This window comes from Eretmochelys imbricata, chromosome 1 (assembly GCF_965152235.1).
Source record: "Eretmochelys imbricata isolate rEreImb1 chromosome 1, rEreImb1.hap1, whole genome shotgun sequence".
In the NCBI taxonomy this organism is placed as follows: domain Eukaryota; kingdom Metazoa; phylum Chordata; order Testudines; family Cheloniidae; genus Eretmochelys; species Eretmochelys imbricata.
In genome coordinates, this window is record NC_135572.1 from 222,159,628 (window position 1) to 222,231,183 (window position 71,556).

The 71,556-nt window shown below is 49.7% G+C and overlaps 1 protein-coding gene across 1 annotated transcript; it reads left to right on the top strand.

The window, feature by feature from the left end:
* Window positions 1–17,363: 17,363 nt before the first annotated feature.
* On the top strand, window positions 17,364–56,179 carry LOC144268839 (antigen WC1.1-like). The gene is made up of 15 exons (XM_077824109.1): window positions 17,364–17,427; window positions 23,920–24,234; window positions 36,677–36,991; window positions 37,236–37,550; window positions 41,595–41,912; window positions 41,992–42,306; window positions 46,549–46,863; window positions 47,437–47,499; window positions 47,575–47,893; window positions 48,289–48,482; window positions 50,757–50,852; window positions 52,318–52,401; window positions 53,526–53,615; window positions 54,474–54,617; window positions 55,842–56,179. Exons 1-15 carry the CDS (start codon window positions 17,364–17,366, stop codon window positions 55,988–55,990), a joined length of 3,096 nt encoding a protein of 1,031 aa, XP_077680235.1. The 3' UTR covers window positions 55,991–56,179.
* The last annotated feature ends 15,377 nt before the right edge of the window (window positions 56,180–71,556 follow it).

Sequence of the window (71,556 nt, forward strand, 5' to 3'; positions counted from 1 at the left end):
ACTTTAAAAATGAGGATGTGGAGTTATTTTACAGCTCATAACACCTTTTGCTACATTGACATGTTACCTGACTTTATAAAGAGTTACAACCAGAGCTTTGACAGAACTGTACGTACCAGACCCACTGATGTTAACCCTTCAAATTCTCTGAAGGTATGGAAAACGGTTTATGGAGACGGTTTTAAAATCAAACTGGTTGTTGCCCCTTTTAGAAAAGGTGAGCACATGAGACTGTCTAAAACCAATGGGGCTTTTGAAAAAGGTTATGAACAGATGTTTACTGATGAGATATTCATAGTGGATGAAGCCTTAACCAGGGGACAGAGACTTGTATACTGATTAAAAGATTACAAGGGTGAGACAGTTGCTGGATCTTTTACCCTGAAGAATTACAAAAAGTAAACCCCAAACGAGACAGGATTTACAGATTGAAAAGTTTCTTGCGGAGAAAGGAAAAGGGAGAAAAAAGCAGCTCCTGGTGAAATGGTTGGGATGGCCCGATAAGTTTAACAGCTGGGTGGAAGCTTCTCAACTCTGTGATGTTTAGACATGAACAAAAAAGATTCCTCCTGCAAAGACAGAGAGGGAGAGAAGTGAGTGATGGTGGGTTTTACATCACTTTGCCCAGCAATTCCATCTCTGCAACTTTTCCCCAAAACACCAGCTCAGACTTTACAATACAGCTAATTAAGCCCTTTGATCTCCCGGGTGCCTGGGAGGTGAGGTTAGTGGAAATACAATACCCGCACAGCTGGAACACGATCAGTGAAGACACCCCTTTCAAAAACACCTTTGGAGATATGACGTGGAGTTTCATCCTGTGACGAGGTTATTACTCATCCATACCCAAATTACTGGATCATGTGAACAGTACAGTGGCTTGTCAGCCAGGATCGCCTGAGGTGGTCATGAACTATGACCCTGTGGGTAGAAAAGTTAAACTTAAATCCATTGATTTTACTTATATGTTTTCTACCGGCGATAAACCTCATTATGTCCCTGTCAGTAAACACCACAATGACACCATCACCATTGAAATAAAGACAGATCAGGACAAACACATCTCATTTTCTTTGGCAAGGTGATCATCAAGCTGCACCTGCATCCCCGGAGATTTCTAAAAAGCAAAACACTATTATGGCAATCCTAAAAATTATGGCGACCCCACCAACTACACAAACTATTCCAGAGCTCAGGCTGGATACACCCTACCTGGATATCATGGGGCCCCCGTGATGTACAGGGCTGGCATGGGCAGAATATTCCATAACCACTTTCGAAAAGCCTTACCGCTTTTGAGGAGGGGGCTAGAGATTATTAAACCCTATGTAAAAACCGCCACTCAAAACATAGCTAGAGATGTGGTTGGCCATGTCTCCCGCGCTGTTCTGGAGAAGGTGGGGAATCCAGCTTCACAGGAGGGATTGGGGCTGATGTACATTAAAAGGGGGAAGAGAAAGAGAAATGTGTCATACCCACGATGCATAGGTCCCCCAAAACCTTTTAAAAGAAGGGCTTCGATGCACAGGGACAGCCATAAGCGAAAGTCCAAGAGGAAGCCTGGTAAAGAGGAGATACTCTCCACCTGGTAAAAGAGAGGTATTTTAATCAACATGGCTTTTGTTCATTGCACGTCTGAAGAGTGCACCAAATCTGAACTAGACTTGTTTCAAATAGCCCCTATGCAGACCAGTATTGAGAAAAGCATCTACATCGAGATGCCACCTCTATCGGCCGTTATGGACAGTGGCGTAGCAAGGGGGCAGCAGCCGCTCCCCCGCTGAGCACAAGTGGCGCCTTGTGAATGTCTTGGCGCCTTTTCAATTTTCCCCTGTTGAGGGAACAGGGGGAGCGATCCATCTTACCCACCAGTCGGCGCTCTGGGTCTTCAGCGGCACCTCAGTGCCGCCGAAGACACCTGGAGCGAGTGAGGGCCTGCCTCCAGAGCGCAGATGGGTGAGTAAAAGCGCTGCAGCGGGTGGCCCGTTTTTTTTGGATCGCTCCCCCTGTTCCCTCCACCTGGCTACGCGGCTGGTTACAGAGTCTGCCCCCATTGACTTTTTATAGCAGGGAATGGCATCGATTTAAACAACATGCTGCTGTACCTGTGTTGCAAGATTGTAGAAGGAGACGGAACTGGACTTGCCAGGAATGCCGAGGTGGGGCCTGGTGAATTACTCAGTGGCCTCTATTTTTAGCCAGTTCTACGTTCCACTGGGAGACACCCTAGTAAGCCAAAGCAACAACTGTCACCCTGTAACGATGTGGCCTCTGGCAGGACGCAACTGAGAGTATCAATACAGGACAAATTGCTTAGAGCAGGGCAGTTACAGCCCAAGGCTGGGTGTCCTTTATTATCAAGGCACACCAAACCAGCCAAACAGAGAGGACTTCGGTCTCACCCCATTGGCTAACTATAACTCATACAAACAATTCCCTTCGACACTCCAGTTTCCCAGTATCGCCACCAGTGCCACTCTTTATGGGGACAAATGGTTGTGAAAACCAATACCCCAGGAAAAGAAAAAAGGTTCTCCCAATCCCAAAGGACCAAGCCCCAGACCCAGGTCAATATACAAGTCGGATCTGACCCACAAATCATGCTGTTGCCAATCCTTTAGAATCTAAAATCTAAAGGTTTATTCATAAAAAGAAAGAAATATAGATGAGAGCTAAAACTGGTTAAAGGAATCAATTACATACAGTCATGGCAAAGTTCTTGGTTCAGGCTTGTAGCAGTGATGGAATTAACTGCAGGCTCAAATCAAGTCTCTGGAGAACATCCACAGCTTGGATGGGTCATTCAGTCCATTGTTCAGAGCTTCAGTGTAGCAAAGTTCCTCCAGAGATTGAAGACAAGATGGAGGGAATGCAGCAATCTTTTATAGTCTCTTGCCATTTGTTTTTGTTCCAAAAACAAGCTATCCAACACATGGCATGGAGAAACCTTAGAGTTCTGTCCATAGGCATGTCCCTGCATGCCTTGCTGAGTCACAAGGTGTATCTGCCTTCTCTCAGTGGGTCACTTGAATAGCTGATAGTCCTTAATGGGCCATCAAGCAGGCTAACCAGTGCTGACGCCAACTTGTCTGGGGTGTCACCCGGAAGAACAGCACAAGTTTGAAATACAGACAGTCTACAGCCAATACTTATAACTTTAAACACAAAAATGATACATGCATACAGATAGCATAATCATAACCAGGAAACCATAACCTTGTCTTAGACACCTCATCTGACCCCCTTTATACAAGATTTGGTGCCACTACAGGACCTTGATTGCAACAATGATCTATACGGTCCCAGTTTGTGTCAATAACGTCACCTACCCTTACAGGCCTTTATGGAATTGGTGCTCAATTACAGTTACGACTCCCTCGCCACGCAATTTTCTGCCTGCCTGTTTTACAAACACACTCCTGGACAAATGAAGAAAGGGAGTTGGATGGCGGGAATCTAGGATTTGTGAGGCGTGGAAAGCTGATGCCCAGAGCAGGATGGTAGAGCTATTGGGTCATTTACACAGAGACCTGTTTTTTCAAGAAAAACTTTTGTTGAACAGAGTGTATGTAAAAATTAAACTGACACGCAGCAAAGACGCCTTCTGTTTAATGGGTGATGTGGCCGAAGGCTTTAAACTGCCCATTTTATCAGCGTCCCTTTTTTATGTGAAGAAAGTATGGGTGGCCCCGGGCATCCGTCTGGGGCACATGGAGGCCCTGCTTACCACTAATGCTAAATACCCCTTGGACCATGTGGGAATTAAAGTGTTTAGCATCCCCGTGGGCAGCAGGGTCAGTAACCAGGAGAATCTGTTTTGGGACAGTTACCCAAAATGCTTGTTCTTGGGTTTGTGGATAATGATGCTTTTAGCGGAAGTTACACTAAAAACCCCTTTCATTTTAAACGTTACGATATTAATTTTGTGGCTTTATATGTGGATGGTGAACAGATACCAGCCAAGCCTCTGCAACCAGACTTCGAGGCCAGAGGCTGCTTGAGAGAATACATGAATCTGGTACAGATGGCTGGTAAACACATGAAAGATGGTTTTCTGTTAATCGACCGTGAGGAGTTTGCACAGGGTGCCACCTTGTTTGCCTTTGACAAGTCTCCCGACCAGTAATGCGCCTATCACTATTCCCTGATTAAAAGCGGGAACCTGAGAGCAGAAATTCGTTTTGGGATGGCGTTGACGGTCACCATCAAGATGATCGTGTATGGGGTTTTTGATAACGTCATAGAGATAAATCAGAGGAGAAACGTTCTGTTTCACTACAGGTGAATATGGACACCACGCAGCTCTCATGTGTCTTATCAATGGACCCTTACACAAAAAAGAATTTCTTCGATGTGTTCCCTTGTGATTGGCTCCCTTGTGGCAAACTGTCTCAGAGACCCCTAGGTTTGGTGGTCAACACGTATCTGCACAACCAACCAGCTAAACACTGGCTTACCTTGTATCTGGTGGAGTGCAACCATGGAGAGCTTTTGACTCATACAGGCATCCCCCAAACAGTGTGTTGTTTCCTAGAAGCAATATGAATTTTTTAAACAAAAATGCCACTGACATTGACCCCCACTCCGTCGCCTGTAGCTATAACTGGATATTTTTCTTTCATCATTGTAGCAAGCGTTTATCTTTTGACCAGATTTTAAAATTGTATTCTAATGACTTAGTGCAAAACAACCAGAGGGTGATGAATTTTGTAAAAAATATAAAATGTAAATTCTTGGGCATGCCTAACCTCACTCAAAACATGTTTCAGCAAACCCAGATATGTGTATCTTGCAATGATTTTCATAGCCATGTTACCCAATAAAACACCCCAGGTGAAGGGTTTAAAGACAAATGATGTTTGGTGGCTTTTTTTTTTTTTTTTTAAAGAATGACCAATTCAGAAAATTACAAGTAGATTTTAAAAAAAAAATAGTATAGAAATGTTTTATTTAAAGCAAAACATTACCAGTTTTAAATATATATTTTTTAGAACATGAAAAACATCACACATTGAACCATTTGGGTCTTTTCATCAATTTTTGTTTTTTAGATCGCAAAAAAGGGGTGATGGTTTCTCGATCCACCCCCGGTGTTGGCAATCAAGGCCTTTGAGGGTTCCAAAAGATTTCTGTTGGCCATGTTGCCCATGACGGAAGATGATACATTCAGTTCTGCCATGGCATTCATAAACACATCCCATCCTTTAGGTACAGGTCTGCTAGGAACAGAGTGCATCTGGGTAATGGCCCTGACTAAGTTGAGCATGTTAGAACCATTAACCACAGAGCCTTTGTACATGAAAGCCCCTTTATTATTCCACAAAGAGATATTTTTATCCTGGCCCAGTTTATTTAGCAATACTGATGCATTTTTTCTTATTCACATTATCCAGAACCTCCTGAGCAACAGAGTCTGAAGACGTTGGTGTTTCTGGCGGTTTGGCAGTCACACTCTGTTCCTGTTCTGGTAGAAACAGACTTATTTCCCTTTATCCACATCACTCTGCTTCACATACTTTAGGTACCTTTGAAGCACGGCACTATAAAGTTTAGCCTTTTTGTATTCGGCTAAGTCAGTTCTTTGAAGAACAGACTTCATTTCAGCATCCAGGAAGTGAGTTGAGGTCGTTCTGATATTTTCCTCCACAGGAAGGGGAGCCCTTAATTGTTCCAGCTGGTGGCTGGGCACCAGGTAATTTTTTTTTCCATACTCCATTATCAATGAGTCAAATGCCCCGTTATCAGAGAGGTAGCAAAACTTAACAGAGGTCCAATAAACCCCCCTCACTGCTTCACGAGATGCTTCTTTCTTTTAAGTGAAACCCTTTGATTACACAGAGTTTTTATAAGCACACTTGATCTTGTGTCAAAGGTACGTTTCCTTTTAAGGTACTGAGAGCTATTTCTGAGATGGCCGCCACTAAATCATCAGAGGCCGAACACAGTATAGCCCTCCTTTGCTGCGGGGACGATTTGCTAAGTAATTTTCAAAGGACCATGTTTCTCTTCACACAGCTAGACATGTTTTCAGTCAGCAACCCTGGCTGTTAAAAAGGGGCCTGCTTATAATTCATCTCTTTTTATACCTGGCTGTTGTTCTTTTCAATGTATAAACCGTCGGCCAGTCTGGAGGGAAAAGACCGGTTCTAAGTCTCTACGCTTCTGATGTGGAAGCGTTTAAATCCACCACCAGGTAGCCATAAGGTCTTTTGGTAGCATCCTCAAAATCTTACAGAAAGAATTGAGCTTTACTGGGGTACAATTGCCGACCTAGCATAGGAATTTGTAATTCATCCCTGGGGTTTTTGAACAGAACAATGGACTTTGTGTTTAGGTTAATCGTATGACTCTTTTTTCCCTGACAAAATACGTTCTGGACTATATACATAATGCTCAGGTTCCTGTGATGCATGTACTTGGAGAAGACTTTCTCGATTTCATTGCTTTCAAAAGCAGAGTTCAGCAGATCATCCATGACAATCATATTTACTTTATTGGTAGGAAACAAACGGTCATCCTCAAAAGCATCAGGTAGCCCCTCCACAAAGTTGATAAAGGGATATTTACAGAGCAGTTCTTCTTTATACAGAGGTTGCCAACAACTGTAACATCGCAAAATAGTCTGGAGGGAGAAGAGCTACCGTGTTATGCTTCAAAAACATAAACCTGTACATAGCCATGCAGACAGATGCCAGCATTATGTACCAGAAAGGATCTAGACACAGTTTTATCTTGGTGAATTTACCAGGGCCTCTCTCTACTATGTTTCCCATCTCCATCATTTTCATAATCTCTTTTCTGTATAAAATACAGGCCTGTCTCAAAATTTTGACCTCCTGCTGACAGGAATACATGGGCTCTTTCTGCAAGGCAAATGTCTCATATCTGTGGTCCAGATACCTGTCGAGAAACTCTGCTTTCTCCCTTGGCATTATGCTTTCTACACCATAGTGCTCAACACTGGGCATAGGCCCCATGTAATTTTCATTTTTTAAAGTGCTAAAAAAATGTGGAAAATACCCTTTGCACCCTTCAAAAGCCATTGCCTGCGGGAGCTTGCTAAGCTTTATGGGCAAGAAGTTTAAAGAGTCTATAAAACCAATGCCCAGGGCCTTAACTTCCACACACATTAGTTTACTACCCTGAGTGATGAGTTCTATGCACATCTTTTCCTTCAGTAACTGTCTAACGACAAAGTACTTATCGTAACCTTAGGAACCATGCGCTAGGAATGTGTAGTCCCGGAACTCTTTGCCAATAAAGGTCTTAACAAAGATAGAAAGACACTCACAGCCCTTAAATTCCCAGGATTTTTCTGGCTTTAGGGACATAGCAAAAATGTAATTGGGCACATGCAACCCCATCTCCTGCGTGCATTCAAAATCGTAAAAAATATACTTTTGGGCTTTCTAATGCGATCCATAAAACAGAGGTGGCTGTGTATATCACCTGCGATCGAACCCTGACACTGCTTACAGCACCTCCCTTTACACCTGTGACACTTGTCCATGTAAGACTGACACTTATCACACAAAGTTTTAGACAGGCATTCGACTGTTTTTTTCGATGCACAGTTGACCTGTCCGTCTAAACACTCCTTGGACGGACAATACAGTCGCCAGCTAGGACACCTCAGCGGCACGCCCACGCTGTCCGAGCATGTTACGCTCAAGCAGAGGCGGGAACGATACCTGCAAGAGTGGTCGTGACTGTACACAGTGTGGCAAAACTCACAATAATTATTTGCATCCAACAACTTTTTCACGTCCAGAACCCCATAGTAATGCTCATCGTAAAATAGGATCAAAAAAGTCTTGGGGTACACCGGGCCCCCCCGGTTTAAAAAAGCCCCATCCCCCTTTCGCCGCTTAAAGCACGACCTGTATGTTGACTCCTAAATGCTGTTCAAACCTTGCTTCGTCACTGAGCAGAACCTTTTTTTGATCTGACCACCCCATTTTCTCATGCAACTTTCTCGCCCCCGCTAACAATTCCGCATCCGTACGTTTATGGTCGGCCACGACGGCCAAGAGCCTGCCCGCAAAACACAGGTTGGTACTGGTGTAAGTCAGGTCTACTAAACATTGTCTCTTTTTATGGACGATTTGAGTCCTGAGGATAGAATTTAAAACTCTACGACTGCCCACAACCCTGTTTTTACAACTGTTACAATGAGACGCAACGTCCCATCGACATGCAACTCTCTATTGCTCTGTAGCAGCTTTGAGGTCTCTTTGAAGAAATCCTCAGCAGACAGCTCATCCCTAGTTCAGACCGAAAACAAAGGGTTCATTAAATTACGGCTCTAAACGTAACTGAACATAATCATCCGGGCCTACCCTACCATTAACATCATCGAGAACTAACTGTATCCACCTGTGTATGACTTCAACAACCTGCTGAGCTGAATGTATTCACTCAAGATTGACAGAACGAAATTCCTCAAAATACACTGACCCCCCAAATCTAGGTCATTCACATTGCCAGCTTCTCACCCTCTCCCTATATACCTCTGCATTTTCAGGGTTACTTGGGGGTTCCTCTATGGGACCGTCAGTGGCATCTTATACATCACATGCTATTGAGAGTCAGATACCCAGGGACCTCCATGAGGGTCATCAGGAGTAGACGGGGACCCATCTAGAGAGCCTTCTGGGGAATTTTCTAAATCAGACTCTGTGTGAGAGTCACCACCACCCCGCAGGTCAGATTCCATCTCCCCATTTTCAGACAAGCCAGCCTGAGAGTCTCCAGTAGGGGGCATCTCTTTGTTTTGTATTTTTCCTCATTACCTCTTTAGCCTTTTTTAAAATTTTTACAGTGACCCTGGCCTGGAACTTTTTGGCAGCTGTCTGTTTATCCCCCCAGCACTGTCCCCCCTTTTGTTTACACCTTAGCTGATGTGTACCCTTGAGGGTGCCCCTTTTACCCAAGCCCCTTTCCACAAATAGTCAGGGCTGCTCAGAGCCACCCTTTGGAAAAATTGAAGTATTTTTCAAAAAGTCACCCACAAGAGCTTTTGGATTTTTGATATAGTTTCCAGCCCTCCCTTCTTTTAGAACCCCTGAGGATACAGCGTCCACCAGTTTTCTGAATGAAGCATCAGACTTTTCCCAAATACTAGAAAATGGCGGAGCTGTGATGATCTTATGGTGTTGGGAGAATGGTTTGTCAGTCCTTGGTTTTTTATTCACTACCCCTAGAGCGCGTGCTGAAGGTTTGCGAATGTAGACGTTTTCGCTCACAGTTTTCTCAGGGCTTGATGTGGTCGTGGCCACTGAGGAATGGGAGTTGTGTTTGCGTGGTTGGTTTTTACTGAAGGCTTTCGTTTTGTCCTTGGGTTTGACGTATATGAGGTTTGGACTGCCCTGATGCTTCATCTGCACTCTTGTGCTGTTTTGTGTTGGCGTTGGTAAAGGTCTCAAAGCAGATTCCTGGTTCTTTGGCAGTTCTGCTGGAGGTGTCCCTCTAGCTCTGACTACAGCATTGTCAGGAGAGCTGCACATGCCTGATTAGGGGGAAAAAAACATTTTAAAACTTAACCGTACTATCTTTCTCACCCACCCCTATGTATTTACTTAAAATACACAACCTCATAAAACAACCAAACTGTCATAAATATAAAGGGAAGTGTAAAATTTAAAATCCCTCCTGGCCAGAGGAAAAATCCTCTCACCTCTAAAGGGTTAAGAAGCTAAAGGTAACCTCGCTGGCACCTGACCAAAATGACCAATGAGGAGACAAGAGACTTTCAAAAGCTGGGAAGAGGGAGAAAAACAAAGGGTCTGTGTCTGTCTGTGTGATGCTTTTGCCGGGGACAGAACAGGAATGGAGTCTTAGAACTTAGTAAGTAATCTAGCTAGGTATGTGTTAGATTATGATTTCTTAAAATGGCTGAGAAAATAGCTGTGCTGAATAGAATGACTATTCCTGTCTGTGTGTCGTTTTTGTAATTTAAGGTTTTGCCTAGAGGGATTCTCTATGTTTTGAATCTAATTACCCTGTAAGGTATTTACCACCCTGATTTTACAGAGATGATTCTTTTTTTTTTCTTCTATTAAAAGTCTTCTTGTAAGGAAACTGAATGCTTTTTCATTGTTCTAAGATCCAAGGGTTTGGGTCTGTAGTCACCTATGCAAATTGGTGAGGATTTTTACCAAACCTTCCCCAGGAAGTGGGGTGCAAGCGTTGGGAGGATTTTGGGGGGAAAGACATGTCCAAACTATGTTTTCTCAGAACCCAGATAAAGTTTGGTGGGGGCAGTGGAAGTCCAAGGGTAAAATAGTTTGTACCTTGGGGAAGTTTTAACCTAAGCTGGTAAAAGTAAGCTTAGGAGGTTTTCATGCAGGTCCCCACATCTGTACCCTAGAGTTCAGAGTGGGGAAGGAACCTTGACACAAACCAATAAGCAAACTATATTTACTGGGCTTCATCCATCCATCAGTCACTGATGCTGGTGAATTTTCCTTTTCAGCTGTCTCTTCCCTTTTTCTTTTGAGCTTGTTTACCCTTTGGTCTAAGGATCTCTCATGTTTTGACTGTACTGTGGAGCAGACAACATGATTATTATAAAACACAGGAAACTGTCTTGTAAACTTAAAAAATAAAATACTCATTAGGGTGTTTTTCTATTTAAAAAGTCATAGCTTTAAAACAAAATAATCCATTTCAGGCTGTACAACAAACACAGGTTTTGAGTTTATTTCTACCACTTTAAAATACATCTAATTTTGCAGAATAAAAACCAAACTGCCTTAAAAAACAATTTTTAAAATCCATTTTAAAACACATTTTGCAAAGAAACTCCTGTTAGTTTAAAACACACCAAACCAATACTTTGCAGCCATATACTTTTTTTAAAAAAAACATCTACATTTTGCACAAACTCAGACACAAACACACACACCCCAGCAGTTTAAAACATCAGACCAAATACCTTTTTAAACACCCACACTTATCTCTAGCTTAGGCCCCTGAATCACTAACAATTTAAATATTAATGCCAACTCTTTTAAGAAGACAAACAACCCCATTTTTAAAAAATCTCATTTTTTTTGCAGAATAAAAACCTAACTGCTTTTAAAAAACAACTTTTAAAAACCATTTTGCACAGAAAAACAGTTAGTTTGAAACACACCATTCCATCAGCTTGCAGCCATAAAACCCCAGCAGTTTAAAACCAACAGTTAGCAACAATATACTTTTCAATAAACCCACATGCATTTAAAAGCCAATTGCAGAAAATTACCTTCTACCACAGGATGAAGGGTTGCTAGCACATGGTTGTTCTGTTTTCTCCCATGTGTGTTTGGGCCTTTGGGTTAAAGAACAAGCAAACATTTTAGTTAACATTCTTCCTGAAATGCATCAAACCCACATACAGTCTGTGTAATACCTGAAGTTTTTTAATTTAACAGTATTAAGCACAACTTTTGTGAAAAATGGTTTTTGGCATTTACCACTTTGGCCTGGTGGTGAAATCAGCTTACAGTTACTAGTTCTATGCTAAACAGATCACACTGCAATTAAGATAGGTACCATTATTTAGTTAGGACAGCATGGCCAAAAAGTGTCATTATATATGTAACCGTTCTGCCCATCAGATTTGGCAGCAACAAGGGCCAGGTTCAGTATCTAGGGGTTCTGTTTCAATAACACGACGCAAAACCAGCTTGAGCCCCCCGCAGGGACCTGGGACAATTACATACCACCCACCCAGTACACCTCTCAGAGGCAATACTTCCCCTCTCACAAGCACAGAGTCTGAATGTAGCAAAAGCCTTTTAATAAAGGAGAGAAACAATGTGGCATTATGTTGGGGAAACACCACAAACAGGATTCATACCACTAACCATGAGCAAAAGACCCACCCCCAAGTACGTTTGGCAGTGTCCTTTTCCCCTTAGGGTCTGAAGTCCAGCAATCTAAAAGTTACCCCCCCCCACAGTTTCTGTCCTTGGTCAGTGCAGCCTCCAGAGTTCAGAAGTTCATCTGCAGAGTTTACCTCCCAGCCTGGGTGCAAGTGGATGGAGGTATGGGGGGCATCTTACGTGTTCCGCTGCTCGGGTCGATGGCCGAGTACCACGCCTCTCCATGGGGTCCTGTTGCAGTCTTCACCGCCAACTGCACTTCTCTGCTGCTATCCGCTCTGCACGCCTCTTTGCCAGCCAACCTGCTGTCCACTCCACTCTGCCAGCCACCCTGCTATCCGCTCCACAGACCTCTCTGCCAGCCATCCTGCTGTCCACGCCTCTTCACCAGCTGCCCTGCTATCAGCTAGCCATCCTGCTAGCCACTCTCCAACTTGTCTTCAGGCCCTGCCCTTAACACAGGTCTCAGCAAGTTTAGCTAGTAGTAGGAGAGCCTCAGTGCTGGTGCACCACTAACCCAAAGTAGGTCAAAAGCTTAGACCTAGATATCAGTGATTTCAGCTCTGCAACATGTAACAAGACTCCTAATGCAGTCAAAATTAGCTCTATTATTACACAGCGGAGGAGGAAGGGAAGGAGGTTACAGTAGTGTTTAGTGATTGCAAAAGGAGCCCACACCACCAATTACACCTACCTATCCCCAATCTCTCTCAAGTCATTGGGTTTTGGAACCAGGTCCCTTGCCTAGTGAGTACTACTTAGTTGAGGGCGACTCCCTCCATCATAAAATGCCAAGTACAGTTCTACTGTCCCTGATTCACATAACCAGGATAACAACCCTATATTACTCCTGCCCCAATAACAAAGAGACTGGGGATCCCACAGCAGCCATAGTGACCATTTGGGCAGGGAGTACATCGTGCTAGGCTGGGTGGGTGTGCCCGTGCAAACGAGATCAGCCCCTGAAGTCCTTTTCCACAGCTCACCACCAGATGTCAGGGTAGAGCTCATTCTGACTCTGCTTACTCTGCCTTAGGGCTTGACTCTGCTTACATATAATATAATACCTCCTCTTGCAGTCCAGCAGCAATTCAATTCAAGATAGTTTCTGTTGAAAGAGAACAGTCTTCAAAAAACTGAGGTTTTTATACCATCCTAACTCTTTGTTTCAAACAGACCTCAAAAGTCTGTAATTAGCAGGTTGATTTGATCACAACTCTGAATTAATAGATACTTAAGGACTTTAGGCCCCCTGCCCCTAAAATTCCCTTTTGTTATGTGGGGTGGGGGAATTAGGTTCACTGCACAACTGGGCTGCTTTTGGAGCTGTGGGAGGAAGTTGCGCTGTTGGAGAGGCTGAGTAGTACACACTATATCAGGCCCAAGGAAGGAGGCCCTGAGGTAGGGGTGAAGTGGAGCTTGAGGAACTGAGGGCTGCTGTGGGGGAAGTAGCCCAGATAATTGTACATGTAATGTTTCTAAAAGGTCAGCTACCATAGATGATACTATTAGGGTCCCTGGGCTGGAGCCTGGAGTAGAGTGTGGGCCCGGGCTCCCCCCGCCACACCTTTGTCCCCTGATTAATCACTGAGATTGGGAGGCAACAGAGACTGTGCAAGGAAGGATAACTTCTCCTCACCTCCCTCTCTGGCTTATGATGAGAATGGCTGAGTAGGCTGTAACTCTTGTCCCTAGAGAAAGAAGGGTTATGTGGAGGGTCACAGTGAGCCTCTGAGGCTAGTGAAATCCACCCACGGAGGCAAGGACATAGCTCTGTCACAGCATAAAGGTTATACATAGCATAGTCATACAGAGCATACAGATCACTGCCACTCCTACAACAGTAAACACATTTTTAGCATCCCCCTCCCACACACAAGATTCTACAACATACATTTCAGCTTTTTGCTGTAAATGGGTCTCTTTTACACAAAGACACAAGAGCTAGGTTCTCACAAACTATTTTTTTTTTATTTAAAAGACATACAGCTCCTTGAAAACAAACTAAGATCCTCCATTAAAACTATTAGCTCACTCAAGGGCTACAGAGACCTTCTAACAGAAACACAGATAGCCACAAAGCCCTTTTCAATAGATTTTTTTAAAAATTTACAGCTACCAAGTTTTATATTGCATGTTTGTCCTCTCACCATTCTCTAACTTAATCTTTTTAGATTTCTTTAGCAGGGTTCTGTAACTTTTTGTGCGGACCAGATGGTCAATATAATGCTATAAGCAGGCATCTTCCAGTTTGGTCATTTTCTTTAAACACTTCAGGGTCTCCACTGAATTACACAGCATTTATCAAGGTCACCCCTTGCACTAAATATTCTTGAGTTCAGCACAGACATTGCATAGCATCACCTATGGCAATAACAGTGTTTAAGAAGCTTTCCAAACACAGCTCAGCACACAAGCCCCGGAGCTTGCAGTTTATATCCATTGAAGTTCAGGCTACACAGTCATGGTGCTGCTGGCCTGGCACGTCTATGACACAGCTCTCACAATCTTCAAAAATCTTTCCCTAAGACAGTGATTAAGGACAGCATAAACTGCAATGCGTACAAGAAAAGTATGACTTTTTTACGCTCACGACATGGCACTGGCTCAGTTAGTTCCATGCCAAGCCTCCTCTTAAACTCCTCATAGCCGTCATCCTCGGAGTCTTCTTCAACAATTTGTACTGGTGTTGAGCAAAACCAAGGTGGGCCCGGTTCATCTTCATTGTTTGATACAATACTGTCCAGGGCCTCCAGGGCCTCTAGAAAGGCATTGCCGAGCTGTCGAGAGACTTTCAGAAAAGAAACAAATGTAAGTTCCCACTGCTTGTTTTTAGATTTAAGCAGCACCAGTTCCTAACCCCATTACACACATACACACACACAAATCCTCTAATGTTACTTCTAAATTGTTCATTTACCTGAGCAACATCTTTTCTGTTCACCTTGTCTGCCGGTGACTCCCCCGAGCTGCGTTCGCCTTCCTCCTCCAGGGGGGTGGACGAAGAGAGGCCAGCACACTTATTGGGGTGTCTCATGAGCAGCTGGGTTTTGGGGTCAGGTTCTGACCTATCCATCAATGGCTGGGCAAAAGGGCTCCCCTTGTCTTCTCCCTCCTCCTCCTCAGAACTCTCGCTGATGTAGCGCTTTCTCTGCGGATGCTCGAAGGCCCTCGGTGCTAAAACAAAGTCCAGAGTTTTCATGGGGGTGGTGAAGGAGACCATGTTTCCTCTCAGCATTTCCACGATTTCTACAACACACATTCTTAGTAAGAGATGGCCTCTTCTGCCCACTGCTGGGACTTATGGGGTGGTGGTGCTGCACTCTGATTGGTAGAGGGTGGTGGGGGGAGTTATTAGAGAGGTCAAATGACCCTCTGCTGAGCAGTTCATTCTGCCCCAGAACCTGCCCTATTTTGATCAAATCTGTTCTCAGGGCAGTCCTCTGTGGACAAAACCCATCTCAATTGGTAGAGGGTGGTGGGGGGAGTTCTTAGAGGGGTCACACAAACCACTTCAGGATGGGTCACCCTGCCCCAGAACTCCCCCGGTAGATCAAATATCCTCTCGGGGGTGGTCTCCAGCAGCTGAAACCCATCCTGATTGGTAGAGGGCGGTGGGAGGAGCTGTTAGAGGGGGTCACACGACCCACTTCTGGATGGGTCAACCCTCCCTGGTACTCCACCCAATTGGTCAAATCACCTCTTGGGACAGTCCTACCAGGGCAAAACCCATCCTGATTGGTAGAGGGCAGTGGGAGGAGTTCTTAGAGGGGTCACATGACAGTCCTGGCTTCTGATCATGTGTCCAGATTGACCCAGGAAGTAATACCCCATGGGTGGGACTCTTGGTGACAGGTGGGTGGGACTTAAGGGTAAAGGGGCGGGGTTAACGTTTGATTGACTGTAGGCCCCTTACACTACTTTGGTGCCACTTCCTTTTTGTCATTACTGTTTGTTTAAGTAGTGGGAGGGCAGAGTGAGGGAGAATGGCAGGACTGGGGCACAGAGTTTGTTAAAAATAAGGAGACAGAAGGAAGGGGAAGAGGCACATAAATACCTTCCCTGCCAAGCAAGTCACTCACTGTCAAGTGTTTTTCTGGAATCACAACAGAGCAGAGTCTCAAGGAGGGATTGAAAGGAGGATCAGGTGTTGGTTGCACAGATTTTCTGAGGGAGTCTTCTCCATACAGATAGGGCAGCATGGGAGAAAATGCAAAGGTAAAACGTTAAAGACGTTTCCCTTAATCCAAGTATTTGTAACAGTTCTCTTGAGGAAGAGCAGGAGGTAGGTGTGGTGCCAGCCAGTCATTATTCTGTGCTCTTCCCTTCCCTTGTGCCTGTTCCTTGAATTGTCTGTGTCCCATGAATCAAGTAAACTTGTTTCCAAGGAGCCCTCCTCCTGCTGCTGATAGCACTGATGGGCATGGTGTGTGCAGGACCTCCTGCTACTGCAAGAGAGGGTCATGGCCTACTCAGGAAGCCCTATGCTCTGCCTCTACCACTAAGAATCATGGTCTAGACAGGAAACCCCAAGGCCAGGGTGAAAGTAACATTAAGCACTTACTGGTACAGGGGCCTGACTCTGGGCCCTTGGAAAGGATGGGGCCTTGGGCTGAAGGGGCGGGGCTGTGGGTTCAGCCTCCCCCAGCCAGCCCATCCGCGCTCCCTGGTCTGTGCTGCCAGGGGCTCCAGCAGAGATTTAAATTTTAAATTGCTGGCCCCGGGGCAGCTGCCCCTTTTGTGGCCCCCATTGGCAGCCTGGGTGGGGGGGCAATGATGTTAAAGCGCTGCTTTAACGTCATCTGCGTACAGGCCAATACCAGCAGCCATTTTTTACTGGTATGTTGTACTGGCCCACTTTCACCCCTGCTCCAAGGCCTATTAGTGGAAGAACTGTCAATATTTCAGATGCTGCTGAGTAATTCTTCTCCTATAAAGCTGATCTGAGCGACACAACCTGGTTCTAGTGAGTTGTCCTTGAATGTAATTGGGCATGTCCTATACTGGGAATTGGTCTTGTAATGATCACCTTTGGCACAAGAGATTTCTTTCCTAGTTTATAAAATAGCCTGCCTCTAATGTCTCCCCCATCATGTTTAATATGATATAGAATCTATCAAGGCGAGAAACAGCACGGCTACAGTTTGTGCAGAACTTTTCCTTCTGGCTCCGGAGATTGGGGGTTACCCGATGATCTGAGGCTGTGGTAAACCTGACATCAGGAGGGGGCTCATCACTCATATATGGTGATGTTTGTTGCTTTCGAGTTTTATTGGATGTTTTAGCTGCATAAAGTCACAGATAAAACCACTGATAATAACTAAAAAGGCAGATGGTTTTGCTATTGGTTCCTTCCCGCAGCTGATGCCAGCCTCTGAATCTATATATTTCCCTTCCACTGCTTTGTTGTCACTTGTCAGACACAGAGGAGCCTTGGCAGGTGTTTAGAGGCAGCCAGTGCAGTGAGTAGGGGGACAGCAAGTCAGGCTGGCAATGAAGGGCCATCTCTCCACTCTGGTGCTGTGGCTTCTTCTCCTCACAATTCAGGACATTGCAGGTAAGTCTCCTCAGTGTTTCACCAGGGGAGCTGGGTTAAGTGGAACTAGGGTGGTAACTTTTAGAGTCAGCTTTTTACCATTGGTACCTGGCTTGGACGCTGTGACTTTTCCTTTCGGGATTAGACCTTGCCACTGTTATCAAGGTGTTTGTAACCTTGAGATTGGACTATTCAAATGACCCTAATGTGGGGCTGTACCTTAGAACCATTCAGAGAACGAAGCTGGTGCAAATGGCAGCGACTCACTGATCAGCACATCTCGCTGGGAGCATGTTACAGCCGTGCTGGAGGGTCTGCACTAGCTGCCCATCTCTGGGTGGAGGTTAAGGTGTTGGTGATGATTTATAAAGTCCTGAATGGTCTGGGATCAGCCTCCCTGAGAGATCCCCTCTCTCCCCGTGACGTACTGCCACAGCTCTGGTTAGCGGGGGCACCTGAGCTGGTTCCCCCTTTTTATAAAGGACAGGGGTGGCTGGCAGGGTGCTGTCTGTGAGGCCTCCAGGACTCTGAAACTTGTTGTCCCCTTTGGGCCAAAATAGCCCATATCTGGTGACCTTCTGGGCACACTGCAACAGACACTTGTTTGGGGGTGTGGGTGGTGTTAGAGGGTTTATTCCTTCACCCACTTACTTCCCTGGTCCTTCTCGCATGAACAGAGAGCAACAATACCCGAAGTCCAAAGGTGCAAACAATTCGATGTTTATTGGGGTGAACTTCCAGCAAGCATGATTCCAGTTTCCTTCCTTAGTATCCTCCTTCCCAGCTCTGACACCACAGAGCCTTACACCTGTGTCCCTGTTCCCATTCCTACCCTTAGCTAAACATGATTCCAACTTCCTTACTCCCATTCCCTGTTCCCATTTCCCCCTTTAGCAAAACATGATTCCAATTTTCTTACCCCCATTCCCTGTTCCCATCTCACACACCCACATGCCCACCCCCACCCACACCCACACCCAGTCACTTCCTCATTGACTACAGATTATATAGTAAAACTTGAGTTCTGCTTAGCTATACCTTAACCAATCATTTTCCTGAAATTTAACTAACCAATCCTAACATATTGTAACATGATTATGTAACCAATTATATCCCACCACCTCAATTAGTTTACACCCAGCAAAATTAATTATACAGCAGACAGGAACAATCACAGAACCAGACAGAGATTATACAGACAAACAACAGCAAAGTGGGAACTATAATGACAAAACAATAGAGAAGTGAGGATTTCACATCCCAGCTATTGATAAGTGAGTTCTTGCCAGACAGGATGCTATCAAACTAAGTTTCCTTTTACATTGTCTAGGCACTTCCCTTTCTCTGGAGGTGATAGGAACAATCCTGTCCTGATAGTGCCTAACAGCCCAATAGCACCTTATTTCAGTGTGACTAGTTTGGAATGTGAGGATGTGACCGTTCGCTTCCCAGCTTATGGCTGCCTCTGCTGCTTAGCCAAAGGCCTGAGCCTAAGCACAGGGCCACAAACTGTCACAGTAAGAGAAGGCCCTTACACTGGCAGACAGTGGTTTTGATTCTTTCTTTTATACCTCTATCACTAGCCAAGTGATAAGAATACACCTAAATTCTTAGAGTATAGGCCTTTACAGACAGGCCTGAATATCTATATCCTAACAGGTGGGAAGGACCCAGGCTGTGCGTCACATAATGAGAAAAGGGTGGGAAGGAGATTCTGTGGGTGTCTGTCTGGCAGAGTTCCTGTTGAAATGGTCACTTCATGCTGAAGGGATTTGAGTGTTATCCATGCCGTCTGCATGCCTAGAGCCTTGGCTGGGCATCGCTTTAGTAATTTCAATCCCAATAAACACATCAATAATTTGGGATCCAACAGAAATGTCTGTTTGGTCCAGAATCCAACAGCTCCAAGGGCCAAGTCCTGGCTCCTCACTGCCCCATTCACTCACTGAAGCCAGAAGAAGTTTTGCAATTTTGAAGTGAGCAGGATTTATCCAAATAAACCCAGAGCTGATTCCTCCCAGAGAAGGGGGTTGTGCATGTGTTGGGGTGCAGTGTGCAATGCCCTGTTCCCATGGGGGTATTGGAAGCTCTGCCAGCAGGAAGATTTATCCTGCAGGAGCCCTGCCTCACTCCCCCATGGTTTCTGCTGGAGCAGAGAAGCTTTGAATCCTAGCTGGACACTAGAGAAGCCCGACCAGCACAAGCTACATGGCAGAGGCGCTGCATCAGGGCCTCTCACGGCCACACTGGTTTCATTCTCTCAAGGCCACTCCTGCCCAGTTTCAGGGCTGCTCTCATTCCTCCAGCACAGAGGGGACTGCAGGCTCCTTGCCATCCCATGTCCCAGCTCCAGGAAGACTTAACAGCAATGCGGGTGGGGGTAGCAGATCATGAGGTACATCAGCATGTGCTGGTGCGTCTTAGGGAGTGAATCTGGCCCAAAGACTCCAAAACTGATCAGCAATAGGATTCAAATTGAAGGTGGGACCCAGATATGATTCAAATAATACAGTGATTGGAACCTGCTGGGCTGGTGTTAGCAGCACAAGAATGATCCATGTGTCTGGCAGGGCAGTGAACTGCTCAGCAGTAGCTGGTTCATGGGAACCCGATGTGCTGCTGTGCCAGCCTGAGAAACTGACTCTGACCTTGATAATCAGCAAGGTCAGTCTAAATTATTGTCTTTGAGAAAAACCTGCCCTGATGTATATTTCACAGACAGCTCAGTCACTGTGAAGTGAGTAGGGGGCTGGTACCCAGAAAATCCTGACAAAACCAACCATCTAGCAGGTGACTTGGACTTTATATTTCAGATTCCCAAGAAGTTCCTATATAATGTGCTGGGATTAGAGCCCATAACACAGCTGTACATGACCGGAAAGCATGGAATTCTGTGGTGACTTCTGCTGATCAGACTGACATTACAGGGGATGGACAATTATTACCACGTGAGGGATGAATTACTGCACAATTGTGGGATGGTGTCATATAGTGATGCCAAGCACATGTTCAGCTCAGTGTATTTTTGTTGGATTTATGAGCAAATGTGCATCATCCCCTGAATATTTTTTTATTTTCTATGGGAAATTTGACTGCTTCACATGATGCAGACACAGTGACATGGGGAGCATAAAATACTCTCCAGCTATTTGTGGGATAACATCATATAGTGATGCCACGCACATGCTCAGCTCAAAGTATTTTTGTTTGATTGCTGAGGAAATGTGCATCATCTCTTTCATATTTTTTTTATTTTCTATTGGAAATCTGAGTTTGCTTCACATGACACAGCCACAGTGATGTGGGTGAGTTTACAACATAGGGGATATCACCATGTAGCTACTCTTCCGTTTCCCTCAGTGCCACAATTCTCCTCCTTGAGCTCTAAGTAGAGGCCAGGTCAATCTTTGCCAGAAGATCATGTTTCACAATTATTGACCTCTTTACATTGTGCGGGAAAACTAATTTGTAAAATTCAGTGGGGTTCAGGCCAACAAATGAGAATATATCAGGGATGGGCCAAAGCTGCAGGTTTCACGCCAGACCCAGATCTGAACTTGCCCAACATTCAGAGTGCTGGGTGGGGTCATTATTCCAAGTTGGGTCACAGAAGTGGAGCCAGCTTATGAGAGGTGCAGTATGTAAATGTGATTGTTATCCTGAAAGGTGCTGATGGCTGCCATTGGGGAGTCTTCGATCCTAAGACAATCACAGACCTCATGAAAGCCAATGGCAGGGCGAGAACTCTCTTTTAGGCTCAACAGACAGAGCAATCAAGATGCTTTAGGTAGTAAAAACAGCTGCAGACAATGGGGGCTACTGCCAAAGGCACTGGGCACATGGTCAGAGCAGAGCTAAGCCAGGGGTTTCCATTGTTGCCAATGCAGGGGCTAGGATACTGGCGTCAGACTGTGTCTGTTGGGGGAGAAGCCAGTAGAAGGAGTTGTGACCGGGATCTTGGAAGCAGAAAAGAAACAAAGCCAGTTGGAGCTCACTGGAGGGGCAGGCTGGGGGATTTCTGAGCAAGGAAACTGCCGGCTGTTCTTAGTTTCTACTGGGTGCAGGGAAACAGAACTGTGTGTGCACTTAGCTAGAGCAGTGTTGCAGCCTTGGGTCCTGCCTCAAGTGAGTATCACGGAGTTAAATCCATTGAAAAAAAGCCCCTATTTTTCTTAGTGCAGACTAGGCCCCATGGGTTCCCTGTGGGAGTGCACTGAAGTGAGCTGTACCTGAATAAACGCCCCTGTGGATTGCAGCAAAGTGAGTGGTTTGTATTTCCTTGGCATTAAAGGAGCAGGATGGTCTGGCCACATGCTGGTGTGAACTGCACTGTTCTCTGAGCTCCACGGAGGCTCCATAAACACGGTGTCCCTGGCTCAGCCGTCCACCGTGGCAACCAGTCTGTTCCAGGGGTCACAGTGGAACTCTGCATGTAGCCGTAACTCCTGGGCATTGTAACGATACCTGTACTTGCTCCCAGTCTCAGGGACAGTCCTAGATCTTCACACCCTGTCCTGGGGGCCAGTTCTCCCAGCCAATATCCCATGATTGTGTTGCAGGCAGTGGCCCCTCCTCTCATTCCCTGTTAACTGCCTCGCTCACAGCAGCCAGCTTTGCCTCTCCACAACCCCCACAGATACAAACAACTCTAGAGACAACTGGGGGCAGGAGGAGGAGCTGAGAGCTACTGGGAGAAAAGCCAGTGTCTGGGAGTGGGGGCAGAGTCTGCTTCTCATGTGGGGAAGAAGCAGCCTGTACATGCAGGGCGGAGAGGCCAGGTAGAAAGGGGAGAAGAGAAGGGGGACGAGCCCAGGGGAGGCGGGTGGAAAGAGACCAGCGGAAGAGGGAAATGTGTGGGGAGGTGGGGAGAGGAAACTCCTGTGGGGAGCACAAGGCTGTAATGCCAAGCTCCACAGAACAAAAATTACGAGGTTATAAAAACCATCCAGTCATGTTACTCAGTCTGTCTCTGGACTGTAGAACCCCACTCTATTCCTCGGCTAGCGTGGGGGTGAGAACTGCAGACTGAAAAGTCACTGTTCAATGCACCCGAACTGCACGACTCCCCCCGGCTGCTCAGCTGGAGACTGCGCTTACCCTCCCCTCACCCCTGAGTCGGGGAACTGCTGTCCATTGCCCCGCACTGCCTTCGCTCTCCCCTCCTGGTTCAGTTCCTCTGACAGACGAAGGGCTGACTGGGAAATAGTTTGACAGCCACTGAGCTAATTCATGCAGCATGGTTCACACTCAGACAGAACTTCTGTTACTATTCAGGGGCGAGTTACAGATATTGGAGACCTTCACATTGACATCAACCATTCACATCCGCTATAATGTCACCGTAACAGGACAGAGTTGATTTAGCCATTTGCAAACAGCAACACTTCCCAGGCTTCCACCCCCGCTGCTCTGCAACTTCTGTGCCTGAGGTGGGAAAGCACTGCCCCCGTTCTAGAGCCCCCTCCCCTCTCCTCTCCTTCTCTCCTTTGCTCCTGCCCCTCCCACTCCGGACCCCATCCCCTGCCTACTCCAGACTCCATTCCCCGCCCCAATACTCCCTCCTGTCCCCCCGCTCCAGAACCCCTCCCCTACCTCCTGTCCACCCGCACCAGACTCCCCACTCCATCCCCACTCCTCCATCCTCCCCAATACTCCTGCATATACCCCTGCTCCAGTCTCTCTCCACTCACTCCCATCCTCTGCACCACACCCCTCCCCTCCTCACCCTCTTGCTGCCCTGCTTCAGGCCCCCTCACTCCTCCCCCTACACATGACCACCCTTCCCCACCCTACCTCCCCCTTCCCCACATTTGAGAGCCCCCTTTTCTCCCCATGCCTCCTTCTGCCTCCCTCTGCTCCCTCTCCCTTCCCCTCTCTTTCTCCTGCCCGATTCCTCACCCCTCCTCACTTCTCACTCCTGTCCCCCACTCCAGACCCCCTCCTCTCTCCACCTCTTCATGCAGATCCCCTTCTCTAAACCCCCTTCTCCACCCATCCCTCCTGCCCCCAGCTCAATAATCCCCTCTCTCCCTCCAGACCACCCTGTGCTCCATCTCCACTCCTCCCTCCTGCCCCAATTTCAGATCCCTGTCCTCTCCCCGCCCCTCCCCTTCACTCCCTTCTGACTTTCTCTCCTGCCTCTCTGTTACCCTACTGTGGACCTTCTCCCCACCATCTCGCTGGCTTCAGCCCCAGTGACAAGTGACAGGAGATGGCGCCATTTGGAATAAGAGAAACTCCATGAGTTGGCGCCTTCCATCGTGTTCTCACGAGACAGGTAAAAACTCCCCAAACCACCAGAGTGGGGATAAAATGGGGAGAGCTGCAGCACTGACAGCCCCAAGTGCGAGGCCCTGAGACGTGAGAAGGTGGCGCCATGAGGCAGCTCTGGGCAGGTCCCATTCTCCTGGTTGTGGGCGCGGATCCCCTGCTGTCGAGCGCGGACTCTGCTGTGATAATGCTGAGGAGGGGGCTCCCTGCTGCTCTGACCCTGCTCCGTGTCTGTCTTTGAAGGTGCTGAGGAGCTGAGACTGGTGGATGGAGGCAGCCCCTGTGCCGGGAGAGTGGAGGTTAAACACCAGGATCAGTGGGGGACGGTGTGTCATTTTCGCTGGGACATGGCAGATGCTGGGGTTGTCTGTAAGCAGTTGGAATGTGGAGCTGCTGTCAGTGCCCATGACCAGGCTCATTTTGGAGCAGGATCTGGACCAATTTGGCTTGATGACGTTGCCTGTGCTGGTACCGAGTCTACTCTCTGGCATTGCAGGAACAGAGGATGGGGAGTGCATTATTGTGATCACACAGAGGATGCTGGAGTGACCTGTTCAGGTAAGAATCAGCCAACTCTGTCCTGAAAGACAAATCCCCTGAGACAAAAGGGCTTGAACCCACAGTGTGTTGTGTGCCTGTGACCCTAATGAGAAATGAACCAAAAGCAGAGCAAGTCCTGTAATTATTGTTATTACTGAGCTGCTGTCATAAATATAAAGGGAAGGGTAAACCCCTTTAAAATCCCTCCTGGCCAGAGGAAAAATCCTCTCATCTGTAAAGGGTTAAGAAGCTAAAGGTAACCTCGCTGGCACCTGACCAAAATGACCAATGAGGAGACAAGAGACTTTCAAAAGCTGGGAGGAGGGAGAAAAAACAAAGGGTCTGTATCTGTCTGTATGCTGCTTTTGCCAGGCACAGAACAGGAATGGAGTCTTAGAACTTTTAGTAAGTAATCTAGCTAGATATGTGTTAGATTATGATTTCTTTAAATGGCTGAGAAAAGAACTGTGCTGAATAGAATGACTATCCCTGTCTGTGTGTCTTTTTTGTAACTTCAGGTTTTGCCTAGAGGGATTCTCTATGTTTTGAATTTAATTACCCTGTAAGGTATCTACCATCCTGATTTTACAGAGGTGATTTCTTTACTTCTATTAAAAATCTTTTTATAAGAAAACTGAATGCTTTTTCATTGTTCTAAGATCCAAGGGTTTGGGTCTGTGGTCACCTATCCAAATTGGTGAGGATTTTTACCAAACCTTCCCCAGGAAGTGGGGTGCAAGGTTTGGGAGGATTTTGGGGGGAAAGACGTGTCCAAACTACGTTTCCCAGTAAACCCAGTTAGAGTTTGGTGGTGGCAGTGGAAATTCCAAGGGCAAAGGGTAAAATTAATTTGTCCCTTTTGGAAGTTTTAACCTAAGCTGGTAAAAGTAAGCTTAGGAGGTGTTCATGCAGGTCCCCACATCTTTACCCTAGAGTTCAGAGTGGGGAAGGAACCTTGGAAGGCTACCTTAAGACTTTCCACACAGCTTTCCATTACTGTTCATGTCACTGGGCACTGAGGAGCCCCCTGTGTGACTGTGAAGCATTTTCATTATCTCATTTCCAGTTGCTTCAGTGCCACATTGTTCCTTTCCCTTTCCCTCTGAATGGGTCTAAAAATGCAGATAGGAGAGAAAATGGAAAAGGAAAATGTCACGTAGGCTCCTAAGTCACTGATGCACTTTTGAAAATGTTACACTCATGCTAAAATCCAGACCCAGACACCCAACCCCAGAGGTACAGAGGCTGGGGCATGTACGTAGCCCCTTTGCCACCCTCATAGGGTGACCAAGGAATGGGTAGATTCTCCCAGCTTGGCCAAAATTAGATTTCGCTGAAAGCACTCCCCCCTCTGCTCTGTTACTTCTCACATTTTGGACCAACCAGTAACAGAAAAATTCACAATCTCTGATACCCCGTAGATCTAGAGTAGAATAGAGAGCTCAGCCAAAAATATACCTCAACCCTACACAGCACAGGAATATCATATTATGGAGGCATTTGTTGTAAGTGAATAGTTAACATTACAGCTACAGACCCATTATAAGTTTTATTTTTAAGTTCTCTCTTCTTAACATTTAGTAGGAATAATATCTTCCCCTGAAAGAGCGCAAGGAAGGGTAGAATATTTTCCTATAGTTCCAAAAGTTTTAGCAGCTCCCCCTGGCAATGGGAGCTTAGGGCAGGGTTTAATCTCAACCCTTTCCCGGATTTTGAGTGTTTCAGTGACACACCTCAACATTCTCTTCACATGGTTAGCGGGGGATGTGTGTGTGTATGTGTAACCCTTCTGCCAGGTGGAGCCAGCAGCAACCAGGGCTTGGTTCAATACCTAGGGGTTCCTTTTCAACAATATGGCACAGAACTGGTTTGAGCCCCCACCCAGTAATCTGGAAAATTACACACCACCCCTGGGTGCCTTAGAGAAGCAATACTTCCCCACTCGCAAGCAGAGTCTGCATATAGAAAGGAAAATTTTAATGAAAGGAGGGAAATCAGCTGACATTCATTCAGGAAAATGCTGCAAGCAGGATTCATAAACATAAAACTGTGAGCAGGGCACCTACCCCAGCGTGCGTGGGGCAGCGCCTTCCACCTCGTGTTTTTGAGTTCTACTACCAAAAGTTCCTTTTCTGTGCCCCTCTCTGCTCCCTCATCACACCCCACTCACAGTGGTTGTCCTTGGTCAGCAAGAACCCAGAGTTCAGAGGTGCATCTGTGAAAGTTCACCTTCTACCCAGAGAAGAAGGCACCTTGCTTGCTCTACTATGTGAGCACTTGCTTTAGCTAGTTAGCTTACCAGCCACTGTTTTTCTCTGTCAGCCACCTGGCCTCCCTACTATACCTGTGCATATCACTCTCTTGAGAGTCCATGCAGCGCCTAGTGATTGTCAGCTCTCAATAAAGCAGGCTAGACAGAAATAATACTCCACCACAAGTGTTTTCAGCTCTAGTAAGTACTTAACATGGTTAAAGGACTCCTAATAAAACCTATTTAGCTTTATTTTTGAACAGTGGAGAGAAACAGGTTAAACCAGACCAGGAACCCTTAGGAAGAATCCACACCTTCTAGCTAACACACCCTTCTTAGATTTACAGTGGTCTAGCATTCAAGTCCCTGACTTAACAAGTTTCTTTCAGCTGAGGGTGACCCCCTCATTTGGGACAGGTTAAGCACAGTTCTGCTCCCCTTTACTCATACAGTAAAGAAAACAACACTGAGAACAACATTTCACTACCCCTGCATTCAGTACTAAGGTGCTTTGTAACCCAACATTAGCCAAGTTGATCACGTTGAGCAACATGGCTCTATCTGTTGATATCTAGGCAGAGTAGGTGTGTTCATGTAAATACAGTTTGCTCCCAAAGTCTCTCCTCATCCCCGCAGCTGTCAGGGGAGAACTCATTCAGACCCTGCTCACAGCTGCCATTTCCTAGTATTTTTAAGCAATAAAAAGAGGGGTTGGGCAGGAACTTTACAAAAATGAGCTTCACTGTCAGGACTTTGAAACTCTGCAGAAAACAGATCGACCTGCACCAATGTAAACACCCTAATCTGGAAATAACAACTGCACAATGCCTTGTGCTGCTCACTGAGCAAGTGCACAGTAGAGAATCCTTTTTTTCTGAATCTCACTAGGAGGGGAGAAGGTTTGACTGAGAAGACCATGACTACTTCCTGGTACCTGTCCCAGTTGGTAGGTTAGTGTTTTTTTTTTTCAGGGAGAGAGGTAGATAGTTCCTGCTTTTTTACCTATCAGCCCTTAACCCGGCCAGGTTCTCTCTTTTTCTGTTCTCTAGGCCTGGTATTAGCTGCAGGTATAGTATGGTGGGGCTAGCTGGGCTGGAAGGCTCCCTTTCATCCCTGCTATGCTGGTAAGGTAGTTCTACAGGGCCTTATATAGTCTTTCTTTTGTGGTTAGAAATCCCCTGCACAAGATGGAGTTTGTAGTCACCTGGGCAAGTCATGTCTATGAATGATTCAGCTTTTTGCAGGCTGATACTATTGTTTACATGTTAGTTTGAATGTTCCCAGGAAAGCTCAGATGTGGATTGGTGTCTCCCAAAGTCCATTGTCAGTTAAGTGTTTCTTGATTGGGCACTTACCGAGAATAGTCCTTTCTCTAGAAGCCGACTAAATGCTTCATTGAGGCTACTTAGAATCAAATAAGTATGTAACCCTTCTGCCTGTCAGAGTTGGTAGCAACAAGGGCTGGGTTCAGTATCTAGGGGTTCCATTCCAATAACACAATACAAAACCAGCTCGAGCCCCCACCCAGTGACCTGGGACAAATATATACCACCCCCGCTGGGCGCCTCCAAGAGGCAATACTTCCCCTCTCGCAAGCACATAGTCTGAGTGTAACAACAAGCCTTTTAATAACAGAGAGAAACAATGTGGCATTATGTTGGGGAAACACCACCAACAGGATTCATAACACAACCCATGAGCAAAACCCACCCCAAGCAAATTGGGGTATGTCCTTGCCCTTTGGTTCTTGAGTCCAGCAACCCCAAATCACCCAAAGTCCCAAAAGTCCAACGACCCTAAAAGTCTCTGTCCTGGGTCAGGGCAGCCCCAGAGTTCAAAAGTTTATCTGCAGAGTTTTACCTACCAACCTGGGTGGAGATGGGGGGGGGGTTTGTTAAGGGGCACCTTACATGGTCTAACGCTGATGGCCCCACCTCTCCATGGGGCTCTGCTCCGCCAGCCACTCCACTTTTCATCCCACAAACTGCTCTGCCATATAGCTTCAGGCTCCCCCACTACTTAATACAACACTCAGTGATTTCAGCTTGTAGTAGGGGAAACTCAGTGCTGAAGCACCATTAGCCCAAAGTGAATTCAGCTCAACAGCCTGTAACTAGACTCCAAATAGAATCAAAATTAGCTCTGATATTCCACAGTGGAGAGAAGAAGAAATGCAATTAGCATGTAAGGCCCTTACCAGAGACCCATACTACCACATATTAATACCTATTTCCAGCCTCTCTCAAGTCACAGAGTTTTGGAACCCATGTCCCTTGCCTAGCGAGTGCTCCTTAGTTGATGGCGAGTCCTTCCATCATAACAAAAGGTCAAGTACAGTTCCACTGTCCTTGATTCCCATAATCAGGGTAATAAAAATTTATTCTTCCTGCCCCAATAACAGAGACACTGGGGATCCCACAGCAGCCAAAGTGACCGTTTGGGCAGCTATGGCCTCATTCTAGGTGGGGTGGGTGTGCCTATACAAATGAGATCAGCCCCTGAAGTTCTTTTCCACAACTTGCCACACCTCACCACCAGATGTCAGGGTGGAGCTCATCCTGACTCTACTTACAAGTACATAGCCAATATTCATAACTTCGAAAACAAAAATGATACACACATACAGGCAGCATAATCATAACCAGCAAACTACAACCTTCCCCTAGACAATGATCTATTAGGTCACAGTTCATGTCAATAACGTCACAACTGTAATGTGAGTTTGCTTTGTACAGACTGAGTAGAAACAGAATAAAGGACTCAAGATTGGGTCTATTAAGAATTATTCCAGAAATAACCAGTCATCTGTCGACAAACTGCCCTGTGCAGTGGATATCACTGAGAACAAACACCTACGGGAGCTGTGATGGTTCTGCACCAAGCGATTTTTCAGAGATGCTGACCTGATAGAATACTAGAAAACTTTCCCAAAAGTGACAGTCGTCTCCTCATACACAGTGTTGCTGTAGCCATGTTAGTCCCAGGATATTAGAGAGACAAGGCGTGTGAGGCAATATCTTTTATTGGACCCATTTCTGTTGTAGAGAGACAAATGTTTGATCTGACAGAGAAGAGCTCAGAAGCTTGTCTCTTTCACCAACAAGAGTGGGTCCAATAAAAGATATTACCTCAGCCATTTTGTCTCTCTTAACTGAAACTGGATGAGAAGAGGTTTTCATTTCTGGTTGGATTAATACCAAACTTTGCCAAAACATTCTCCTCTGCCAAGGTCCTTGCCTCAGTCAGTGCACAGGCTGGATGGTGACAAGGGAATGAATCAGGGATGCACTGTGGCAGAGGCTGTTGTCTGTAGGCCCACAGCCTCATTGGTTGCAGCAGCATCATCGTCATCATTGACGATCCCTCCATTCCAGGATGATCTCCACCACAGATTTACATATTGGTCCTGAGACGACTAAGGAGTCCGATCCTGGAACCATAGATCTGCCTGCAGTAGGTACAGATGTTTCCTGACGGGTCAGCTGCCTGCTGGGAGAAAGTTCTTTTTCTTTCCCTCCCTCCCTCCCTCCCTCTTTTCAACTTCGAGGGCAAGGCACTTCTCCTCAAAGCGGGCCACTGCCTGTTGGAGGATGTGGCATCACTGAGATCAGTTGGTTGCTTGCTCCTCCCAGCTTGTGATGAGTTTTTTTGAGACATGCTTTCAGTGTGTCTTTGTAGGGTTTCCTCTGACTACCATGGGATCTCTGACCATGGGTGAGCTGAGAGTAGAGGGCTTGTTTTGGGAGGCGAGAGTCTGGCATCCGCACACAATGTCCAGCCCAGCGGAGCTGGTGAGTGAGGATCATTGCTTCAATGCTGGTGACATTAGCTTCAATGAGGATGCTGGTGTTAGTGCAGCGATCTTCCCACTTGATGCAAAGGATCTTCCAGAGGCATCGTGGGTGGTACCTCTCCAGACTCTTACAGTGCTGTCTATAGGTCACCCAGGTTTTGCGTCTATAAAGGAGTGTAGGAATAACAATTGTCTCATAGACCTGGATCTTGGTTTCCTCCCGTAGGTCACGGTCTGTGAAAATGCTCCAGATCAGTTTCCCAAAGGAAGCACTTGCGCAATGGATCCTGTGCTGGATCTCACTGTCCATTTTTGCATTTTGAGAAAGTTGGCTACCGAGGTAACAGAAGTCCTCAACTCTCTCCAAAGTCTGTCCCTTGATGGTGATTTGTGGTGGCTCATGTGCAAGGCCTTAAGCAGGCTGATGGAGCACTTTAGCTTTCTTGATATGGAGTGAGAGTCATAAGCTTCGGTAAGTGTGTGCAAAAAAATCCATTGTGGACTGAAGGTCATTCTCAGTGTGCGTGATGATGACACAGTCATCAGCGTTTTGAAGATCAGTCATGGACACCCTGAGGACTTTAGACTTTGAGCAGAAATGTCAAAGATTAATAAACAGCCCATCCATTCTATATTGAATGTCAACTCCAGTGGGGAGGTGGTCTTTATCAAGGACCAAAATGACTGCTAAATACCTGGAGAACAGGGTTGCAGCAATAACGGATCCTTGCTGAACCCCAGTTTTGACGATGAGAAGATCCATCTCTAGGCCATTACAGAGAATGGTCGCAGTCATCTTATCATGAAGAAGCCTTAGGCCCTTAATACATTTTGTAGAGCAGCCAAAACTGGCCAGCACCTTCCCACAGGGCTTCGCGATTGACAGAATCAAAGTCCTTTGTCAAATTGATGAGAGCCATGTACAGGTCCTGATTTTGCTCCCGAGACTTTTCCTGGATTTGGTGGGCAAGAAGATCATATTGGTTGGCCAGCAGGATGGTCTGAAACTGCACTGAGATTCCGGCAATATTTCCTCAGCAAGGGGAAGTAATCGGTTTAAGAGGATATGGGCAAGAATTTTCCCTGCTGCAGATTGCAAGTCAATGCCACGATAATTTGCACACTCCAATTTATCTCCTTTCTTACAGATTGTACCAATGTTAGCATTCCTCAAGTCTTCTGTAATCTTCTCATTACACCAAATTTGAAGAAAAATGAATCTCCCGACAACATAGCTCTGAGGATCATTGGAGCACACAAGCCCCTTCACCGTAAGAAGATGACGGTCTCCGAAGAGGGGCCGCAGCAGTGGCAAGATGTGTAACCAATAAAATTATGCTGAAAATTTATGCTCCTGGCTGCTGTGGGCCAGACTGGCACCAGGCACCAGAACGGAGATGAGGGAGACTGTATCCACCTATTGGGCCCAGGCAGTGTCGGGAGGAAGGTACCCGAATTGAATGCAGACCGGGGTGTCAGGGGAAAGTAGATGAGGATAAGGATGCAGGGGGAATATTCTGAGTCTGGAGGCTGGTGGATGGAGAGAAACTGGGACTGGGAGAGAAAGCGGGAGATGGGGACTGGCTGGGCAAGGAGCCTGGGACTGGGAGGAGGGGGAAAGAGACTAGGACTGGCTAGGCAGGGCGATTAGGACAGGGAGTGGGTGGGGAGAGACTGTGATGTGCTGAGCAAGGAGGTGGGGAGCTGGGGGAGACTGGGACTGACTGGGGGAGGAATCTGGGACTAAGAACCAGTGGGGAGGAACTGGAGGTGGGTGAGGAAACAGACCAGATGAGGAACCAGGGTTTCAGGGGAGTCTGAGACTAACTGGGTGACGAGACTGGAATAAGCAGCCAGAGTGGGCTATGGGAGACTGAGAGCAGACCTCCATGAACATTTAGTTCGTGGCAAGCTGGGGTGTAAATCTACCCTGCACTGTCCTGCCATGCACCGAGTGTCCATGGCCCCTGGGGGAGGTGTGGCTGAGCACTGCTTAAGTTGATGTAAGTTACATCGCTCAGGGGTGTGAAAACAAGCAGTGTCTGCATCGCACTATGTCAGCCGGAGACGCTCTCCCGCCAGCAGAGCTCTCAACGAGGTGGACTAATTATGTAGACAGAAGAGCGGTCGCCCATCGACGTAATGTGTCTTCACCAGACGTGTTAAATCGGCGCCGCTGCACGGATACAGTGGCACTGATTTAGCGTGGGAGCGAAGAGAAGTCCTAGCAGTTCCCTTGTGTGCTTTGATCTCTCCCGGCTCCAAGCACTGGGGAACGGTTAGTGCGCAGCAGCTGGTCCGCACGGACACTGAGTGTGCAGCAGGCTAGTGCGGGGTAAATTTATACCCCAGTTTGACACAAGCTAAGTGTGTGTAGAGAGAAACCCTGAGACAGGAAGAGGCATCCAGGGAGGGGAACTGGGGCTTGGGGCAGACAGGACAACCCAAGGCAGGGATAAGTGTGAGAAACAGATCAGCTGAGGACCCCAGAGGGACAGCACAGAGAACAGGGGGAAATTGGCAGAGGAAGCCAGAGGTGAAGTCTAGGACTGGCTTGTCCAGGAGACTGGGCCTGGGGATGAGAAGCTTGAGGAGTGGAGACTGGCACTGGGTAGACAAGAAGAATGAGACTGGGATACAGAGCAAGGGATGGAGAAGAGACAGGACTGATACAGGGACTGCTTGGAGGGGATGGGGCAGAAGGGGTTAGGCTTCAGGGGACAGGGGAAGACGGGTCTGTCACTACCAGAACACACACCTCTCCAGAGCCTGGAATGGAACCAGGATCCCTGAGTTTTGCCATTCCCCTGCTGTCAGCAAATATCTGTCAAACTCTGCAACAAAATTTTCTGATCCCGCTCTAGTGCTGGTCCACAAAGAGGATGACAACCTACTACTACTGTCAGTTACGCCGTTAGCTCAAGTGGCTTCTGTGGTGGATCAAGGCCCCACCCCTTCTCTGCCTCTTCCCCTCAAGGCTCTGCCCTCATCGCTCACTCCCCCTCTCCCCTCATCACTCGCTGGATCGTCTCAAGCAGCCGGCCTGCAGGTACGAAGCCGCCCTGGCTGAGCAGGGGCTGGCACAGATTAATGACCCGGTTCCCCACCCCCCCCATGGAAACCAGATTTTTGGTTCAGGTGTCATTTAGGTCCCTTTTCGACTGGATTTTCCAGTCGGAAACCAGGCACCTGGCAACCCTAAATGACATCTGGACACAGAAGCCAAAAACCGGACTGTCCGGGTAAAACTGAGATGGGTGGCATCCGGAGGGTGGCAACATGATTCTGAATCTTGGAACTTCTGTTTTTTCAGTTTGCTTTTTTAAAAACCACAGAAATTATGCACAAAAACATTACTTTTAAGGAATGTTAAGTTTGCAAAGTTGAGCTGTAAAAAATAACGAAATGGCAGAATTAAAGTTGTCTTTGTAACTTTATTTTGGCCCACTTGTACACCTGCGTTGAGATACCTTCTTTAATTACAGGATAACAAGCTATTTTCTCCATGAGACCCCTGCCTCATTCAGTGCACAGGACAGACAGCATGGGCATAGTTTGGGAGGGTGCAGGGGGGCATTGGCAGAGGAAAGGCATGGGGGGGACATGTGGGGTCGGTGCAGGGAACGGGGGTGGGGGGGGATGGAGCCACTTCTCCTGAGGCTGAGAGTAGCTGCTCCGGGTTGTCGCTCTGCAGCTGTGCACGGCTGCCTGGGTCCTAGTGCCTGCCCGTTTCCGGTAAAGCGGTGAGTGCCTGCAGGGGGCAGAGGACACTGGGAAAGGGGGAGGGGCACGGGGCAGCGGGCAGGTGAAGGGGGTGGGATGGGAAGAGAAGGAGAGAGAGGAATGGGAGCGGGGAGCGGGAGCCCAGCATGTGGCGTCCCCTCGGCAGCAGCAGCCCCAGCAGGGAGGCGGCTGCAACGGCCCTGGGAGGCCCCAGAGCAGCAACATCTCTGCAACAGCCGGTGCTGGAGTGGCCACAGCTCCCAAGCTCAGGTCGCTGCAGCAGACAGCAGCAGCTGGGGCTCACCCATTGAGCCATCCTGCCCCGCCCCCAGCCCTGGCAGCCCAGAGACCACTCCAGGCTGGGGTGGGGGGAGGGAGAGTCAGTGAGCCAAGATAACTGGCTTCAGCATGCGTGTGTGTGTGTGTGTGTGTGTGTGTGTGTGTGTGAGCGCTCTCTGTCCCCCCCAGATACAGCAGTCAAACTACGCCTGTGCTCGACAGGGCTCTGAATCAGGGTTGGTTGTGGCGTGAAGGAGGCTGGTCTGTGTAGGACCCTGCTTCATTGGTTGCAGAAACTGTGAAGTGTGCTGTGTGTGAGGCAGGGGATTGCAGAAAGAGAAAGGAGGGTCTCTTGTTAAGGCAGCTGAATCCTGCCCTGGGGAACTGGATTCTCTCCCTGCCTCTGCCACAGAGATCCTATGTGATGCTTGACAAGTCTCTGAAACCAAATATTTCACAGGTGGTCATTAATTGTGTGTTCCACATTTTATGGGTGGCCTCCTTGTAACCGTGGGGGTCTGGTCTGCTGAGCATATGCTGCTGTAAACTGAAGTCAGTAGGTCAGGGGTGCGCAAACTACGGCCCATGTTTATGAGTGTGAATATGATGTAACTGGAATATGCTTTTTGCAAAAGGTCTCATGTAAGGTATCAAAACAAAAGTTATAACCTACTGAATATATTCCTCCTATTTGTATGTATGTATCATTCTTGTATCTGAAGCTAGACATATGAAGTATGACTCTGAGGTCCGATTGTAATTATGCAAAGTGTGGGCCATTAATGGTGGTTTAGAATCTTGATGGCTCCCATTGACTACGACAATTGGTTGTAGATGGTTTATTTACCTGCAAGCCTTCCTGTGTATGTGTGGGCCAGCCTGTGGGTAATGAACAATGAGTTCTCACAGGACATCCATCTTAAATCCATCTTAAATCTGGTACTTTTCCATTTAGAAGGAGGGGTAGGGACAAAAGATTCCTACCTCATGCCAAAGCTATAAAAAAGAGGTGGAGCAGGACAGACGGGACTGTCAGTCATGAGAAAACCCCTGTTTTCCACCTCAGATGTCTGGTGGAACTAATAAGGACTGTACCAGGGGTCAGGATTGGGCCCAGACTAGAAAGGAGTCTAGTCTGTGAAGGAAGCTTATTGGAACATCCCTGAGGGTGAGATTTTACCTGTAATCAGTTTCTGAATGTATTAGGCTTAGACTTGCATGTTTTTTATTTATTTTGCTGGATGACTTACTTTGTTCTGTCTGTTATTACTTGAAATCACTTAAATCCTACTTCTTATTCTTAATAAAATCATTTTTGTTTATTAATAAACCCAGAGTAAGTGATTAACACCTGGGGGAGCAAGCAGCTGTGCATATCTCTCTGTCAGTGTTATAGAGGGTGGACAATTTATGAGTTTACCCTGTATAGGCTTTATACAGAGTAAAATGGATTTATTTGGGATTTGGATCCCACTGGGAACTGGGTGTCTGGATGCTGGAGATAGGTGACCTGCTGAGCAGTTTTTGGTTGAAGTCTGCAGCTTTCGGGGTGTGGACCAGATCTGGGTCTGTGTTGCAGCAGGCTAGCATGTCTGGCTCAACAAGGCAGGGTTTTGGAGTCCCAAGCTGGCAGGGAAAACGGGCTCAGAGGTAATTTCAGAACATGAGGTGACAGTCCCAAGGGGGTGTCTGTGACCGAACCCGTCGCACACGTCATTAGTGACTTTTAAGAATAGGTTAGACAAACATCTATCAGGGATGGACTAGGTATACTTAAACCTCTCTTGGTGTGGGGGGATAGACTAGATGACTTTCTGAGGTTCCTTCCAGTCCTACATTTCTATTTATTCCAAGATTTCATAAGCTATTCAGGCCTGCTGATTTTTTTAAAAAGTTTATCCCTACTAGATACTGTTTAACATCCTCCTTAGTTACCAACAGACTGCAGAGTGGTTCACCCTCTTCACATAGTATGAATACACTTCCTGCTTCTATCCAAAACCAGAAAAGTTTATTGAACACTTCTGTCTTATTTGCATCATTATAAACTATTTTACCATCTCCATTTGTAATGGGCTACACCTTTGTTAGGATTTGTTTGTTTGTTTGTCTTTACTCCTAATATACTGAAAAAAATGGTCATTATTGTTCCTAGCCCTGCCAACTTTGGAGTTTTCCCTGATAGCTTTAGCTTCCCTTATCGATTTTCTACATTTCAGAACTTCCAATGTATATCGATTGCTATTAAATTCCCCTCTTTCCATTTGTAGTACATTGTTTTTTTTTAAAATGTCTAATTGCTGCCTGCACTGTCCCACTGCACCAGGATGGGCTTTTGGCTAAAGTTCTAAGGCAGTGGAACAACGAACTCCCTAAGGCTCCTTTGTAATTTTCATCCTTCATTGGCTTTCTAGGACACATTGAGCTCCAGCTGGTTGGAGGGGACAGTGCCTGCTCAGGACGTGTGGAAGTAAGACATGGAGACACTTGGGCTACAATCTGTGATGCACACTTTGATCTCAAAGCTGCCAGTGTTATCTGTAATGGACTACAGTGTGGAACAGCTCTATCTATCCCAGGAGGAGCTCATTTCAGAGAAGGACATGGACCAATCTGGACTGAGGAATTCCAGTGTGTAGGGAATGAGTCACACTTCATGTACTGTCCCAGGATATCACACAGGAATCAGACGTGCTCACATGCAAATGATGCAAGTGTCATATGCTCACGTAAGAATTTGGCACAATGTCTCTAAAATCCCAGTGATGTGTATTCTAGAGTAGGGTGCAGCAAAAAAATGATCCTACTCTGTAGGAAGCTGGGATAACAAAGCTGCTATCAGCTTCCAGTAAAACCTAAACAACTCAATATAATGGAAATGGGTTCAATCCCCCCCAACTTTCCTTTTCTTTATTATTTAATCTAAAATATCTTAAATGCTCCCTCTCTAAACCCCTTCTCCCTTCTCCCCAGGGCTCACAGGGTTCCGGCTGGTGAACGGCAGCACAGCGTGCTCAGGGAGGGTGGAGATCCAGGTTCTTGGTGCCTGGGGAACCCTCTGTGACTCACGCTGGGATTTACCAGACGCCAACGTTCTCTGTCGTCAGCTCGAGTGCGGATTCGCTGAATCAGCCCCAGGAGGAGGGTCTTTTGGGAAGGGAACTGGCTCTGTCTGGACAGACACATTTCACTGCAAAGGGACTGAAACCCATTTGGGCCATTGCTCTGTTACTGCCCTGGGGGCCTCTCCGTGCTCACACAACAACGATGCCGGTGTGATTTGCTCAGGTAAGTGCAAGAGAGATGCTGGATTAAGGACACCTGCCCCTCAGTGTGTGATGCTGCCCCACAGTACTTACAACGATTAAAGCCAAAATTCCCAACTCGCTACTTATTTGGGAAAAAGAAAAGGAATACTTGTGGCACCTTAGAGACTAACCAATTTATTTGAGCATAAGCTTTCGTGAGCTACAGCTCACTTCATTGGATGCATACTGTGGAAAGTGTAGAAGATCTTTTTATACACACAAAGCATGAAAAAATACCTCTGTGTGTATAAAAAGATCATCTACACTTTCCACAGTATGCATCCGATGAAGTGAGCTGTAGCTCACAAAAGCTTATGCTCAAATAAATTGGTTAGTCTCTAAGGTGCCACAAGTCCTCCTTTTCTTTTTGCGAATACAGACTAACACAGCTGTTACTCTGAAACCTACTTATTTGGGGTGATTGAGCAGCAACCTGAGACCTTCAGGGCCTGATTCTCCAGAGTACTCACCATTTCTGCAGAGCTTTATGTGTTCAAAGTACTCTCCAGACACTAATAAACCCTCACCAAACTCCAGGGAAGTAGGTGGGTAAGTATTATTATTATTAGCTCCTGTGATAGGTTGGATCACAGAAACCCCTTGGGGGCTGCCACCTGATGTGTCAAGACTACTTCTGCCCCTGCTTTCCCTGCCAGCTTAGGACTCCAGCACCCTGTCTCGCTGAGCCAGACATTCCAGTCTGCTCCAGCACAGACCCAGGGTCTGAAGCACGTACCCCAAAGCTGCAGACTTAACTGAAAGCAATTAAGAAGTGTTCCTGTCTTTAACACTCAGATGCCCAACTCCCAATGGGGTCCAAACCACAAATAAATCCGTTTTACCTTGTATAACGCTTATACAGGGTAAACTCATAACTTGTCCGCCCTCTATAACACTCGGAGAAAGATATGCACAGCTGTTTACCCCCCTCCCTGGTATGAATACATACTCTGGGTTAATTAATAAGTAAAATGTGATTTTATTAAATACAGAAAGTAGGATTTAAGTGGTTCCAAGTAGTGTCAGACAGATCAAAGTGAATTATCAAGTAAAATACAATAAAACACGCAAATCTAAGCCTAATACAGTAATAAAACTGAGTACAGATAAAATCTCACCCTCAGAGATGTTTCAATAAGTTTCTTTCACAGACTGGATGCCTTCCTAGTCTGGGCACAATCCTTTCCCTGGTACAGCTCTTGTTCCAGCTCAGGTGGTAGCGAGGGGATTTCTCATGCTGGCTGCCCAGTTTGTTCTGTTCCACTCACTTATATATCTTTTGCATAAGGCGGGAATCCTTTGTCCCTCTCTGGGTTCCCACCCCTCCTTTTCAATGGAAAAGCACCAGGTTAAAGATGGATTCAAGTTCAGGTGCCAAGATCACATGTCACTGTAAGACTTCATTACATGCTTGCTAGTATACAGGAAGATTTAGAAGTAAAACAGAGCAATCCACAGTCAATTGTCCTGGTTAATGGGAGCCATTAAGATTCCAAACCACCATGAATGACCCACACTGTGCATAACTACAATAGGACCTCAGAGTTATATTTCATATTTCTAGTTTCAGATACACGAGTGATACATTTATACAAATAGGATGACCACACTCAGTAGATTATAAACTTTGCAATTATACCTTACAAAAGACCTTTTGCAGGAAGCATATTTCAGTTACATTATATTCACACTCATCAGCATACTTTCATAAAATCCTACAGCGTGCAATGTCACAGCTCCATTTTACAAACGGTGAAACGGAGAAAGAAAAGCAAAGTGACTTGCCCAAGGCCACCCAGAACTCTCAACAGACATCTACTCTCCTCTTTACAACTGATACCTTTGTACCTTGGGGGCAAAAAACCTGGCAGTTCTCCTGCTTCTCACAGAGGCTGCTACCGGCATTCCTAACTGAATTCCCTGCAGCCCTGCCCGGACTCTCCTAACTAGATACCCAGCCCATACCCTGGTTCTTGGAGGGAACTCCTCAGCACATGAAGATGCTGATTTCTCCCTAGAATTGCTGGAAGGAGAATCCCTTCTAAGGAAAAGCACCTGGTCCCTTCCATATGAGCTCCATCTGCTGTGATCCCATCCGGCCTTCCTGAGGGGCTGTGGTACCCAGTTATATCCATGAGCCTCCTCGGAAAGCCCCAGATCTACTCTCTGCCCTCACACTACACTAGTGGCATACTTAGGACAGGAAACTTGGCTGAGCCCGAGCTTTCGGGGCTGTGACGGGAGGAGCAGAGGGAGGGGTGCAGGAGGAATCCGGTGCCCTGGGAAGGGGGCAGGAGGGAGGGGGGCTCTCCTCCCTCCACCCCTTCCAGCCGGCCCTTACCGCTCAGCAGGCACCCAAAGCTGAGGCTGCCCGGGCACAGAGGCTGCGGGGCGTGCCTAGGGTAACCAGATAGGAAATGTGAAAAATTGGACAAGTGGTGGGAGGTAATAGGCGTCTATATAAGAAAAAGACCCAAATATCAGGACTGTCCCTATAAAATCGGGACATCTGGTCACCTAAGCGTGCCTTTTGGGCAAAGTGGGGTCCCACTAGGGCTCAAGCTCTGCTCACCCTCCCCGACCCTGGCTCAGTGTCCGTCAGCCCAGCCACGTCCCTTTCCTGCCGGTGCTGGGAGCTGCTGCCCATGTCTTTGGCCCCAGCACTAGCCCCACCCAGACCTGCCCTCACGAGGCACACCCCCCATGGGGCTAGTGCTTGGGTAAGAGACCAGGGAAGCAGCGCATGGCGCTGGCAGGAGAAAGATGCAGCCAGGCTGTTGGACACCGAGCTGGGGGTGGGAATCCCAGCCTGTGGATTCGGGGGGCTCCAGCCCTGATTTGGGTGGGCCTGGATGATAACTGGGTGGGCCACAGCCCACCCGTGGCTACACCCCTGCACTACACTAGCTGCATGCAGGCAGTCTCCTGGACCAGTCTTCGGGCGAACTCCTGGCTCCGTTGAAGTCAATGGAGGTTTTACCATTGCCGTCAGTGGGGCCAGGATTTCACTCTTCGCCTTGAAATGTCATCTGGCTACTGAGATCCTTGAGCTGGTTGGATCCAGTGCGCACACACTGCACCTGTCAGGTTGCCATACTAGTACATACTGTACCCGGCACAGCCAGTGGGTGTGCCCTGCACTGACTCTGCTGTTGTCTTTTAACATTGTCAGTCTCTCCTGGCTGCACCTGGGTCTGAACTCGGGGAGTAATTCCTAACTTACCACCTTGCTGTAGGACTCTCTAATTCTAAGACACACACAAATACTGAGATTCACATCCCAAGGGAGTCACAATATTCACCAACAGAGCACGTCCCCTTCCCCACCCCACACACAACCTGCTTCTTGTGCTATGAATTGATCAGCTGAAATCTCATGTTAGACTCAGAGATGACACCACATTTCAGGGGACAGCTCCAGTTAGAACCACCAGTGCTGGGAACTATCTAACACTAGGAGCTCCTGCACTGGATCCATGTGAACCAAGAAGGTTGCCACCTGCTGAGCAAAGATCAGGGGGAACTAAGGGAATTTACCAACAATAACCTGTTCCTGACCACCATGAACCCTGCTCTTCCATTGGCCAAACTCCCTCAAGGCAAACTTGCCTAAATCATTCACGACCCACCTGCTAAGTGCTTGTGCAGACACCATTCACTGGCTTCCAGGCATTTAAGCCTGGATAAAGTGACTACAAACCTCAGCAGCCATTCCACCACCACACACAGAGACTATTTTCCCAATCAGTAATCTGCAGGAATTCCCTCGCTCACTCATTTAGAGAGTCTGTTGGCAAGCCCTTGTGTCAAGCTCAGAGTTTTAAAATCCTTGCAGCACCTTCCACTTTTAGATTCACAGGAATAAGTGTCTTCTGACAGAGGTTGTTCCCTTCAACACTGTGACACACTCTGATGACTGGCTTATACCTTCTTATTGAGAAATAGTCCACAATTTCATGTGCAGTATTTCTAGTGTATAAGAGAGAGTGTTTTTCAGTGTATTTCCCATCTCTCCTGAGCCCAGGTCACTCTGAATCACTCAGACTCCTGAATGAAGAGAGCCGGTGTGATGGGAGAGTGGAGATTTCCCTCCGTGGTGTGTGGGGCAGAGTGTTGGATGACCAGTGGGACATGGACGATGCCAGCGTGGTGTGCAGGGAGCTCCAGTGCGGAGTCGCTGAGAAAGCTTTTATCCCCCCGAAGTCTCAGAATGGAACGGGCCCTGTGGGTCTCAGAAGAGTCCAGTGTGCAGGAAATGAGACTCGTCTGACTCTCTGTGACATCTCCACGTCTGAGACAGCCCAGGCAGGAATTGCTGAGGACGTCGGTGTCCTTTGCTCAGGTGATTCATTTCCAAATCTCACAAACATTGTCTGTTCAGTAGGAAAATTCATATTAATAGCTGGGATCTATCCCTGCAGGGAGCCGGCGGATCAGACTGGTGAATGGGACAGGTCGCTGTGCTGGGAGAGTGGAGATTTATTACAATGGCAGCTGGGGGACAGTCTGTGATGATTCCTGGGATCTGTCAGACTCCGATGTCGTTTGCAAACAACTGGGATGTGGACGTGCCATCAGTGCAACTGTCTCTGCTCATTACGGGCAAGGATCTGGACAGATCTGGCTGGACGATGTGAACTGCTCTGGGAACGAATCCGATCTCTGGGCGTGTCCTTCCGGGGGCTGGGGCCAGCACAACTGCAGACACAAAGAGGACGCGGGAGTTCTCTGCTCAGGTCTGTTCTGGGAATGCACACGTGAGCCTGGTGACCAGGGGATTAAATGGAGGGGGCAGATGTTTAAGGAGATTGCTGAGAATGACACTCTCACTTACTGTCTCTGCCTCCCTTTCCCTTCTGTAACTGCCTACCAGGGTCACCATTAGAAAGTCCTCAGCTCCCACCCAGAGGTGTTGGAGATATTGCAAGATTTCCCTTAGAATCATAGAATATCAGGGTTGGAAGGTACCTGAGGAGGTCATCTAGTCCAACCCCCTGCTCAAAGCAGGACCAATCCCCAATTTTTGCCCCAGATCCCTAAATGGCCCCCTCAAGGATTGAACTCACCACCCTGGATTTAGCAGGCCAATGCTCAAACCACTGAGCTATCCCTCCACTGAGCTATCCCTCCTTAGAATGCTAGAAGGCTACATCTCAGGTATCTAAAGGAGATTATATCATGGAAAGCAGTGACTGAAAAGGATGTAGGGTCCCAGTGGAGAAATAACTGAACATGAGCTCCCAGTGCCGTGTGTGGCAAAACGGGCTAATGCGAACCTTGGATCTATAAACAGGGGAGTAGTGAGTAGGAGTGGGGACTAAATTTTACTGTTGTACATGATGCTGGTGAGACAGATACTGGAATACTGTGTCCAGTTCTTATGTCCACAAAAATTGGAGCAGAGAAGAGCCACAAAAGTGATCTGATGAATAAAAGCCTTACGATGAGAGATTTCAGATGCTGAATCTGTTTAGCTTATCAAAACGATCAAGAGGTAACTTGATTACAGGGCATAAGTCCCTTAACAAGGAGAACATACCACTTCCTAAAGGGCTCTTTAATCTAATGCAGAAAGGCAGAACAAGAGTCGATGGCTAGAAGCTGAAACCAGACAAATTCAGATAACAAATAAGGCCCAGGTTTTTAACAGGGAGGATGATTAACCATCGGAACTAACTACCAGGGAAATGGTGCATTCTACATCTCTTGAAGTCTTCCTGTCTAGACTGGATGCCTTTCTGGAAGCTATGCTTACGTCAAACTCAAGTTATTAGGCTCTATGCAGCTGCTTTACAGAAGGTCAGACTATTTGATCTCATGATCCCTGTCACACTGTCTGTAGACTCTCACGGCACTGAGTGCCCACCTCAGGGCAGATGGTGAGAAACAAGGCAATACCCCAAACTGCTGATGTGTTCTATAAGTAGATTTCACCAAGCCTGTAACAGATGTGAACTCCTGGACCAATGTTCTCTCTAATTTTTACATCCATGTGCGGAATGAATTTTGTTATGTGCACCAGTCTAGAGGTGATGTGTGGTGGGGTTGGGGCTGAGGGGTTCAGAGTGTGGGAGGCAACTCAAGGCTGGGGCAGAGGGTGGCTGTGCACAGGGTGAGGGCTCTGACTGGGGGTGCGAGCTCTGGGGTGGGGCCAGGGATGAGGGATTTGTAGTTCTGGCTGCCCTGGGGCTGCAGCGGGAAGAGAGGACTCCCCCAAGGCCTCTCTTGCTGCAGCAGCCTGGGGCCAGGGGAGAGGCACCTCTCCCCACTGCGGCAGCTCCAGGGCTGAGGAAGAGGTGCTTCTCCACTCTAGGCCCCTGTGGCTGCATGCCTATGCGGCCTTTGATAGCCTTCTGTGCGTCCACATGGCCACGCAGCTTAGAGGGAACTTAGTCCTGAATCACTGTATCTATCTTACCATGGAGTCACAGACAGTCCCCTTAGACTCTCCAGTCTATTGTCACCCAAACAAACTGGACTTAGTGATAAGTGGTCACTTACACCAAAAATCACATCACATTCAGGTTTCTTCCAATCCCAAGAGACCAGCCACTTACTCAGATCACTTGGTACCCTGAATCTTACACCAAAGACAATGCCTGTAGCCAATCCTGTAATAAACTATATACAGGTTTATTCATTAGGAAAAAGAAATAAAAGGGCTGTTTACATGGTTAAAGCAAGCAATCATCTACACACAAATGAGTTACCATTTATATCCTCGGAGTGACAGAGTTGTAGTGATCTGTCAAGTCCAAATGTCCTTCAGCGCTGATCCAAGGGTAACCCCTTGGGGTCTCGGGCTTCAGTTTGGATTCTTTAGCCCTGTCAAAGTTCAAACAGCCAAAAAAATGAAAAATCTTCCCATCTATTATTTTTATTTCCCTCTTCCAGCCTTCAAATCAATGGGATAAGACCTTCTGCATGTACTACATGCAGGGGATGGGCGGCGGGGATCATTCCCGTGCCTGAGTTCACAAGTTCAGAGCAAACATTTTCAGTTATAAAGCAAAACTTACATATGTTCTTGTTGCATAGACCACAGACATTACAAGTGAGATTAATGCCTGCAGCAACTAACCAGTATTTCATAAAGTCTAAACACTCAATACATTCTTACAAGACTAATACCTGTTTTCAGCAAAACTGACACACATGTGACCCTGCCTGGTCTCCAGCTACGAGATTGTAAGTTCTCATCTAAGGCCTGCAGCCTGGGCAAGAGCTGGAATCATAGAATCATAGAATCATGGAATATCAGGGTTGGAAGGGACCCCTGAAGGTCATCTAGTCCAACCCCCTGCTCGAAGCAGGACCAATTCCCAGTTAAATCATCCCAGCCAGGGCTTTGTCAAGCCTGACCTTAAAAACTTCCAAGGAAGGAGATTCCACCACCTCCCTAGGTAACGCATTCCAGTGTTTCACCACCCTCTTAGTGAAAAAGTTTTTCCTAATATCCAATCTAAACCTCCCCCACTGCAACTTGAGGCCATTACTCCTCGTTCTGTCATCTGCTACCATTGAGAACAGTCTAGAGCCATCCTCTTTGGAACCCCCTTTCAGGTAGTTGAAAGCAGCTATCAAATCCCCCCTCATTCTTCTCTTCTGCAGGCTAAACAATCCCAGCTCCCTCAGCCTCTCCTCATAAGTCATGTGTTCTAGACCCCTAATCATTTTTGTTGCCCTTCGCTGGACTCTCTCCAATTTATCCACATCCTTCTTGTAGTGTGGGGCCCAAAACTGGACACAGTACTCCAGATGAGGCCTCACCAATGTCGAATAGAGGGGGACGATCACGTCCCTCGATCTGCTCTCTATGCCCCTACGTATACATCCCAAAATGCCATTGGCCTTCTTGGCAACAAGGGCACACTGCTGACTCATATCCAGCTTCTCGTCCACTGTCACCCCTAGGTCCTTTTCCGCAGAACTGCTGCCGAGCCATTCGGTCCCTAGTCTGTAGCGGTGCATTGGATTCATCCGTCCTAAGTGCAGGACCCTGCACTTATCCTTATTGAACCTCATCAGATTTCTTTTGGCCCAATCCTCCAATTTGTCTAGGTCCTTCTGTATCCTATCCCTCCCCTCCAGCGTATCTACCACTCCTCCCAGTTTAGTATCGTCCGCAAATTTGCTGAGAGTGCAATCCACACCATCCTCCAGATCATTTATGAAGATATTGAACAAAACCGGCCCCAGGACCGACCCCTGGGGCACTCCACTTGACACCGGCTGCCAACTAGACATGGAGCCATTGATCACTACCCGTTGAGCCCGACAATCTAGCCAGCTTTCTACCCACCCTATAGTGCATTCATCCAGCCCATACTTCCTTAACTTGCTGACAAGAATACTGTGGGAGACCGTGTCAAAAGCTTTGCTAAAGTCAAGAAACAATACATCCACTGCTTTCCCTTCATCCACAGAACCAGTAATCTCATGATAAAAGGCGATTAGATTAGTCAGGCATGACCTTCCCTTGGTGAATCCATGCTGGCTGTTCCTGATCACTTTCCTCTCATGCAAGTACTTCAAGATTGATTCTTTGAGGACCTGCTCCATGATTTTTCCAGGGACTGAGGTGAGGCTGACTGGCCTGTAGTTCCCAGGATCCTCCTTCTTCCCTTTTTTAAAGATTGGCACAACATTAGCCTTTTTCCAGTCATCCGGGACTTCCCCGGTTCGCCACGAGTTTTCAAAGATAACTGGCCTGCCAATGTCACAATCCTTCCCAGCCTTTATCTATTACACTCTGTATGTAGCCGCTGGTAAATGGTGACCTTCCAGAGATGCCCACTGTATTTCGAAGGGGCCTGTGGTGTCTAAAAGACTCTCTTACTCTGGGAGTGGTTCTCTAGCCGTTGCTCCTGCAGAATGATGCACAGGATCGTTAGCAATCGCTGGGATTTCACTCTTCACACCCCCGTTCATTTCAGAATCAAATTATTTAAATTCCCTTTTTTTGCGTTTTCTTCTAGAGTTCACAGATGTGAGGCTGGTGAGCGACAGTGACTGTGCTGGGCGGCTGGAGGTTTTCTACAATGGGACGTGGGGCAGTGTTTGCTCCAATCAGATGTCTGGAGTCACCCCAGCAATTGTCTGCAAACAGCTGAACTGTGGGGACGGAGGGCAGATTGCAAGAGACTTTGAATATGGACCAGGTTCTGGTCCCACGTGGCTGGACCACGTTGCATGCAGTGAGCAGCACAGCTCCCTCTGGCAGTGCCCGTCAGAGACCTGGGATCCAAAGTCGTGTGATAACCGAGCAGAAGAGACCCATATTTCTTGTACTGGTAATTCTGAAACTACCTGCATGCGGGCATGCAAACCCACATGTAAACGATGAGTTTAATTAATTGAAAGGTTAGGATAGAACTTTTGTTGTTGTTCACATCTCAGTGTAGGCAGATTTAAATTCTCAACACAAGATACAAACATATTTTCATGATGTTTTATAGGAATAACCATTTGTCTGATTAACAACAAACATGGAAGTTAATCAATTAATCTTAAAAGAGACCGGTGTTAGACACTGCGATAAGGTAGTCTGAGAGCCAAGAAAAGCCTCTCCCTAGAGACCGTCATGAGGCAGCTCTGTGGTTATTAATCCTTTTGGGATGAACATTCAGGGGTGGGCCCAGGCTGTGCAATTTGGGTCAGAACTGGAATCCCCCAGAAGTCTGGGTGAATGTCGGCCTGTGTGTCTGAGTAACAGCTGAATAGCAAATTAATTAAGTATTAAATGACCCAGAGTTCACATTTCAGTTCACACAGTGCTGAAATTAGGGGTTTAAAATACAGATAAATTCTACTCCCACATCACACACACAACCCAGTGCATTCACCTCAGCTTTTTCTCTCCATAGGAAAAAAACCAAAACCAACTCAGACCCTGTTTGCCGAATGCCCGAACTCTCCCAGCTGCACAGGTATCTCTGCTTCTCACTGTCTCCCTCTTGGTCCCTAAGTTATCCCAGTAACATGTGAGGTTTCTGCATTTCTAGACCAGGACAAGTTACGTGTCATGGGAGGAGAGGACAGATGCTCGGGGAGAGTGGAGGTTTGGTACCGTGGCTCCTGGGGAACAGTTTGTGATGACTCCTGGGACATGGCGGATGCTAACGTTGTGTGTAAACAACTGGGCTGTGGATCTGCTGTATCTGCCCCGGGCGAGGCTGCATTCGGCCAGGGGACTGGTCCCATCTGGGTGGAGACGTTGAATTGCAGAGGGACAGAGTCATCTCTCTGGGACTGTCCTGCCAAGCCCTGGTGTGAAAGCAACTGTGGTCATAAGGAAGATGCTGCCGTGAATTGCACAGGTGAGTGACAGGAGATGTTTCTGCTACTTGCTGTAATATTCAGAGAGAAGGATGGTTTAGCCCACCCATCCCCTTTGGTCCCAGACCAGGCCCTCCCATCTCCTGTGTGCCAGAGCATCCTGGATGTTGAGGGTGGAACGTTTGTGAGGTCAGATTGGCTCAGGCATCAGCCCACATAGCCCCTGCATCCATCACAGGCCCCACTGTGCTGGTTTGTTATGAGAGTCCTCATTGCTGCACAAAGCACAAGGGACTTGGGCCCTAAATCACTAACAAACAGGCCCAGTGCTGCTGTGAGGGAGTCTGTGGAGGTGACAGCTGGAGACAACCAGGGACTCTCAGAGGTGAGGATCCCCCCGGGAACAAACAAGTCACCTCCCCCTTGCTACAGGTTCATAGGCTCCCACGACTCTCACAGGCTAATCTCTCCCTGTCGCATGTTCATTTCCATCCAGCTCCCCCGCGCCGCCCTCCGACCGACAATGGGAGAGTCACGGTGCCTGTGGTCATCAGCATTATCCTGGGGGCCCTGCTCTGCCTGGTCTTAATCATCCTGGGGGCGCAGGTGCGAAGTGCCAGGGCACAGCTCAGAGGTGGGTCCTGATTGGTGTCACTGTGTGCAATGCTTCTGCAATAGCAGGGGGGCTGCAGGGTGTCAGGGTGAGGGGAGATACCAGGCTGGGTGGGGTGGCCATGGGTGCCTGTTAACTCCTCTCTCGTTCAATATTTCATTAACTGTCTGGCAGTGGAACAGCCCAGCCATGAAATCTGGAGATGATACTGGCTAGGGACTTTTACAATTTCAGAGAAACGGCATCTGTATCCCCCCGCCCACCCTCCAGTGATCCACTCCAGGAATGCCTACTCAGGCCTCCTGCTGTCACGTGTCTCTGGGTGGGAACCCCCTGTCCCATCTCATTGCGGCCAGGGGGTTTTAAGACTGCACAGCCCCCTGCCTTCCACTGTGATACCCCCAGCAAACCAGTCTGCCTACAGGCCAGCCCCCATGCTGTGCTTTCTCCTCAAGGGCTATGAGCAGGGCATTGCCAGCAGTTACAAGTTACCACCCAGCTCTCTCTCAGCAGATTACACCTTATTCCTAGGATAAAAGTGTCACAGAGAAAACATTAAAAACAATAAAAAATCCTCCACACTTGCTGAACATACCAGAATTCACCCATCTTCCTCATGGCCAGCCTGGTCGACCAACATCCCTCCAACGATTCAGTGTTGGGATCCCCATGGACAGAAGGTCCTGCCCATTGCAGAATCAAAATGAAGGCCCTGAGGCTTTTTAAACTCAGCCTTTCATATCAGAAGTCCTCCTTTATCTCTTGGTCTCTGGTAAACCAGTTTGAACCAGTCTGTATAAACCACCCTGAAGGTTTTTACCTTTCTGGAGTTGTTTACAATCTCAGTGATTTACCTTAATCATCTACCCACACACACACACACTCAGTGTTTTTTCTTCCTGGAGGAGCTGTGGTAACCCTCCGACATGCAGTAGAACATAAACCATTCATAGCTTTAATCTAGTGATTCCCAAAGATACTGCCTGGAGCTGCAGTATCTGCCACAGGGAGGGGATCTGAATATCATGAGGAGAGACATCATGGAAAAGGGACCGAGAGAAACTGGAAATATTATCAAGGAAAAAAGGTGTATAAAAATAGAGCTGTGGTAAATAGTTGTGAAGAGAGTGATCCAGTAGAAAAGACAATCTTAGGAAGGAGAAGTGTGGGAAAGGAGCAGTTTACTATCTTGTACTCAAGGCTGGCACTTGTCGGGGATTTTACATCTATAACACACTTTATACAAATATTAGCGACCAGCTCCTTGGCAAGAAGATAGAAGATGGGATTGCCATCCACATACATGTAACAGTCACAACTTTGCAGTAAGACAATGACTATAATCAGATCTCATGCTTCAGGGCTTCAGCCAGTCGCCTGCAGGGGTCAGGAAGGAATTCTGGGAAGCCCCCATCTTTGTGTTTTGTTTTGCTTCGTTTTGTTTCTTGCCCTCCTCTGAAGCATCAGACTTTAGCTACAGAGGGAGCTGTGACACTGGATGGGCTGGACCAGTCCTCTGAGTTGATACAGAGAAACCTCTTTCGAAGATATCTGGCTGGTGTGTCTTTCCACATGTTCAGGGTCAAACCAATTGTCAGATTTGGGGTCAGGAAGAAAATTCCCCCCAGGTCAGATTGGTAAAAAGGGACCTTGGGGGATTTTCCTCTTCCTCTGAACCATGGAGCATGAATCGCCAGCAACGATTATCAAGGCATCTCTCAAGTAATCAGTTCCCTGCCACTGGGGGGCCCTTGGGCATTGGTGGTACCTTACTCGCTCCTGCTTTCTGCCTGTGACACACAATAGCTTATTCTCCTGAGGACTGAAATGCTTTACTCGAAGTGCATCTTTGGGCTCAAACCTATTGGTATCTGGGTGAAATGCAGTGGCCTGTATTATACAGGAGGTCAGACTAGATGTTCTAATGGTCCCGTCTGGCCTTAAACTCGATGAAAAAAAAAGAGGTTCTCACCATTTTCAAGAGAAACACCTGCGTGGGGGAAGAATTATTTAAGCTGCTCCAAAGGGGAATAGCCAGAAATAATGAGATGAGGTTAAAAAACATTTAAGATGAATGTGAGGAAGCTTCCTGACAGAGAATTAGCCCTGGGAACCATCATCAAAGGGCTGTTGTGGAAAGAAATACTGTCACCTGGCTCATTTAAATTCCAGCACTGGGAATGTGTGGTAGGGTTCAGGCTTGCACTGAGCCCACGGGGAGGGGCTGGATGATCCCATAGTATTTCCCATCTCTGGTTTCAATGACCCTGTGCAAACCCTGCCCTTTGTTTTCAGGCTCCAGAAGACCCTTGGATCCCTTCTCTGAGGCCGTGTACGAGGAGATTGATTATAACCTGATGAGAAAAAAGCAGGAGATGTTCAGTCGCTCAGGTCTGTGGGTCTCACTCTTAACAGGGAGCAGCTATCTAATGCCCTGTCCATCTGAGGCCCTGACCCAGAGTTAAATCACTGCAGCTTCCGCCCTGTGAGCTTGTCATTGGAGCTGGGCACAAGTCTCCATTGCAAAATGTTTTGGTGAAAAATGCAGATTCAGAGACACCGAAACATTTCACAAATTCTTGTCGATTTCACCCAATTGTTTCAAATACACACAGAACGATTCATTTCATTTCAACACTTTCTAAAGAAAACATTTTGTTTTTTTTCAATTGGATATTACTTTGCCATTAGAAATTTCCTTTAATATTATCGGGAAAAAAAACAAATAAACAAAAATTAACGAATGTCCAAAAGAACACCAAATGGTTTCATTCAACATTAAACTTTATTTTTACTTTTTCATTTCCCAAAAATTTCCCAAAAAAGTCATTTTTTGCTCAACTCAAAACAATCTTATATTTTGCTTTTTTCCCAAACGGTCAGAAAACCAAACCATCTGGTTTTTTTGCCAAGCTCTAGCTGTGGGAGCTGGGTCTGTGGTGAGACCAGCAGTTACTCATGTAGACTGAGGGAGATGGGTTTCCTTCCCACCATACACTGAGTGTCCCAATTCTAGGGGCAATTAATTTCCCATCTGCCCGTCCTGCAGCCTTGGCGTGCAACCAGTGAGGGGTCAGGAAAGCGACTGTCTGGGGCAGGCTAAACTATCATTTGAAAACTTCTTTGGAGCAGGGGATGTTCTTTGCCCCCCTCCCACCGCAGCCACTGGTCTGCTGGGTCGGCTCCCTCCTGCCCCCGGAGCAGAGAGATCAGCTCAGGAGAGCCTCATGACTTTGACTCCCGGCCCTTTTATCCTTTGTGCCATTTTGTCTCAATGTCTGATGGGAACATCCTGCCCAAGGGCTGTGCTGTGGTGGGGCTCTGGGAACATGCTCAGGGCATCTCCCAGCATCACTGCCAAGATGGTTACAGTGAATGACAAAAAGAAAAGGGGTACTTGTGGCACAATAGAGACTAACAAATTTATGAATCACAGACTTCGCTCTGGGGCTTTCTTGGTTTAATCTGGAAACACCATGGAGAGCTGATCGACTGATTCATGGGGGAGGTTGGTATTTACCCTTAAGAAGGAGGAGTCCCCTCTGTGGCTGAGGAGGCCAGGACAATTGTGGAACTTCCCTGGACCAGCAGCCAGAGATGGGCCCTTCACTCACCCCAGCATCTTTCAGGTCAGATCGTATCATCCCCTCAGTCACATTTATCACAGTAACATGGAGATTTCTCTTGGGGAGTCTGTGTCAGCCTCTCACCGCTCAGAGTTGCTGTGAGTCACCATGTCCTGTGAGAAGAAGGTATAGACTGAGCCTGGAAATCCTGCTCCAGGCCCCAGATGTGTTCCCAGTCCTGCAGTTCTGCTGTTCTCACTGTAATGAACGTCTGGTTCTCGTCTCTCCAGTCTCCTATTCAGATGACTCAGTGACAAAGCTGCAGTATTACACCGGGGACAGCGAGGGGGAAAACGATCCTGGATCAGAAGAAGGTAATGGGGGAGGGGCCGAGAGACCCACATCTGGGCAGAGAAATGAATTTCTATCACACTTTCTGCAATCGCAGCCATTTCCACCCCCGCCCCCCCTCACACACACACGGTTCCCATTGTACACAGTCGGGTCTCATCCCATTGAACAGGATTTCTGTCAGAATCTCAGGATGGGAACATGTGACCATCTCCTGAGCACACACCCCTCGGAGTGGCTCCCAGTGACCTCCCCAGGTGAGGAGCTGGAGGAGATGGGTCAGTCTCTTTGGGTGGAAGGCGTCAGTGCCCAGCAGGGCTCATCTCTTGTCCCCGAGAGAGAGAGGAAGATTGTCCTATGTTACAATTACAGATGGGCTCAGCCCAACTCCCTGATCCGAACCCACCAGAACTTTTGGGGGCATAGGGATTTGCAGATTCTGACCCCAGGTCTGGATCTCAGTTTTGGGGCTGGCACCTGTCGCTGTAACAGGCTGAAGCAAAATCCTGGACCTGAACTTCCGGGCCTGGCCCCATCTCTAATCATAAATGGGGCGGCATTTCTCCCCGAGCTGCTCTCAAGGGAGTCCATGATTTGGGCCCTGTGGGAGTTTAGCCTGTTGCTGGGGGAGGAGACACTGAGCAGATGAGCCAGTTCTGCTGAGAAGCTGGAGCGCTGCCAAGCTGAGCCCTGGGCTGCCTAAGAGGCCAGTGGAGAGCAGGAGCTCACAAAGGATCAGGCCAGTGACCTCCCAGTAGGAGCTTTAATTCCTGCAGAGGGGAGGTTCCCCCTCCCCAGTGTAACAGGAAAATTCAAACCTGTCTGCAGAGATCAGCTGGATTCACACAGGCCGGCTCTGGCCTGGCAGTGCCCGTGTTCCAACCTGTTATCTCAGCACAGGCCCAGATCCTGCTCCCACGGAAAAACGTGAAAGAGCTGCTGTTGGATTCTGCAGGGACAGGATTGGCCCCTTGTGATTTCTGGGTCTCCTGTTTTACTGTAGTTCTCTGACTTGTGCCTTTCTCCCCATGGGCCCCTGCGACTTCCCCTCTCACGTGCTATGATACACAGTTCTAGTTAGAAGGGCCACTTGCACTGAAGAGACGCTGCTGGTGTCATGGGCTGAGTGTGGTGTTTGCTGTTCCAGAGGGAGTTTCCCCAGGGGGGTCTCAGTTGGATTACGATAACGTGGAGGAGCCTGCCTTGAACGATGTCCCCCAGACTCCAGACGGCCGAGGTGAGCAGTGAATCCGCCTCCTGGAAGCAACGTCACCCTGACGAAAAACTAACTGTATTTCCCAGTAGGGACAATAGTGGTTTGTTAAGAAAACCAGGAAGTTCACCCACCAGTATTGTCTATTGGCGTAACGCTGGGGGCGCTGACCAGGTGCGTGACAAGACCTGTGTGGAGGTCCAGGGGTAGGGAAGCATGTGATGTCCTAAGGCATAATAAAGGCCCATTGCAGGGACTGAAGGAGCAGTTTGCTCAGGAGCTGCCCACACTATACTTGGCTCAGGTCACTGCCCCAGCTTATATACATCTGTGTCAGACACGCTGTGCTGGGCGGGACATAGAGATTTTACACCCAAGGATCTATGTCCCGACCTTATTAGCTGGCTCAGCTCCAAGTGGTGTCAGTGCCTTGGAGACTGATGGCAGTTTATGGGGTAAACTTTATCAGGAGAATGCACTGAAAAGTCATTTTTAAAGTAATGTCAAGTTTAGGAAGCCAGGGACAAGCTCTGGGCAATTCCAAGTCATTTCTGTTTGTAATTATTATAACCAAATGCCTTGTGGAGTAATCCCTCTGGACTAGATCCTAGACACCCTTTCTAGACCTCCCCCCGTCCCACGCTTGTAATCTAGGAGCTCTAGGATCCTCTCAATTAGCTCCTGAAACATATCAAATCAATGTGATATGTGAAATCCCCCAGGCTGAGGGTTCCAGAGGAGGGCTTCTCTTAATGCCCTGAAGTTGGAAGTTAAGTGCTGAGAGATCGCCAGGGACCAGTGAGGCTGGTGCAGCTGCAGCTTGTAGTTTATTTCTGTCTTCACTGTGAATATTCTCTTAATTACTGCACATCTTCATGTCAGATGCCCCTGCGCTGCCTGGAGATGTCCCAGGGGCTGTTTACGATGATGCCAGAGAAGTGTCTGTCCCTGAAGGTGACCCTGGCTTGGGGCAGAATGGTGAAAAAGGCACTGGGGCGAGTGACAGGGACAGGGATGCACAGACAGGTGAGTGGAAAACTGTTTGCACTTCACAGTGTCTCTGCAGAGTGGGGTAGCTGGAAATGTGGGATGCACAGCAAGGGAACAGCCCTGGCCAACCCAACGCCTGTGAGAAAAACTCTCCTTCTCTCATCTCTCCATTCCCTCAAAGAAGAGGCTTCAGTGCCTGAAATAGAGAGAGGAAAAGTAGAATCTGTGCTGGGTGGTACTTCCTGGTCAAACCAGCAAGATAGCTCGGATTCCCTCAAGCTCTAGGTTCAAATCCTTGGGTGTGGCTGCCCTACTCTTGATGTACTGGATTCCTACCTATTTACTGAACGTGTATCTTTTGGGCAGAATCTTATAAACCAAAGTCATGTTACTGCTGCACAAATGCTAAAGAGCCTATGACACTTCCTGTAAAAGTCGGGCTTAGCCCATTATCCTTGGCCTAAGTTTCCACTCCCCTCCCTGTTGTGCCATGAGCAGAGGAGGTGCAGTGGTGATGAAATGTGCATTGCTTAGTACTTGATGCTTATCTTCATTGTTAGGGCAGAGTGAAAGTTCTGATGTCCTTAAGTAAGTGCTCCTGGCTGGTAAGTGCTTGGGATTTTTTTCACCAATGTACAGGTAGCTATAGCTGGCACTTGGCAGTGTTAGCTGGTCTGGAAACCAAAGGTTTTAATTTCTAGACTATGTATCGAGATGATGGATTAGAACTTGTTCTAGACGAAGCCAGAAGACTGAAGGGGGAACAATTCCTAGCCCACACCGTAGAGCAAAGGTTCTCAAACCGTGGAGCATAGAATATATTCTGGGGCAGCATGAGAAGCCAGAGCAGAGAGCAGCGGCTACTTTCCAGGTGCCCAGCTTCGAAGGCAGCGCTGCAACCAGCAGCAGCGCAGAAGTAAGGATGGCAGAGAATGGTGTTGCCACTCTTACTTCTCTGCTGCTGCTGGTGGTAGTGCTGCCTTCAGAGCTCGGCAGCCGGGGAGCTATGTACTTAGATGGCTCTTTGTGACTCAATGCCCGACTGCTTTTCATATTTAGTGAGAGTTGCATGTTGATTTTTGTAAATCGGTAGATGTACTTGTGTGGTGGGGGTGGGGGGCGTCAACTACAATGGACACAAAGAAGGGGGCTGATCAAATAAGTTTGAGAACCACTGCTGTAAACTCTGCCTTGCTCTGCTGCTGCCCATCACCGTAGAGGGGATCCACTGACTGTATGTGTCTCCCTTGGTATTTTCAGGTGGGAGTCTGCACTCGCGAAGGAGTGAAGGTGTATCTGGGATGGAGAAGGAAACCCTGTTTCTGCCTCTGGGAGATACTGGTTATGATGATGTGGAACATTGTGACTCTGGGGGATCAATATCAGAACAATGTGATTGGACAAAATAACCTTGTGCTGATGTAAACGCTTCGCCTCTTTCTCTTAGAAATGCTCCCCCTGTTATGATGGTCCAGAGACAGTCCCTTCCAGTCTGATAGACAAAGCAGGTGTTTTTATAAGATTTGTGTGAAGTTGCAAGAAATTCAAGTGTGAGAGGGAAAAGATTCATAAACTTTCTTTGTATATTTTTCCATTGTTTCAAGGGGTGGAAGTTTCCTGCTTTTTTTATGCCTGTAATTTCTTCATCTTGAATTTGTGCCTTTTTACATATTAAATCCTTTCTGAAAGTCTTCCCTGTTGTGGAAGTGTTTCTTGCCAGATGAATTGTGCAGTTTCCAGGGTTCATCACAGGGAGAGGCTGAGATACAACAAACCAACAGACAAGGGCAGGCCACCTCTGGGTATGGACGGCTGTCTGATGGGAGGTGAGTTTACACTGAATGTTCTATCAGGCATGTGGTAAAAGTGAGACACCGGCAAGAGAACATTCTGAGATGAGCAACATGGTTGTTCCTAAACCTAATTCAGATCTGAAACTTTCCCTGAATCCAAGGAGATAAATGGGAAATTCTCTCTGGGTAATTCACACCTGAACTGAAGGAAACGGGTAAAAAGAATTCCCCATTAGCGATAAATACAGAGGATGAATATTTCTGCTAGGACAATAAATAAATTGTATAGAAAATAATGACAAGAGGACGGTTAATAAGAATCTGGGTTTCCACTGAAGCAATAAGGCTAAAACAAGTAACAAGTCACTGAATTGTTACTAGAAACCCCAGTAAAATTGATCGTTTTCACACAGTGGAATATTCACTTCCATGACAATCTACGAATATAGTTTAAAGTCAATGCTGAGCTGAGTACTGACTAGTGGAGAAGCCAGAAGTGTTCTCTCAATGAACCCTCAGTGGAATCAATACCAGAATGCCCACAGAGTACATCGCTATTTCGCAGAAATATCTTTCTTTCCTTCACCACCAATCCTGCTTGCAGTTTGGTCACTTCATCTGTAGAAGGATAGAATGGAAATAGAAATGATGAGAGAAGGAGTTTCCAATCATCTGCATTCAACAGGGTCAGGGGTCATATGAAGACGCAGAAATACAGCAATTTACTTTCAAAAAGAGAAAAAAATTAAAAAGACAAAACTGAGACATGTCACTGACCCGTGGAGACTGAGGAGGGAAATCTCAGGGACTGTGCTACCCTGTTCCAGGGCAAAGAGAGGAGGAGAAGTCCCCCGAAAATGACACCTGCAGATCCTGGAGAAAAGGAAAGAGAACAGGGACAGCAGCAGGTGAAGGTAACTGAGTGGGGGATTCCCTTGTATAAGTGGGGGATGTTATAGAGATATTGTGATCTGGATCACTTGGTAAGCTGGGTCCATTCAAACACTGAGCTTTAATAAAACGCAAGGTCATATTTCTGTGACTCGGAAGAATTTAGGTGTCATAGCGGACAAACAACTCAGCATGAAATCCCAGTGCCATGCTGTGGCCAAAAGGACCAACGCCATCTTTGGATATTTTCATGGGGTCAACTCACTGCACGTGGTGCCTCCTCCTGGCAGCTCTGGGGATTAGCTCTTGCCAGGCACTACCCTTCTCTGATGGTGTCTCTACCCATCATCTCTTTCACCCTATGGTCCCTCTCACTCTTAGAGCGGCAGCTTCCTTTTAGTGACCTGGCCAGAGGGCTGAGCCACGAAGGTTCTCCCCTTCCAGGGAATTCAAAGTCCTTGTGGACAAGCTGTCCAGCTGGCATCCCCAGCAAGCTGGGCCACTTCCCAGTGGCTGATAGGGAACCCAGGCCTGCCTCTACACTGACTTCCAGCCATGCAACCCTCACACAAGCATCCAAGTGCTGTATGGTCCTACTCCGTGCTGCAGTTGTCCTGGGCTTCTTCCTACCTATCTGGATTCCCCCTTTCTGACTCCTACGCGTAGGGGCAGCTAGGGGGCTCTGCACACTGCCCCCACCCAAGCGCCACCCCCGCAGCTCAACATTGGCTGGGAACTGTGGCCAGCGGGAGCAGTGCTCCCTGGCTGCTCCTACGCACAGGAGCCAGAGGAAGGACATGTCACTGTTTCTGGGAGCTGCTTCAGGTAAGTGCGGCTCAGAGCCTGCACCCCTGACCCCCTCCCATGCCCCAACCCCCTGGCCCAGCCCTGATCCCACTCCCGCCCTCCGAAGCCCTCAGTCCCAACCAAGAGCACACTCCTTCACCCCAGATCCCTCATCACCAGTCCCACCCCAGAGCCCACACCCACAGCCAGAGCCCTCACTCTGCCCCCCCACACCCAAACCCCCCACCCCAGCCCTGATCCCCCTCCTGCTCTTTGAATCCCTTGGTCACAGCCCAGGGAACCCTCCTACAACCCAAATCCCTCATCCCTGGCCCCACACCAGATCTTGCACCCCCAGCTGGAGCCCTCACCCCCTCTTGCATCCCAACCCACTGACTCAGCCTGGAGCCCCCTCTCGCACTCTGAACTCCTCATTTCTGTCCCCACCCTGAAACCCACACCCCAGCTCCCTGAGCCAGCCTGGTGTAAATGCAAAGTGAGTGAGTGAGGGTGGGGAAAGTGAACGACAGAGTGGGGACAAATACAGGATGAAGTGAGTTGGGGGCAGGGCTTCAGAGAAGGGGGGGCAGGGCAAGAGTGTTTGGTTTTGTGCGAGTAGAAAGTTGGCAGTCCTATTCTTCAGGCACAGCCTGGGAAGTTAATTGTCCTGCCTAGCCACTTTAACCCCTCAAGACCTTGTGTGGGGTGGGCACCCAATCACAGATATATAGTAACAAAGTTCCTGCTCTACCTTGGTGGGTCTTGCACTTATTGGCGGATTTGCTCACCTTGGAGCTTCACGGCAGCCCTCAGCTTGGCCATTTTTCTGAACTCACAGTCCAGGTCAACTCCTCCTGTGTCTGACCAGGAGTTGGGAGAATTTGGGGGGAACCTGGGCCTGCCCTCTACTCCGGCTTCCAGCCCAGGGCCCTGTGGAATGCAGCTGTCGAGAGTGCCCCCTGGAACAGCTGTGCAACAGCTACAACTCCCTGGGCTACTTCCCCATGGCCTCCTCCCAACCCCTTCTTTATCCTCACCATAGGACCTTCCTCCTGGTGTCTGATAATGCTTGTGCACCTCAGTCCTCCAACAGTCCGCGTTCTCACTCTCAGCTCCTAGTGCCTCTTGCTCCCAGCTCCTCACACGCACACCACAAACTGAAGTGAGCTCCTTTTTAAAACCCAGGTGCCCTGATTAGCCTGCCTTAATTTATTCTAGCAGCTTCTTCATTGGCTGCAGGTGTTCTAATCAGCCTGTCTTAATTGTCTCCAGAAGGTTCCTGATTATTCTAGAGTTTTCCCTGTTGGGAAACGGAACGTCCTTTGCTTGCTCCTCAGCTATCTGCTTTCTATTCTTTCCTAAAGCCCCCTGGCCTGGATTTTTCTTACTTTTTGCACCTGCCTTAGTCCCCCCCCGACCGGGCCAGACGCTTTTTTTTGTTTTCTTTTGATTCTTTGTTTTTTTTTCCCGTCTACGTGCTTCGGCCCTTAGCATGCCAGCACCTGCCCCCCCGCACGCCTGCTTTCGGGCGCAGCTATTTGCCTCAGATGAGCCCCCGGAGGATGGGGGGGAAGATTGGCGATTTTGCTGTCCGGAGGGGGGAGTGGAAACCCCCAGACCCAGCCGTTTTGCCGGCAGCTCGGACTTTACAACATTCTCAGCATGCCGGAAGCCTTGGAACACAGCCAACAAAGCTGGAGAAGAAGATTTCAGAAGACAGGAGAAATAATCCAGGACAGCTATAAATCTTCGTGAAGGGGGCCGTAAGACTGAGTAATTTTCTGAATTATACTCTCGTGGGGGGGAGTTTGACTGTGGTTACTTGCGTATGTGGCGGCACAGGGGGTGTGGCGTGGAGACCCCCACCCCCGATCCATCGGTGCCCTTAGCCCCCCATCGTTATTACAACTGTTACGGCCCCCCCGCCATCTGTCCCTGCTGGCAACATGCCATCTCTCTTCGGATCCAGCTGTTCGCTTTGAACTTTGCCTTCCGGACCGGACATAACAGCCAACCAACCGAGACCCTTTGGACAAACGTGTGTGGGTCTGCACCCCCCCCCCCGGATTGCTTATCCCACAGCTTGCCCCTATTACCGGACCCCGATTTTGTTTCTTCCCCCCCTCCCAGTCCAACCCCCTCGGCATTCCCCCCCTCCCCACCTGCAGCCTAGCGGGGAGGACTGGTTTTTTTCCTGTCCCCCTCCCCACTTCTCCTTCCGGTGTCTCCCTGTCTCTCCCTGCTCACAATGGCGGGGAACGAGAGGGGCGAGACCGCTTCAACAAAATTAGTTGTCCCTCCCCCACCACCACCGCTGCCCGACCCCCAAGGTCCCCCCCTACCACTATTGTCAAGATACTTGCCACCCCCCCGCTGGGGCACCGGTAGCAGGAGGCACCAGGGTGATTGCTGCTGCTGCTGCACCCACCGCCCCCCCAGATTCTAGGAAATCGCCCCCCCGGTTGGCCGGAAGGGCCAGGGCGGGAGGAAAGGGAAGGGCCCCGCTAAAACCACTGAGTCCTCCATGGCAGAGGCTGCCCCCACCGCTGTGGCCTCGTCATCAACCATGGCGCCCCTCCCTGCGTTTCCCTCCACCAGCTCTGCGATTGTCCCTCCCCCGGCCCCCAGGATGTATGCCCGGGCGGCAACGGGCTCTCCCCTGCCTGCCGCCTCGTCATCTCGCACCCCCCCCACCTCCGCCACCATCACCAGCGGCCGGGGCCCTTTCCCCGCCTTGACCAGGAAGCACGGCGTCCGTTGCCTCCTGGTGCCCTCCTCGCCCCACGTGGAGACATACGTGCAGGCGTTGGCGAAGGTGGTAGGACCCACGGCTATTGTGGCGGCCTCCAAGATGTATGGGAAGGTCGGTTTTTTTTAAGCCTTGGAGGATGCCGCCCAGGAGGCGGTGGAGAGGGGCCTGATGGTGGGGGGCGTGTTTGTCCCCCTAGAACTGTTAGAAGACCTGGGCGTTCTCCTTGTCCTTACCTCCGTTCCTCCCTTCTTACCCAATGCTGCCCTGTTACCCGCTCTCTCCATCCTGGGGAAACTTGTCTCTGTTATCAGCCCTCTCCCGTTGGGCTGCAAGGACCCCACCCTCTGTCACATTTTTTCGTTCCGCCGGCAAGTGCAGCTTCTACCGCCGGCAGGGGCGTGTGACAAAGAGGCGCTCGAGGGGTCTTTTCTAGTCCCCTACCAGGGAGCCCGCTATCGGGTCTTTTACTCTACCGGAGAGGCCTGGTGCTACCTCTACCGTTCAGCGGGGCATGTCCGCAGAGACTGCCCTTTGGCCCGGGGGGGAGGGGCACCCGAAACCCCCGAGACCCGGTGGGACATCGGCCCCGTCGCTGCCGACACCCCTGGCTGCCCGGCACCTGAAACCAACCCTCCTCCTACTCGACCCATCGCTGCTTCCATCCAGGCCCAAAAAATACCTTCCCTACAATGCCCGGGCGAGCAAGGGAGTTCCACCCTTGCTAGTACCAATCCAACAGAGCCCATGGAGGAGGGTGTGGCAAGGATATTACCGGGTATAGGAAAGGGCCCGCCCCAAGGAGAAACCCCCGCCCCTCATGCTGCCTCACCGCTACCCCCCCGAACCCCTGAACCATCGCCTCCGCCCCCCGACACGACCCCTGCTAACCAGCCCCCAGATGATGCTCTGGAGGACTGGACCCTAGTCCAGGGGAAGGGAGGCAAGCGGAAGGCTCGAGCTCCGCTGCATCCATCCGACGCGGAAACCCCCCGGAAGACCAGGAAAGGAGGCACTGCTATCGAGCCTCCCGCCACGGCCACGAGCGAGATCCATCCGCTGGTGTCGGAAGGGGAGGACGGATTGGCATTGGAGGACAGAATCCCCCCTCCACGGGAGACCCTCCCCTCCGAGACTTCTGAGGACACCCCTTCTGCCTGGATACCACCCGAACCCCGCGCGGATCCCGAGGTGACCGTTGAGGCAGGCCCTAGAGGAGAGGCCCCCGGGTGGCAGGAGCTGGCCTCTCCCCCGTGTACGCGGAGATTGAGGCCCTAGATTTGACCCCGGTCACCCAGAGAGGGGATGATCTGCTGCCGGCTGGCCTCGAGCTGGGCAACCTTACCCCAGCCTCCCTTTCCCCATGCTCCCTCCCCCTAATTGCCTTCCCGGGTGAGCACCCTGCAGAAGGTGGTCCACCACCTGATGCCATGGCCGCTAAGACCACCATGGAGCCAGCGCCTAGCATTATTTGGAGCCCCCTCCCTTACCCCTTAACCCTTGACTCTGCTCAGGAGGCACTTTCCTTTAGCTGCTTGCCTCCTGAACCACAGAGCCTTACCCCTGCCCCTGCCCCCACCCCTGCCCCTGCCCAAGTCCCCTCCTCCTGCAATGTTAATGCCGCCCCTGGGGTTATTTCCTTTCCACCTTTCGCAGATTCCCCCCAGGGAGCAGTCTTTGCATTTTCTAGCCGTGACCCATTAGGAGTGGCAATTTTTCCCCTGTCATCCCCCTCCACCCCAAGGCGTGAAATGAATTTAATAACCCCAGCCTGTCAGACGCCCCGTCAGTGGTCCGCACCCTGTCTACCCACTTTAGCAGACCACGAGGCTGTCTTAAGAGTCCCATTAGGGAACACCTCGGGAATTGTAACCCCACCATCCCATGAGCTGCGGCATGCACTACGGAAGTTCCTAGAGCACACCCGTGACGCCCGCGATAGGGCACAGCTGGCTCTTCAGCTATGGGGGGACTTTGATCAACTCCTTCAGGCCACAAGGGCCCTTATAAAGGAGGGCAGGGGGCAAGGAAGGCATGGTGCTGCGGCCTACGAGCGAGCCCGCAGCTTCCGACGCGATCTACTCACCCACGGGATGGGTCACGGGTTGCTGCGCAACCCGCCGGGGGCCCTGAACACCCCCGCCAGCATGACGCCCCCACCCCCCCCAGCCCTCCGCATGACGCCTCTTATTATTGCGACCCTGAATACCAGGGGCTGTAGGATGGCTCTCCGCAGGTCCCAGGTGCTCTCTTACCTTCGGGAAGGGAGGTACTCTGTAGTTTTCCTGCAGGAGACCCATACGGACCCGGCCGCAGAGGACAGGTGGCGGCTGGAGTGGGGGGACGGGGTATACTTTAGCCATTTCGCGACCTGGCAAGCTGGAGTGGCGACCCTGTTCTCCCCCAACCTATGGCCTGAGGTGCTAGGGGTCAATGAGGCCGTGCCTGGCCCCCTGCTGCACCTTCAAGCCCGTATGGAGGGGCTTGTGGTTAATCTTGTTAACATCTATACCCCGCAAATGAGCTCCAGGCGGCCACAATTTTATCAGCGGGTGTCCGACTTTCTCAGCACCCTGGATTTGCACGAGTGCCTGGTCCTGGGAGGGGACTTTAACACCACCCTCGAGGAACGGGACCGCTCAGGGGCCGAACCGAACCCGGCCGCTGCGAATATTCTCCAAGGGATAGTTGACCATCACTCCCTTGTGGACGTCTGGCGTGACCATCACCCAGATGACACCTCCACGTTCACCTTTGTCCGGGTGGAGGCCCATCGGTCACACCACTCTCGGTTGGACCATATTTACTTATCCTGTTTCCATCTTTCACAGGCCCACTCCTCCGCCATTCGGCCGGCCCCATTCTCCGATCATCATTTAGTCACCGTAACGGTCTCCCTCTGTGCAGAGAGACAGGTGCCGACCTATTGGCACTTTAATAACAGCCTGTTGGAGGACAAGAGCTTTGTGATGTCCTTCCGGGAGTTCTGGCTGGCCTGGCGAGAGCAGTGGCGTGCCTTTCCCTCGGTGCGGCGATGGTGGGATCTCGGGAAGGTGCGCGCCAAGCTCTTCTGCCGTGACTACACTCAGGGCACCAGCCGACGGCGAAATGCGGCGATGGAGCAGTTGGAACGGGAGGTCTTAGAGGTGGAGAGGCACCTGGCCGCCAATCCCGAGGACCCGTCCCTCTGCGGAGCATGCCGGGAGAAGTGGGAGGAGCTCCGGGTCCTCGAGGACCACCAGGCCCGAGGTGCCTTCGTTCGGTCCCGCATCCGCCTCCTTCGGGAGATGGACCGCGGCTCCCGCTTCTTCTATGCCCTGCAGAAAACGAGGGGGGCCAAGAAACATGTCACCTGCCTTCTTGCGGAAGATGGCACCCCCCTCACTGATCTGGAGGAGATGTGTGGGAGGGCCCGTGATTTCTACACAAGCCTTTTCTCCCCGGACCTGACCGATCCTGGCGCTTGCGGGGTGCTCTGGGAGGAACTCCCCACGGTCAGCGTGGGAGACTGAGACTGACTAGAGCTGCTTCTCACCCTGGCCGAGTTCTTGGAAGCCCTCCATCGCATGCCCACCAATAAATCTCCGGGCATGGACGGGCTGACCGTGGAGTTTTACCGCGCGTTCTGGGACATTCTCGTCCCAGACCTAGTCACCGTCTGGGCTGAGTCCTTGCAGAGCGGGGTCCTTCCTCTGTCGTGCAGGCGAGTGGTGCTTGATTTGCTGCCGAAGAAGGGGGACCTCCGCGATCTACGAAACTGGCGTCCCGTCTCACTCCTTAGCACGGATTACAAAATCATAGCGAAAGCAATCTCGCTGCGGCTAGGGTCCGTGACGGCGGACGTGATCCACCCAGACCAGACCTATACTGTCCCGGGTTGCAGCATTTTTGATAACCTCTTTCTAGTCCGAGACCTTTTGGAACTCGGGCGGAGAGATGGTCTGTCGTTCGCCCTCCTGTCTCTTGATCAGGAGAAGGCGTTCGATAGAGTAGACCATGGGTACCTCCTGAGCACTCTGCAGGCATTTGGATTTGGACCTCAGTTTGTGAGTTTTCTCCGGGTGCTGTATGCCTCCGCGGAGTGTTTGGTTAAGCTCAACTGGACCCTGACTGAACCGGTCAGCTTCGGGCGAGGAGTGTGGCATGGGTGCCCCCTCTCGGGCCAGTTGTACGCTCTGGCGATCGAGCCTTTCCTCTGTCTCCTCCACAGGAGGATGACAGGGTTGGTGCTTTGGGAGCCGGAGCTGCAGCTGGTCCTGTCGGCGTATGCCGATGACGTACTCCTCGTGGTCCAGGACCCGGGCGACTTGGCGCGAGTGGAGGCATGCCAAGCCATCTATTCGGCAGCCTCCTCCGCCCGAGTCAACTGGGTCAAGAGCTCTGGCTTGGCGGTGGGGGACTGGCGGCAGGTAGGCTCCCTCCCACCAGCACTTCAGACCATCCGGTGGAGTGCTGGTCCACTGCTCTATCTCGGCATTTACCTTTCCACCACGCACCCTTCCCCGCAGGAGAACTGGCAAAATTTAGACGGCGGGGTGATAGAGCGGATCCAGAAATGGACGAGACTACTCCAATGTCTCTCCCTCCGAGGGAGAGCACTTGTGCTTAACCATCTAGTCCTGTCCACGCTCTGGTACCGACTCAACACCCTGGCCCCAGCCCCGGGTTTCCTGACCCACCTCTGGAGATTGATTCTAGAGTTCTTCTGGTCAGGAATGCACTGGGCCCCTGTTGGAGTTCTTCATCTACCCCTGAAGGAAGGAGGGCAGGGCCTGAAGTGTCTGTACACTCAGGTCCGCATTTTCTGCCTCCAGGCCCTGCAGAGGCTCTTTTATAGTGCACATAGTTCGGCGTGGAGCATACTGGCGCACGCCTTCCTGCGCCGTTTCCAAGGGCTCCGATACGACCGGCATCTCTTTTATCTTTCTCCGAGGGGTTTTCTGCGAGACCTCTCCGGGCTGCCGGTCTTCTACCAGGACCTCCTCCGGACCTGGAAACTGTTTCTAACAACCAGGTCCGTGGGGGCCACTGTGGGAGCAGATCTCCTCATGGAGCCCCTGCTACACAACCCCCAGCTCCATGTGCAGGTGGCGGAGTCCTGCTCGGTGCACCAGAGGTTGGTCCTGGCGGAAGTCACGAGGGTCGGAGACCTCCTGGACTATGACCGGAGAGACTGGCTTGATCCCCTGACGCTCGCTCGGCACATGGGGCTCTCCAGCCCCCGTACCCCCGGCGCGTACTTCAGGAGGTGAAGGCCGCCTTGACCCCCGCTGCTTAGGCTTATGTTAGCCGAGCCTTGTGCGAGGATGCACCCCGCCCATCCTTTACCCCAGGCCCACCGGACCTTTCCATCGGGCCCTTACCCCGTAGATCCCAACAAACCCCTCACCCTTTCACTGCAAGCCAGTTGCTCGAACTGCAGCCGGTTAGTTTTCAAATTGCAACACAGAAATATTTATACACACTTACACTTCACACCCTTCACGCCCACACCCTGGTGTCCCGCCCCGATACAAAGTGGCAGGACCTTCTGCCACCTTTGGAGGGTGAGCAACCTCGATGGGCCAGCCTGTATTTCACCTTGGTCCCGAGGCCCGTTGGGGACATCAGTTGGCGGCTCCTTCATGGAGCTGTGAGCACGGGCGTGTTTCTGACACGATTTACCCTCATCCCAGATACTTGCCCTTTTTGTAATGTGAGGGAAACCCTGGTGCACGTATATCTAGAGTGTGCCAGATTGCAGCCCCTTTTCCGGCTCCTTACAAATATTCTATTACACTTCTGGCTTCATTTCTCCCCTCACCTTTTTATCTATACACTTCCCATCCGTGGCCCCACAAAGTCGCGGGATCTCCTGGTCAACCTCCTCCTAGCCTTGGCTAAAACAGCCATTTATAAAACCAGAGAGAGGAGGTTGGCCCATGAAATGTCCTGCGATTGTAGGGCCTTTTTCCGATCCTCAGTACATTCACGTATCCGGGCGGAGTTCCTCTGGGCGGCGTCCACCGACTCCCTTGACGCCTTCGAGGAGTGGTGGGCCCTGTCCGGGGTTCTCTGCTCAGTGACCCCGTCCGGTTCCCTCCATCTGACCCTTTGATTGAGGGGAAGAGCGAGAGACGCCAGCCCCAGCCGTTGCCGCTGTGGATACCATCATTACTGTCATCTAGGAGGGGTCCTATAATACATGGGTGTCTACCCCCCCCCACCCTCAAACCGCCCACCCCGCAGCCAAGCCCATCTTGCTGGGCATTCTCAGTAGAGGGATAATCGGTGACACTGGGCGCGGCACTAGGTAACTCGAGGGGGTGGAAGACCACGAGTGTCGAGGAAGCCCCCCTGCTCTAGGCCACCAGGTAACTCAGGAGGTTGGAAGACCATGAGTGTCGAGTAAGCCCCCCCGCTCTGGGCCCAGGCTAGCCTGAACACTTCTCCCTCCTGAAAGCTGCTGTGTTATACCTTCTGTTTGCATTGTTTTGTTGCATAGTTTGTTTTGTTTTCTTTGGTAACTTTTTGCAAGTGTTACACAATAAAATTCTTTTCTGTTTCAAAAAAAAACCCCAAAACCTTCCCCGTTCCCTTACCCAGGGAAAAGGGACCTACTTAGCCTGCTCTCCTACTGCTGCCTTCTGGCCTGGGCTTTCCTTGCTTTTTGCCCCTGCTCTCGGCTTCCCCCCTGACCGGGCCAGACGCTCTCCCCCCCTTCTCCTCCCTTTCTTTTCTTTTTGTTGTTTTTTTTTTCTTTCGTGTTGTTGCTAGAGTGCTGGCCGGTTGCCGGCCAGCTGTTAGCTCCCCCCCGGCCCGCTCTCGGTCACTGTTGCCGCTCCAACTGAACCCCTCCCCTGATAGAGGGGGTGCCTGCTGGCCCGCTCCTCAGAGGGGGAGAGTGGAAGGACCCAGCCCCCAGACCCAGCCGCTTGCTGTTTGTCTACAGACCCATCTTCGGTTGAGAGGACTCTTCTCACCTACTTTGGCATTTCTGGAATGCTGTTGCTGAAAAAAAGAAAACCCGGAATAGACAGAGAAAATCCATCCACCAGAGGAACACCGCCCGGGGAATCTACAAATCGCCGTGGAGGGGGCCTAAGACTGAGTAACTTTTGAACCGTGCTCTGGTGTGGGGGGAGGTGTTGACTGTGTCTTAATTGTGTTTGTAGGGACACGGGGGTATGGCACGGAGCTGCCCCCGATCCATCTGTGTCCTCCCAACCCCCACACCACGACACTCCTCACTGTCCCCCCGCTCCGCCATCTTTGCTAGCTATCTAATATCTGCCTCTGGACTCAGCTGCTTGCCCTGATTCCACTGCATGGACCAGAAGCACCAGCCAACCAAACAGGACTCTCTGGACAAGCGTACGGCGGTTTATGTGCCCCCCCCCCCGAATTGTCCACCCCACAGCTTGTCCCTTTCTATCTGACCCCAACTCCTGTTAACCACCTGCCACTGCCCCTCTGGGGCATTGGCAATGGAGGGCACCGGGGTGACCTCCACCGCTGCCATGCCCATCGCCTCCCCAGACTCTAGGGAAGCCCCTCCAGCCGGCAGGAAAGGCCAGGGCAAGAAGAAGGGGAAGGGCCCCGCTAAAACCACCAGGCACTCCACGGCAGGGGCCACCCCCCCTGCTGCGGCCCCGCCACCGACCACGACATCCTCCCCTGCTGCCCCCTCCACCAGCTCTGAGGATGTCCCTCCCTCAGCCCCCCGGACGTATGCACGGGTGGCGGCAGCCCCCCGCCTGCCGCCTCGTCATCTCTCCCGCCCACCGCCTCTGCCACCATCAACAGCGGCCGGGGCCCCTTTCCCACCATGACAAGGAAGCACGGTGTCCGATGCCTCCTGGTGCCCGCCTCACCCCACGTGGAGACCTATGTGCAGGCGTTGGCGAGGGCGGTGGGGCCCTCGGCCATTGTGGGGGCCTCCAAAAGGTACGGAAAGATTGTCTTCTTCTTAGCATCGGAGGCTGCCACCCAGGAAGCGGTGGACAGGGGCCTGGCAGTGCGGGGGGGGTGGTGTTTATCCCCCTAGAGCTGCTGGAGGACCTGGGCATCTGCCTGGTCCTGACTTGTGTCCCTCCTTTTCTCCCCAATGCTGCCCTGTTACCCGCTCTCTCTACCCTGGGGAAACTGTTTCTGTCATCAGCCCTCTCCTGTTGGGCTGCAAGGACTCCACCCTCCGTCACATTTTTTCCTTCCGCCGGCAAGTGCAGCTTCTACTGCTGTCGGCGGCGCGTGACAGAGAGGCGCTTGAGGGGTTCTTCCTAGTCCCCCACCAGGGGGCCTGTTACCTGGTTTATTTCTCCCCGGGGGAAGCCCGGTGCTACCTCTGCTGGGCATCGGGACATGTCCGGAGGGACTGCCCCTTAGCCAGGCAAGGAGAGGTACCTGGGATCCCTGAAACCCGGCAGGACATCGGCCCCGTCATTGCTGATGCCCCTGGCCGCCCGGTACCCGAACGTGCCCCTCCTCCTCTTTGGACCACCGCTACTCCTGCTCAGGCCGAAGGGGCACCTCCCCTACAATGCCCAGACGAGAGACAGAGCCTCGCCCTTGCTGCTGACAATCACATGGGGCCTATGGAGGAGGGTGTGGCAGAGATACCACCAGGCATGGGAGAGAGCCTGCCCCAGGGAGAATCCTCCCTCCCTTATGCCACCCCACCGTTCCTCCCCCCAAGTCCCTGAGCCATCGCCTTCACCCCCTGACACGATCCCTGCTAACCAGCCCCCAGATGATGCCATGGAGGGCTGGACCCTAGTCCAGGGGAAGCGAGGCAAGTGGAAGGCTCGAGCTCTGCCTCATCTACATGAGGCAGAGGCCACCCGGAAGACCAGGAAGGGGGGCTTTGATGCCAGACCTTCTGCTTTGCCCACGAGTGCGTCCCATCCACCGGTGTCAGCCAGGAAAGACGTGGCAGCACCGGCGGATAGTATCTCCACTCCACGGGAGACCGTCCCCTCCGAGACCCTCGGGGAAGCCCCTTCTGTCCTGACGCTACCCAAAGCCCCCATGAACCCCGAGGCAACTGTCATGGCAGGTGCCGTCGGGGAGAACCCCGGGGCGATGGAAAGTGTCCTCTCCTCCATGTTCGAGGAGATCGAGGCCCTAGATCTGACCCCGGTGGCCCAGGGGGAGGACAACCTTTTGCCAGCAAACCTCGATTTGTGCGACCTCACTCCACCCCTCTTTTCCCCATGCTCCCTCCCCTAACTGCTGCTTCTGCTCCCACCTCCGAGGAGCCCCTGGACTCCTCCATCGACCCATCCGCTGATGGCACCCCGCTGACGACCACCGAGCCTGCTCAGGTGACAGCCAGCGCCACGCGGCCAGGACACAAGTAGCCGGGGCACCCCCCGTTGGTGAGGAGCAATCGATTTCCTTCCCGGGCGGGGGCCCAACAGAAGATAATCCACCTCCTGATGCTGTGGCCGCTAAATCCACCATACAGCCCACGCCTGGTATCACTGAGAGCTCCCTCCCCACACCCTTAACCATCAAGTCTGATCAGGAGGTGCCACCATCCAGCTGCTTGCCTTCCGAAACCCAGAACCTCGCCTCTGCCTCTGCCCCTGCCCCTACCCCTATCCAATTTACCTCCTGCAATGTTATTGCTACCACCGGGGCTGTCTCCTTCCCTTTCCCAACTGATGACCCCCAGGGAGTGGCCTTTGTGTTCTCCTGCCCCGACCCATTAGGAGCTGCTATCTTCCCTCCACCACCCCCTATCGCCCCAGAGCTTGAGGCGGGCCTAGACGCTCCAGCCCATCAGGCACCCCGTCAGGGGTCCGCACCCTCCTTGTCCGTTTTAGTGGACCATAGGGCTGCATCAAGGGCCCCGCCGAGGAACAACCGGGAAACCGTAATCCCACCCCCCGCATGAGCTGTGAGGAGAGCTGCGGAAGTTTTTAGAGGATATCCGTGGCTCCTGCAACAAGGTACAGCTTGCTCTCCAGTGATGGGGGGAATTTTTTCAAGTCCTCCAGGCCACAAGGGCCCTCATGGGGGAAGGTAAAGTGATGGGGAAGCAGGATGCCACGGCCTACTGCTGGGTCCGCGTCTTCCGTGACCAATTACTCACCTACGGGATGGGTCACGGACTGTTGCGCGGCCCGCTGGGGGATGCAAGCGTCCCTGCCAGTGAGGGTCCCCCCCGGTCCCCCCCATGACACCTCTCACCATCGCAACGTTGAACACCCAGGGTTGTAGGATGGCTCTCCGCAGGTCCCAGGTGATCTTCTTCCTTCAGGAGGGAGGGTACTCTGTGATTTTCCTACAGGAGACCCATACGGATCTGACTCTCAAAGACAGTTGGCGGCTGGAGTGGGGGGACAGGGTCTACTTTAGCCATTCCCCGATTCGGCAGGCTGGAGTGGCGACGCTGTTCTCCCCCGACCTATGGCCTGAAGTGCTCGGGGTCGCCAAGGCTGTGCCGGGTCGCCTGCTGCGTCTCTGGGTCCGTATAGAGGGGCTCGTGGTTAACCTCGTTAACGTCTATGGCCCGACATCAGTCCCGGAGCGGCTGCAATTCTATCAGCAGGCGTCCTCCTTCCTCGGCACCTTAGATTCTCACAAGTGCCTGGTCCTGGGAGGGGATTTTAATACCACCCTTGAGGAGCGAGACCGCTCGGGGACCAAGCCCAGCCGCCGCGGACACCCTCCAGGAGATAGTTGAACTTCACTCCGTAGTGGACATCTGGCATGATCACCACCCGGATGACAATTCCACATTCACCTTTGTCAGGATGGAAGCCCATCGGTT

Coding starts and splice junctions, on each gene's coding strand:
- LOC144268839 (XM_077824109.1), top strand. CDS start 17,364: ATGAAGGGCCATCTCTCCACTCTGGTGCTGTGGCTTCTTCTCCTCACA. Junction 36,992..37,235: donor TGCAAGTGTCATATGCTCAC/GTAAGAATTTGG, acceptor CCTTCTCCCCAG/GGCTCACAGGGTTCCGGCTG. Junction 50,853..52,317: donor GGAGATGTTCAGTCGCTCAG/GTCTGTGGGTCT, acceptor TCGTCTCTCCAG/TCTCCTATTCAGATGACTCA.